Source organism: Phoca vitulina, unplaced genomic scaffold, assembly GCF_004348235.1.
Source record: "Phoca vitulina isolate PV1807 unplaced genomic scaffold, GSC_HSeal_1.0 scaffold40, whole genome shotgun sequence".
Classification (NCBI taxonomy): Eukaryota; Metazoa; Chordata; class Mammalia; order Carnivora; family Phocidae; genus Phoca; species Phoca vitulina.
The window spans coordinates 4722966-4786553 of record NW_022589743.1 but is presented as its reverse complement, the minus strand read 5'-3'; the positions used below and the strand labels follow the sequence as shown (position 1 = coordinate 4786553).

The window sequence follows — 63588 nt, the reverse complement described above, 5'->3', positions numbered from 1 at the left end:
GACTCAGAAATAAAAGTAGTCTTTATTAACATCACAATGTCCAGTTTACCGTTAACTTCTACGGATTATATGAATTGGTTGTTTCCTAATGATGAGAAGGGAAGCGACTTAATCTTATCAGCCAGCGGTCTCCAGACCCCATTCCATACATGTCACTAATGGAAAGTATTAATGGACTGAATTGTGTCCCCTCCCCCGTCAAATTCATATGTTGAAATTCTAATCCCCAGTATCTCAGAATGTGCCTATATTTGGAGATAGGGCCTTTAAAGAGGTGATTAATCACCTGGGTGGCTCAATTGGTTAAGCATCCAACTCTTGATCTCAGCTCAGATCTTGATCTCAAAAAAAAAAAAGTGGTGATTAAGTTGGAATGAGGCTGTTGGGGGATGGAGGGGTGGACAATCTGATTTAACTGGTGTCCTTAATAAGAAAAGGAGATTTGGACACACAGACAGTAGGGAGGCACACACACAGAGGGAAGACAGCCATCTGCAAGCCAAAGAGAGAGGCCTCAGGAGAAATCAAACCTGATGATACCTTGATCTTGGACTTTTCACTTCCAGAACTATAAGAAAATAAATTTCTGTTGTTTAAACCACCCAATCTGTGGTATTTCGTTATGGCAGCTCTACCGAGCTAATACAGAAAAGAAACCACAGTTATTACGGATCTCCTAACTGCTTCCAAGTTTCCAGCGTGGCCCCCATGACTCCGTCCTCCATCTCCATGCTGCCTCAGTCATCTTGATAAATGTAAATCTGGTCATGTCTCTTTCCTGTTTGAAACCCTCAATGGCTCCCCATCACCTCCACCCTAAAATTCAAAAACCACAAGGTCACCCGTGATCTGACCTGCCTAACTTCATCTGCTACTGGTCCCCCACACCCTCTAAGCCCGTTTCCCACCACATTACACTATGTTCCGCTACTCCAGGCATGGGATGCTCTTCAGCAACAACCAGCAACTACCACCCCCATCTTTCTCAGCTCACAGCCCAAGCATCACCAGCTCTATGAAGCCAACCCGGACCCTTACCGTCCACCTGCCACGCACAACTGATCACCCTCTTTCTGTGCCACTATTTTACCTTAAACAAACTTGCATATTTTGGGAGTGGTCACACAATATTGCCAATGTGAATCTTTCCCTTTAAAATGAAAGTTCTTGGGGCGCCTGGGTGGCTCAGTTGATTGAGCATCTGCCTTCGGCTCAGGTCATGATCCCTGGGTCCTGGGATCAAGCCCTGTGTCCGGCTCCTTGCTCAGCGGAGAGTCTGCTTCTCCCTTTCCCTCTGCACTCTCCCCGCCCCACCACCGCTCTTGTTCTCTCTCTTGCGCTCTCTCTCTCATGTGTGCTCTCTCTCAATAAATAAAATCTTTAAAAATAAATAAATAAATAAATAAATAAATAAATAAATAAATAAATAAAATGAAAGTTCTTTTCGGTCATATGCCATTTCTTATTCATCCCTGTATTCCCAGATTCCCACACAGTATATAATATGTAGGAGGTAGTTTCTATTCACTCCTAACCCCATGACAGCCTGGCTGCCATCCCTATGGGTCCACTGCAACTTCCTTCTCCAAGGTCACCAGCACCACCACCTGTGGCTAAATCCATTCCACACTTTTCAGTCCTTTCTTGCCCTTTCTGCAGCATTTGACCCTGGGGGTCATTCTTTTTTCTCCAAATTTTCCCATTCCTTTGCTTTTCCTCCTACTATTCCAGCTGCTTCTCTTCAATCTCATTTGTGGATTTCTCTTCTGTCCATCATTAAAACGTTGGGTGTTCTTTAGGGTTCTGTATTTGGCTGTCTTCTCTCAGCACTCAACACACTCTGTCGGGGCTATCCCTGCTATTCCCATGACGTCAGCTAGCACCTTTTACTGACGACTACCAAATCCCAATCACCAGCCCAGAACTCCTTTCTAAATGCCACACCCATAGACACAACTCTTTATGGGCATCTCTACTTACATGAAAATCAGAAAAGAAAGCACGGGCTCTGGAGTAAAACTGCTTGAGTTCAAAGCCTTGCTCTACCACTAATTAAGCTGTATGGTGTTGGGCAAGTTACTTACCTCTCTGTGCCTCAGATAGTAATGATGGTTCTACCTTATGGGGTTGTCGTGAGAATTAAATGAGATAATCCAGGTATAGCACTTAGGGTAGTGCCTGGCAATGAATAAATGTTGGTAGAAACAGTAATTAAAGATCTTCAGAAGGCTCAACTCAGCAGATTCAAAAGTCAATTCATCACCATACCTGAAATCTTTTCTTCCTTCTTCGACTCAAATCCCAGTAAATGACACCATTATCTCCCCAGCCAGAAACCTGGGTGTTTTCCTTTCCTGACCACTGCTGCCTTCCCATTCTATCAGGGGCTCTTCCTTTTTTTTTTTTTTTAAGATTTTATTTATTTATTTGAGAGCGAGAGGAAGAGCAAGCATGAGAGAGGGGGAGGGTCAGAGGGAGAAGCAGACTCCCTGCTGAACAGGGAGCCCGATGGGGGACTTGATCCTTGGACTCCAGGATCATGACCTGAGCTGAAATCAGTCGCTTAACCAACTGAGCCACCCAGGCACCCTCAGGGGCTCTTTCTTGACTCGACTTTGCCATCACATACCTAGGATCTCCTGAGCCTTTCCAATGACCAGACTTTACACATTCATCCAATCGGTAGAACAATCTTGCAAAGTAGGTGCTATTATTATTATTAACCTCCATTTTGCAGAGGCGGAATTTGAGAATTTGAGGCACAGAAAGGTTAAGTAACTCGTCTAAGATTATATGAGGGGCAAAAGCTGGGATGCAAATCCATGCAGTCTGCTTTTAATCTTCATGCTCACAAACACTGTGCCATGTGCCCTACTGCTTCTATTGTAATACTTAGCACATTCTATTGTTTGTCTCCTCTCCCCTGCCAGACTGTGTTCTTTGAAATCAGGGACTCTTGATTTGTTTGCAGCAACACCTTCAGTGACTAAAATAGTGCCTGGCAAACAATGCACGTTAATACACCCAGTGAGTTAGAGACAAAACAAAGTATAAACAAATAGAGGTAAAAGAATAGCCGTCAGGTCACATTCAGTTATGGCCAGGGTTAGAGGTTTTGTTTGTGGAGAAAGGCTTTTTTCTTTTCTTTTCTTTCTTTCTTTCTTTTTAATGTGAGGATAACAAGGAGAAGATTGGAGTCAAAGATGAGCAGAGGTTGAGTTTAAGAAGATAATAATATCCACGGATTTAAGAGTTATTGCAGGGCACATGCTATAATCCTTTTAAGGAAGGATTCACAGACACTACCAATTTTTTAAAAATGCTTTTTTATTTATTTTTATTTTTTAAAAAAGATTTTATTTACTTATTTGAGGGAGAGAGTGAGAGAGAGAATGAGCAGGAAGAGTGGCAGAGGGAAAAGGAGAAGCAGACTCCCCGCTGAGCAGGGAGCCTGATACGGGGCTGATCCCAGAACACTGGGATCATGACCTGAGCAGAAGGCAGATGCTTAACCAACTGGGCCACCCAGGCGCCCCTAAAACTGCCTTTTTTAAAAAGAGGCCACTACCTACTCCCATGTCACTCAAATTATGTTAAAGAACCCATGTCAGCTTCGGATGGAGTATCATGCTGGATCTGAGAATTAAAATTTAAATCGGGGACACATAAAAATGTAAGCTCAAGCTGAGTTCCAATTTGCCTTGGGGTCAATTGAAGTGCGCAGTTTATACTCAGCACCACCTGGTGTGCACTGAGTACTGTGTGAATTACTGTGTCATAATAAACAAACAGACACGGGTTTTCTTAAACAGTAGCAAGAAAAATGCTTGCTGTGCAGACTCTGGGCAAGCCCTGAGAGGGAAATGAAAACCCCATGCCTACATTTGTCCCTTCGTATTTCATCTCCTCTCTTTGTTCAGGCCTTCCTCCTTTCCACCCCAGGGTTATTTCCTTAATCCTCCTGACCCCATCTGCAAGGTTCCATCCTGTGCCACTCTGGAAGATCTCTCGGAGACACCTGGGCTCAGCAAAAAGTATTCTGTTTTTCTCCCACTGGGTAGCAAACCAGTGCCAACCCAGGCTATGAGCCTGGTTAGATTGATCAGGCAGGAGTCAGGCAAAATGCTGTGCACATACACACCATAGCTCTCCCCAGAGATCCTGGCATTAGGGCCAGGAGAACTCCACAGCCTCTGTGGTGTTCTTCTTTGCTCTCTTTTATCCTCGCATGGCCTTCATGAAGAGTAATTAATCATGATTTATAAGCAGTAATAAATTACAGTTTAGAGACTCCAGGCACAATATAAATATTTTCCCTGAAAGCCAAGTTAGAAGAAATCTCTGTCTAAAATGAGACGTAAAACAACAGCGATTGAAATAAATATGCGAACCGGATGGTCCCAAGCACTGTCAAGAGAAGAAAGAACAGTGCAACCTGCCTCTGCAATTATGGGCATATAATAGTAGGATCGTTTTCAGCCCGTTCCCCCCATCCTGCTGGGCAAGCGTTGGCTCAGATAAGGAAAAAGAGCCAAACAGACTTGGGGGGTGGTGGTGAAGAAACACCAATTATTTTTGATGCCTGGTAAACAGCCTGCGCCAGAGGATAAGGCTTTTCTGGCTCTCAGCGATGCTTTCTTCTCTTTCCATGCGTCTGTCCTCCTCCCCTGAAGCTGCCGGGCGGGGAGGTCTAAAAATAGTCCATGAATCACGGCGGATCACGTCGTGCGGCAGTTACATAAACAGCCAGCCGGGCGCCTGGGCCGAGGGTAGGAACGGAAAATATCTGGGTCAGGGTTGTCACTCCGAATAGGGTCCCCCGGAGTCGGCCCGCGGGAGGCGCGGCCGGGGCGGGGGCTGGGGCCTGCGGCCGGGCGCAGCCGGGGAGCGGCGGGCGGCGGCGGGCGGGAGCAGCAGCCCCGGGCCGGGCGCGAGCAGGGCGGGCGAGCCCCGCGCTCTCCCCATGGCGGGGAGCGGGCCGCGGCGGCGGCGGCGCTGACGGGCCCGGGGCAGGGCGGGCGGGGCAGGCCGGGCGGGGGCCTGGGCCCGAGGGGAAGATGAGCGCTCTCCTAGAGCAGAAGGAGCAGCAGGAGAGGCTGCGGGAGGCCGCGGCCTTGGGGGACATTCGGGAGGTGCAGAAACTGGTGGAGAGCGGGGTGGATGTGAACTCCCAAAATGAGGTCAACGGCTGGTAAGTGGGGAGCGGGGGAGGCCTAGGTCAGAGCAGCCGGCCGGGGCCCGGGGCGCGGGGTGGGCGCCCGCGACCGAGGCCCGGCGCTGCCCGCGGACGCCCGCCGAGGCGTGGCCCGGCGCCGGGGCCTCAGAGGCCGGGCGCTCGCCAGGCCAGTCCGGGCCCTCCCCCGCCCTGCGCCGTGCCGTCGGGAGCGCGGCCTGCCCCGATCCCCGCCCACGTGGTCCTCCCGGGGCAGCGCCCACCCGAGCCCTGGCCCCCCTCCCGCCCCGCCGAGCCCCGCACCCCCCACCCTGGCTCGCTGGGGCCGGAACCCTGGCGGCTACGAATTGATCACGCAAGCTCGTATGGAGCTCACCCCAGTTCGAGTGTTGAATTATTTTGCCCTAGGAGCTTCTGGAGAACACACCTGTGCAGAGCAAAAAGCATAAGCAACCGAGCAAATACGAATCTTATAAATTAGCAATTTCCCAAGACCGGGGGAAAAAAAAATCACTTGCATCACTATTCTGTCTCTCTGTTGTCTCACTGCCCCAGTGATTTGCTGCTGCCTACGGCTGCCTGTTGAGGGAAGACTTCCTCGTTTATCCCATGGAGTGTTTTTGCTTTATTTTTTTATTACAATCTTAAATACAGAATTTGAATCAAGACTCTAGATGCCTGCCTGCAGACTGAGCCCTTCCCAATTAAATAGGGAGTCTCATTTTAGCATTTGCTGGTCAAATCTTTAGTGTCAAGTTCCCGAATGTGGTGTTATTCTGTCCTCTTCACACTTAAATTTTTATTTGATCCAAGGAATGCTTAACCCGCCTGTTTTGCTAGCTTAGACTTAAAGTGAGCTTGGAAAGATTTTATTTTTTAAAATGGAATCATACATTTTGGAACTGAGAGGGACATTGGAGATGGATGGGTCCAACCACAGTGACTAACCCTAGGTCACACAGCTATTGATATAGCTGGGACCACAACCCCAATGGTTTTCTGACTCCCTCACGAAGTTATCTACCTCCTAAAGAAAACAGCCTGGATAGCTGTCCAGAAGGCCAGGAAACAGTAGCTACTGCCTTTCTGTTTTGTTTTTCCCTTAAAAGTGTTTGCAAACAAGCTTCCTGTTCTGTGTGTACTTTCTCTGAGCGTTGCTCTGTGGTTCACAAACGGTGACTCACTGTTTTGGCAGTGGGAGGCAGTGTTGTGTAGAAGAAGGAGCCTGGTCTTTCCCGCAGGTTCTTCTCCCTTCCTGCTTTAGCTAATACCACCTTGCCTGAGTCACTTCATTTTCCAGTTGTTTGAAAAGAGTGTTGTGACCACTGAAGGATATGAAGCATAGTATGAATCGCTAACATTTACCGAGTTTGTGACATAAACAAGGCTCTAAGAGCTTTGCCTCATTATCTCATTCACAACTACTCCAGAACATCGATGTTCCTCTCTCCGTTTTACAGATGAGGAAACTGAGGCCCAGCAAGATTAAGTAATTTCCCCCAGGTCATAGAATTTACTAGAAAGGAAGCCAGCATCTGACTCCAGACCCTACTTTCCTAACTACGATGCCTGCCCCAAAGTAGGCTCGGTCTATAGTCGTTGAATCTGAAGCAACCTGAAGAGGCTGCTCATCAGTCAGGGAGGCTGTCTATTAGGCACCTCATGTTGGAGGTTCAAGGTTGCATTCCTGATCTCCCCTCATCCCCCAGGCCTGCTCCTCTGAGTCCTACTCAGCTTGGCGTCTGAGGTGCTCAGGCCAGAACTCTTAGTGCCCTCCTTGCCTCCTGTCTTTCCCTCATATTCCACATCCAGCCAGTCGGCTAATTCTGCCGGCTTTACCTACAGCTGTGGTAAATCAGACCATTTCTCACTAGCTTTACCTCTACCCCTCTGGTACCCAGCCACCATCATCCTGTTGCCCGGATTCTTGCTGCGGCCCCCCAACTCGTCTCCTTGGTTCCACCCTTAATACCCTGCAGTCTTTTCTTGGCGCAGCAGCCAAAGGGATCCTGACGTAAAACTAAGTCATAAGTCGGATCGTTTCACTCTGCTCAGAACACTCTAATGGCCACCATCCCTCTCTGAGTAAAAGCCTGTGGTCCTAGAGTTTCTACTTCCTGTCTGCACTGTCCTCTCTCCTTACCTCTATGCCTCATCTCTGGATTTGCCCCCTTGCTCCCCTCATTCTGCTCCCCTGGCCTGCTGGCTTTTCCTGAAACACCAGGCATGGCCCTGATGCAAGGCCTTTGTGTTTTTTCTTCCCTCTAAGTCTACTCCAGAACATCGATGTTCCTCTCTCCATTTTACAGATGAGGAAACTGAGGCCCAGCAAGATTAAGTAATTTGTGCTTTTGCTCCCTCACCTCCTTCAGGTATTAGCGTAGATGCCACCTCGGTGAGCCTCTCCTCGGCCCTCGATTTAAAATGGCACCTTGCTCCTCCCCTGCCTCTGGCACTCCCTAGTCCCTTCCCTTGTTTTATCATCCCTGTAACGCTTCACTACCATCTAGGGTACTGTTTGGCTCATTTATTTGCTGACTGCCTCTATTTCCTCTTCTGGAAAATGGGGGGAATGTTGATAACAGCACTTAACTCATGGGTTGTTCAGAGATCGAATGAGCTAATATATGTGAAGCCTTTAGAACAGTGTCCCCCCATGTAAAAAGCATTATATCTGTGTTAACTATTGTTTTCTTCTTATTAAGCAGTGTGATGGGTAATGGATATAAATGTTACCCTCAAAAAACATAGTCTCTAGCATAGAAAAGCAGAAAGATTACTGCTTTCAATTTGTAGTTGCTCAAGAACCACAGTTTCAGCACAGATGAATGATGGCCAGTGCTTCTGGTCTGAAATACTTCCCCGGACTAACCAGATATTCTGACTGCAAATTTAAAGCTTAAAGAGTTGAAGTTCAGAGATAGAGTTCCCACATCAATTGTAATTCAAGTGTGTGCATACCTCTTGGCTTTAAGGAACAAGTATAATGGCTCGTGAAGAAGTTGAAAATACTCCCTGGCTGAGTTATGGCTGTCCAGAGCCACACAGGTCTGGGCTGTAAATGATTATCACTCAGGGCACGGGGTTGTGAGGATCATGCCATGTTGACTTAACCCCACTTTATATGGTGATGCTTTAGCTAGTTGGTTTTCCCAGAGTGTCTCAGACCCACTGGCAGTAAATTAGCTTCTTCAGTCTCAAGCTTGTCATGAACAAGTGATTTACTACCAGTAAGTGAGTACTTTATTTCCAAAAGGGAACATATTTTTCTCATCATGCTCCATTCATTTTTGAATGCTCGCTTATCATTATAATTATTCACTTTTCAAGCCTGTGCTACACACACACACACTCTCTCTCTCTCTCTCTCTCTCTCTCTCTGAGCTGCAGTTTGCCCACAATCAAGGATGTATTGGATTCTTCCACTCCGAGCAATGTCCACCTTGTTCTTGGTTCATTTGTTCGGTGATTAAGTACCTGTATGTCCAAGCAGACACTTCCTTATCTTCATGAGCTTGTATTTCAGGAGCCAAGATTGAGCCTCTTCCCTTATTTCTCCCAAATTGACAATCTTTTCTTCATAGAGAATATCTTAAAAGTACCCAGATAATCTAATTCTAATGAATAATAGTGCAGGATATCACTCTGAAATATCAGTGGAGTGGCTCCCAGCCAGCCAGCCAAGCTCGCTTTCTGTAAGTCAGAAATATTTAGGAGGCCAGGGCAAATCGATGTCTCCCTTGAACCAAAGGAACTTTCTGGATAGGTACACTTCCAGGTTAGTGACCTACCCCTCACTACTGAACATATTGTTCTGTTCTTTACCGTATTGTATTTGGCTATAAGCTCTGAAGATATTTACCTCTGTTCAATTAGAGAATTGGTGATTGAGGGCATTTCAGAACGGAGAGGAAAAAATATTTTCCTTCTTTAATATCATTCAGCTTTGGCAACTGGGGATGAATTTAGTAACTCTGAATCCTTTCATTTCTGTTAAGATGGAGTTTTTAACCAGCATGCTAATTATATTTCTATGCAGTGTTAAAATAATAGCCCTTCAGAGTATGCATAATCCTTTCCTATGTGTACAATGGTAAATAATTAGTTTTACTTAAATGAGTCTAATATGTTAGAAGAGTTTGTTCTTGAAAATTTTGGTCATTGGTGTACATTTTTAAAGTGCCTTAGGGATTAAAGTCTGTGTGCAGCGCCGTACGTTTAAGCAGATGAGCCTTATGGAGAGAACTAGAGAAGCCAACTTTTTAAAAAATGGAAATTCAAAACCTTGTGTGTGTGTGTGTGTGTGTGTGTGTGTGAAGGAAAGAAAAGGAAAAGGAAAAGAGGGAGCAGCTGAGATTTAGCTGGGAATATCTATAGCAATAATAATTTTAGCAGCAGAGTGAGCTGTAGATGATTATTAGCCTGATAATATTTAATCTTCATGTGTCATTTAGTGCATATGAAGCAAGTTGCCATTGTCCCTAAAAAGGAATGTGACACTATAAAAACATTTTAAAGAGACTGGGACAATCTAATGAGCATTACTGATGGAAGACCACTCAGCAGTACCATTAGAGTTAGCCAGCCAGCCAGCTTCGTGGAAGACATTGAAATGAAAGCCCCTAGAATAAACTGGTTTTTCCCAAGGGCCCAGAATGAAATTGAGAAATAAATTTTAAGCATATTAAACATTTTGATCACCTGCTTTCTGAAAAGGAAAGTTGAGGTTGCCAGCCTGGCTTCCTGGTTCTAGGTTGAACTCTTTTTTTTTTTTTTTTTAAGATTTTATTTATTTATTTGACAGAGACACAGAGAGAGAGAGGGAACACAAGCAGGGGGAGTGGGAGAGGGAGAAGCAAGCTTCTCACTGAGCAGGGAGCCCAATACGGGGCTCGATCCCAGGACCCCAGGATCATGACCCGAGCCGAAGGCAGACGCTTAACGGCTGAGCCACCCAGGTGCCCAATCTAGCTGAACTCTTAATGGGCTTGCATATATTTCTTGATTAGCACGTGGAATTTGAAATCCCAAACCACCTCTCCTCTTTTAACTCACTCTTTTTTCCTTTTCTTGGGACAGGACCTGTTTACACTGGGCATGTAAGCGCAATCATGGTCAGGTGGTCTCTTACTTATTACAATCAGGAGCTGACAAAGAGATTCTTACGACAAAAGGAGAAATGCCAGTGCAATTGACATCAAGGAGAGAAATCAGGAAGATCATGGGAGGTGAGTCTGTGTTTGGGGGCAACCTTTGATTTTGTCAAACTAATTTGAGACTTGTGGTGTTATTGGCCACATTCTTGATGCCAGTCAAACCACAAATCTGTTTTTAAAAGCAAAGGTAATATTACTGTGCCAAGATAGTAATTCCACGTGGTTTCCAGACAAGTCGGCATTATCAGGTTTTATTTTTTTTAATTTATTATTTATTTATTTTTATTATTTTTTTAAGATTTTATTTATTCATTTGAGACAAAGAGATACAGAGAGAGAGAGCATGAGCAGGAGAGAGGCGGAGGGAGAGGGAGAAGCAGGCTCCCCGCTGAGCCAGGAGCCAGACGTGGGACTCGATCCCAGGACCCTGGGATCATGACCTGAGCTGAAGGCAGACGCTTAACCACCTGAGCCACCTAGGCGCCCCCAGGTTTTATTTTTTTAATCTGTAAAATTTAAGGTGATAAAAATGGTGATCATAAACCTAATGGAACGCTCTTTGCTCTTCTGATTGGAAGAGGCAGTAAACACTGAACAAAATATGTCACTTACCAAAGGACACTGGCTTTCACAAGACACTCTCTTCCTGGTGATTTTTAAAGGGCTGTGTAAATGTTACTCGTTTTCTTCTTTGTAAGTGGAAGAAGATGATGGTGCCGACAGCCTCCCCCAGCTGAAGAAGGAGTCAGAACTGCCCTTTGTTCCCAACTATTTGGCCAACCCAGCCTTCCCTTTCATCTACACCCCTGCGGCAGAGGATCCAGGCCAGCTACAGAACGGGGGCCCCTCCACACCTCCGGCATCGCCCCCTGTGGATGGCTCTCCTCCCTTGCTCCCCACGGGGGAGCCTCCCCTGGCCGGGGTCTTTCCACGGGACCACACCTCTTTGGCACTGGTTCAGAACCGGGACGTGTCTGCCCCCTCTGCCATCCTCCGAACACCGGAAAGCACAAAACCGGGTCCTGTCTGTCAGCCGCCAGTGAGTCAGAGCCGCTCACTGCTCTCTTCTGTCCCGACCAAGCCACCAGTGTCTCTGGAGCCTCAAAATGGGACATATGCAGGACCGACGCCAGCATTCCAGCCGTTCTTCTTCACGGGGGCATTTCCATTTAATATGCAAGGTAAGCCTGCGGTGGGAAGCAGCTGCCACTGTAGGGCAGCCTGTGTCCAGGGGTCAAGTGATGCACTTCCTGGTTGTGGAGGGGTGGAGGGGTGCGGTGGGGGGGCGGAGAGGAGTAGGGTGGGCGCGTGGGCTTTATGTGTATATTGAGACTCTAATCACAGACTTACGGAAATTTTGCCAGACTAGTATGAGGAGCTGTCCTTACTCAGATTCACAAATTGTTTACCTTCTGCCCTTTTGAAATAGTTAAGTGTGTATTTTCCAAGAACAAGGATGGTCTCTTATATAACCACAGTCCAGTGATCACATTTAGGAAATGGAACCTTGCTATAATACCATTCTCTATTCCAGGCCACATTTAGATGTTGTCAATTATCTCCATGGTGCCCTCTGCAGCTCTGTGCGCTCCTTCCCCCCGCCCCCTGCCCCCCTGCCCCCTCCGCCCGGGGTCACCCGTTGCGTTTGGTTATCCTATTGTTCCGTTTTCCTTTCACTTGGAAGGTTCCTCAGCCTTTCTCTATCATTTTGGACCTCAATAGTTTTGAAGAGTCCACGCCAGGTATTGTGTAGAATGTGATCCCCCATCTTTCTCTACATACTAGTTGCTATTCTTTTTTTTTTTTTTTTTTAAAGATTTTATTTATTTATTTGAGAGAGAGAGAATGAGAGAGAGCGAGTACATGAGAGGGGGGAGGGTCAGAGGGAGAAGCAGACTCCCTGCCGAACAGGGAGCCCGATGCAGGACTCGATCCAGGGACTCCAGGATCATGACCTGAACCGAAGGCAGTCGCTTAACCAACTGAGCCACCCAGGCGCCCCATACTAGTTGCTATTCTGCTGTAAAGAAGGACCTTCCCTTCTCCTCCATACTTTATATTAGTATTAATTCGTAGATTCTTTACCTTAGGTTATAACTCATTACTGTCATCATCTTGATGTTCAAATTACACCAGTCCAGAAGGAGCCCCTTCAAGCCAGTTCTCGTGTCACTTGGACATGTCCCATCATTCTTGGAGCGTGTCCTTACTTTCTGGTGCTACAAGAAGGTCCAGGCTCCCAGTGTAATGTTCCCAGCCGCAGCCCTGGAGGCAGCCGTTTCTCCAAGTTCTGGTTCTTTCTGGCGGAGAGTGGTGGTCAGACACAGGGCTGTGGACACTGCGTACACTTAAGACTCCAGCTGTGTCATGTCTTCTAGGTCTGCATGGAGGACAGAGCCAGGAAAGAAATAGATTTAGGTGCTGATAACCTTGGCCTAGGGGTGCCATGAGGGATTCATATGAAAGGAGCAAAGCAGAACCCCCAAACCCACGTAGGTGCTTGGCGTGGGCCATCTTGGCAGCCAGGCTCAGAATTTAGGGGCAGACGGCTTAGATCCCAGACCCTTGAATAATAGTGCTTATTTACTCCCAAAGTCCAGATTCCTCCCGTGCTGAGGTATACTGCATTCAGATCACAGTTAGACTGTCTTTTTTATTAGTAGCTTATCTTTCTGCTGTCTTACTGTGTTTATTACAAGGAATTTCATCATTCACAGATACCTTTGGATTCATAGATTCACAGTTATTAAGTCCTTTTGGAGTCACTCCTATCCCATACCTTGCCTGTGCCTTCCTTTCATCTCTCTTCCCCTGCCCTGCTCATATGTGGTTTGATACCCAAACCCGCTCATACACCTTTACCTCCTCAGCTCCAGCAGCAGGAGTAAATCGTCCTTCTGCACACTGGATGGTTGTCTCCCCCTGACACACCTCCCTTTTACTTTGTGAACCCCAGTCTTCGATGTAGGGAAGACAGTGCAGGAAAGCGTCAGCAGAGCCAGAAGTGGGGCTGAGCTAACCCTGCTGACAGGGCTGGGTTTTCTCGGGGCGGCAGCGGGGGGGGGGGGGGGGGGGCCTCGTGCAGGCCTTCGGCACAGGGCATGATTATGTAGACCCGTCTTCTGGAAAAGATCTTAAATTACATCGGCTGGCGGTGCAGGCCCCATCCATTAATGTTTCTCCCTCTTTATTTCTAGAGCTGGTACTCAAGGTGAGGATTCAGAACCCATCTCTTCGAGAAAATGATTTCATTGAAATTGAACTGGACCGACAGGAGCTCACCTATCAAGAATTGCTCAGAGTGAGTTGCTGTGAGCTGGGTGTGAATCCAGATCAAGTGGAGAAGATCAGAAAGTTACCCAATACTCTGGTAAGAAAGGTAAGAAAGGTCGGTTAAGCATGAGTGGTTGGTGGCTTTTTGCATTTGGAAAATACCCAGCTTCCTCCTTGGCTGTATGAATCATAGTAGGGAACCAAAAAGAGACTAGAAAAGGAGCAAAGGGTGGTTTTCCAGACATTGTCATTGAGCTTTCTTCCCTCTCCTGCGTCTACAGGGACATGACATTTTTGAAAGTTGTAGGATACCAGAGAGAATGTTCTGAATTACCATTCACATGTACCTATTTTTGGTTGTTTGTGTAGTGATATGTAAGGATCACTTCAGTGCACTATCAGATATGGCCTGTGTTAAGAACCAGGTTAAATGATAGGGCAATTCTATATGGATACATGTGTGGTCCTCCCAGAATCCATGGCTTCTCAGGGCACCTGGGGAAAATGGATCTGAATGGCCTCTTGCTTCAGGGGGTGCGCATCCTGGAGCAGCAGCTGTTAAGGGCTTCCTTCCGCCTCTGTGCCAACCCAGCTCACGCCCCGGGGGACTGTCCTGCACTGTCACTCTGACAGCCTGCCACCGGGATTTTCTTCCTCCTCTTCCTCCTCCTCTTCTCCTCCTCTTCCCAATCCTCCTCCTCCTCTTCTTCTTCCTCTTCCTCTTCTCCTCTCCCTCCCCTCTTCCTCTTCTTCTTCCTCCTCCTCTTCTTCTCCTCCCCCCCTTCTCCCACTCTCCCCCACTTCCTCCTCCTCCTCCTCTTCTCCTCCTCCTCCTGCTTCTCCTCCTTCTTCTTTTTCTTCCTCGCTTTAAAATGAGCTGAGATACTGGTATCGACACAACACACCAAACATATAGAGACAAGTTACTCCCCTTAATGTGTTCAACCTATTTTGTTTTAGGACAAAGACGTTGCTCGACTCCAAGACTTCCAGGAGCTGGAACTGGTTCTAACGATAAGTGAGAACAATTTTCTGTTCAGAAATGCTGCATCCGCACTGACTGAAAGACCCTGCTACAACAGGAGAGCCTCCAAACTGACTTACTAAGGCAGCAGGGACTTTTACTGCTGAGTATTGTGGCAGTGCACATCCCCTCTGGGCCAAGGACAAGCCATGGATCGAAATGCCTTGGGCGCCACTGTGTAGTATACACTAACATCGTTCTGCCAAGGTAGGAAGCCCCTGACCCCCCCTCCCCAGCAGCGGTGCCACTCTTCCAAGCCTCTTGGTGCACAATAAACCTATTGCTTGAAGCTGTGAACAGCTGAGAAATGGTCTGGAGAGGCAGAAGCCGGCCGTTCTGAACGCACTGTTCCGTGTGCCCCGTGTCAGTGAGCTGTCCGAGCAGACGTGGAGAGCACGGAGCCTGTGTGCAGCCACTCCTGCGGGCCGTGCACCTGCAGGGCGGACATGCTCTTTTGGTGTCGCCCACTCCCGCCCCCCCGCCTCTCCTGAAGCAGGAGCTGGTGACCGAGGAAATTGGGGAAAGCACAGGTACTGGGCAAAAGAATTTTAGTGTGAATAGTGGCTGTGAGGTTTCACATACCATATTTATAAATGTTACTCAGGTTCAAAGTATTTAAGAATACAGTTACCTAGTTGTAAGTATGCTGTTAACCAAAAGAGCTGCCCCTCCTCCCCCCTTTCTCCTTTGTGAGCACCCAAGCCTGCTTCTCTGTCTCTAGTCCGCCATTGCCTGGACAGTCATCGCTGCATTAACTCTGTGGCCACTAGAGGGCTCTCTGATGCCTTCCAAAAGAGCAACGCTTTTTTTTTTTCTTGCTTTTTTTTTTTTTCCCACCCTTTTAAATCTCCGAAGCGATTCCTGTCCTCTTCATGTTTAATTGCACCGTCTGAGAAGAGCACAAACATTGCCGGCCCGTGTTCTCCACTTTTATTTCCCACTAGAAATGAAAAGCAATTTTTGAAACCGAATCTGTTGCTCTTTTAAAGGTTATTGTGGGAAACTGAGCTAAAGGAGTTAGCATCTTTATTTTTGTATCAAAGATAAAAGTTATTTTGAAATTATTAGGATTTTTACACAACTCTGAAATCTGTTGCTTTTTGTATAAACAAATTGTTTGATCTTAGGGCTCCCCGACTACCACCACCAGTCCACTTAACAAAGCCAGTTGTGAGTTTCCCAGGCTTTGTTCTGGAAGACACCTGATTAAACTCTTGAGCATGGCATACGAATGTTTTTAAAGAGCGCATTCAAGAATTCTTTTCCTTTCCTTCCGTGTCATTAATGTTCAAAGAGCCACTGTCTTGTTGAGACAAACAGCGTAACTTTAGAAATAAGAACGAGCACACTTAGACAAACAGGAGGGCAGGGGTTCGAAGCTGGCTGTTGAAGAGCGTCCCTGCTGTCTTAAGAAGCTTTTTCCCCATAGTGCCTATAGTTTCCAAAGAAACTGAACTTCCTAACTGTGTTAATTTTACTGGAACACTGCGATGACTGAGCGAGAACACGCAGAAGCTGTCAGTGGAGGAGAATGTTGTGCTGAGCCCATGGCCTTCTGCTGCTGCGCGGTGCTGAGCTGAGGTTGAGGTGTTTTCAAGGCCAGCTTCGTGGAGTCACTCCGTCCGGTGACTTAACCGTATCCCACCAGTTACAGATGGTGACTTACTCACCCTTGTACAGTGTTTGCATCACTGAGTAAAGGTTACTTATTATCCCTTCTCTGAAGTGCTTGAAAGGAAACCTCCCTTGTGTTTCAACCAATCAGAAGCTAGTTTACCTAGACCTACTAACCTTTTTTCCTTCCCTTTGGGAAAAGTTACAATTTACTGATAACACGAAGGCTAGTTGTATCCCGGAGGAAATAAGTCCAGTATTAATTTTTGTCTAAATCACTGGGGTAAAAACTCTTCTAGCCATCTAGATCAATAGAGACTCAGAGGCAGTGGAGGTCCCCAGCCCGGAGGTGGCCTATGGAGGAGTCGCTCCAGGGCATTCCCCCCGCCCCCCGGCTTAGAGACGGAAGTTAGAGACGGAGGTTGGAGCCAGAGACGCGGGCGAGGGAGGGGCTGGGCATCTCAGGGGAGGGCTGAGTCCTCCGTGGGCTTCTCTTCTCCTTTCTCAAGTCTTCTGTAGTCAACTGACTCCTGCGTCTGGCGGTGGGATGAGCCTGCACAGTTGATGGTAGGTGAGTTTAAAGTCTTAATCTATGCATTCAGAGAAATATTTTTATATGCTTTGTGTAATTTATAACAAGGACTTTTTTTTTAGCTTTGTTAACTGTGAATTCACCCCTCCTCCACTGCATATTCAAAGCATGTGTTCACACTGTGTGTAAACATTCACTGAAGACTTTTTTTCTTTGTGCATTGCCGACTGTTCAGACATAACAAGTATTATTAAAATCAAATATTAACGGACTGAGCCCATCTTCTTTCGTTTTGGCCTCCTAAGCAGCACGGCACTTCTAACCCCAGGGGATTCAAGTTCCTGGACAGTCCCAGGGACACCATGCTCCGGAGGAAAAATAGCAAGGAGTGTCCCCCTGACCTGAGCCGCCTCTCTGCTGCAGCTGCTGTCCGTGCCTGTCAGTGGCACCTGGAGACAGATACTTTGTGCAGTGCCTTACCTCCCGGTTCACAGCAGTGAGCTTCATCTCCTTGGAGTCGCTGAGCCAGCTAGATGGAGGTCATCCTCTCTTAACGGCAGCTTTTGATTATCCTATTTACTTTACACAACTGAGCCTCTCCTTTGGGCTGTCAGCACCTGTCCGGGCCTCAGTGAGCTCAGGAGCAAACTCCCAAGGCAGGAGAGGAAATACAGCCTACACCATCAGATCTTTAGCCGAGCACGCTGCTGAGTGAATCTGCATTTCTGTTAGTTTAGGGCGGCTGGAGCCTCACAAAGCAGACATCATGCCAAAATGGCCTAATAAATCAGAGAGCACAGTAGAGACCTTTTCTTAGCACCAAGGAGAGGCAGAATAATTTGGGCATTTGTGCCTTCATACTCGCTTTATCACAAGGGTGGAAGTCTTCTTCCATACACTCATAAACATCCTGGGCCAAAACAGGCTGCCAAAAAAAAAATGTGATTAACCTTTAACAAATGGCCCTGCAGCACAGGCCGACCCGATACGTAGAGGAGAACCAGATCAAAGGAGCCATCTCCGCACCTACTGCAGACCATTTAGGGAAGAAAGACACACCATCACCTCCAACCAGTCCCATCAGACAGAGCAGAAAGGTCAAGGGAATGAGACAGTCAGAGACCAAAAAACTCCGTAAGGTAACAAAGAAGAGAGCCATTCCAAATAGAAGGCCTTATGCCAGATGGACTCTGACCTGTAGAAAATGAACACTCTGTTGGCTTGCTTGGGACCAAATTTAATTTATCCCCTCAAGATGTGTTTACCAGCCCGGGACTGGCGGGGGAGGGGGTGCGGCCCCCAGGCTGCTCTTTGCTCCCACTTTCAGCTCTGGCCAGACGGAGGAAGAGGAATGGCTCAGAGGCTTCGCTGGTTATGGGGACCTGTCTGGAACATTCTAAAGGAGCAAGGAAATGAAGCACCATGCCTGTCTCAGCCCCTAGAGGAACAGGCTTAGAGGTCTGAGGGATGACATAAACGTGAAGGTGTTCACGGCAGCCTTCCCAGGAGGCGTCGGGTCAGATTTCAGGGGCTTTATTTCTCGCCTTTTTACGGTATCTGCACAGCAGAGCAGGAACTCCTGGCAATTACCCAGTGAATTTTGGCTGCGAAGACAACATTTCTAGCCAAAAGCTCTCGAGTCTGAAGTTTTCAGATAATTCCAGCCATGTGGATATGTATAAAGCCTACCTCCACCTCTCCCCTTGCCTCCCCCAAAGGTCCTAACCCCCAAACCTTGTGAACAGGCAGAGAAAGGCTACGTCGGGGCATACATATTGTTGACCATGTAGCTTTATTTCGTCAGTGCCCCGTTTTTAATGGATTCAGGCCAGCACCCCAGAGTACAGGACTCCGTTCCTGAGGACGGCCTGACCTGGCAGTCTGCTGTTCCAGGAGGAAAAAGCTTTACTTTAAAAAAAAATACTTCAGAGTAGAAAATATGAAAAATCATAGAGTACAGAGGTCATTCCATGAGATGATTGAAAACAGCACAGTGTGGAAATAACACTAGGTTGGGAATCAGAGGAGACCCGGGCACCAGTCTGGGCTCTGCCTTAAACCAGCTGTGACCTCAGGCACGTCAGTCACCTCTCAGGCCTGCTTCCTCATCTAAAGCATTTAGCACAATTATTCTGGAAGGCACGTGACAGGGCATAACGCCCAACAAACGCCCCCGGTGTCTGCCATCAAGTCCATCCTGCAGACGTACGTGGTATCTTTTTCTTTCCCGATGAAAACCAGGAAGGGCCGGGAGGAAGTCCCAGGAATCTATTCTAGGCGAGTCCGGCGTCTCTGGCCATCCCGTAGAAGATGCCCCTGGCTGCAATGAGGTTGGCCGGAGAATCAAATTCAGCTACCGTCCCTTTATCCAGGACGAGGACCCTAGCCAAAGAGAAGAAGTGGTCAGGGCTCCATCAGCCTCGACCTGGCCTTCGAGTCCACCCCTCCCCTTCCGGGGACCACTCTGGTCCTGCGGTGACATGCCAAGCCTCCTGCTTCAGGCGACCCACCCAACCCAGCCGCTAAGCCACACGTGCGTGCGTGCTTACAAGGCTGCCTATTTTAGCCGTTCCCTTTGCTCTCCTGGCAGATGAGGCGGTTTCTGGGATCAAACACAAGGCTGCTATTCATCTCTGCTAGTCGGGGCCCCGAGAACCTTCCCTAATGAGCCCTTCCCTCGCCGGGGTCGCAGGACCGTGCCCAGGGAGCCACGGGCCTGTGCGCTGGGCCCTGTGCGCTTCCATCTGCTTTGTGCCAACCCACAAAGGCACACGGCAGGAAACCAGGCTGCGCTGAGGCCTGACGCTGGAATCTGGGACTTTCGCTGCAAGTCTGGTTGCTCCTGATGGGTGGATCTACACACACACACACACAGAGTCAGGCCTGGGCCTGGGATTCGAATCCCCTGCCGATGAAGCACAGGGTGCACCTGGGACGGGGTCAGCAGCCTGGCTTCCAGGGGGAGGCAGGAGCGGAAAGGGCTCTGCTGAGCCCTGGGGAGATGCCCCTCGATGGGAGCACGTGGCCGTACTCTGTTTCTTTACCTACAGGGCTCCTGGAAACATGTCCTGGGGAGGAGTGTGTCTGTGCACATCTCTGCCTAGCCACTGCCCGAACTGGAGCCCGGGAGACTGCCCCTTCTCCTTTCAGTGGTTTCTCGCTGTTCTTAGGGTAAGGACGGACTGCTTTACCACGGTCCTCGAAGTGCAACATAGTGGGGCCTGTCCCTCTCTCCTCCTCATCTTGGTTCTACTGCCCCCTTCACCCTGTGCACTCTAGCCCCTTATGCCCTCCTACTTCAGGGCCTTTGCATGTGTTGCATCCTTTGCCTAAAATGTGTTTACGTACCCCATCTCCTCACCCACTCCCCAACTCTTACTCATCCTTTAGGGCCTGGCTGGTACTTTCTCTTCTTAGGGGAGATAGTGTCCTGGCTGCCCTGTGTGGATTGGCTTCCTCCAGTCTACACACAGGGACCCCTGCTTCCTCCCTCCAGGCTCTAATTACATGTTCAATACATGATTATCTGATTCATTTCCACTGGTCCCACTAGAATGAATGAACTCTCAACCTCCAAGGCTGGTTTGAGCCTTCTACCCTCAAGGCTGCTGTGAATACCATTTTCAGTTAGGCCTGGGAACAGATCCTCTCAGCCCATCCTGTCCATTGTCTGGACCCAGGGCCTAGCACCTCCTATCCACCCGCTCTTCTCTCAGTGGGGTGCTGGATGGGAGTGGGGGAGAGACGGAACAGATAGATGGTGGCATCGGGCATTCTCAGCTTGGTTCTCAAGCCCCTGGGGGCTGTGTGAGATCGCTTCTGAGACAGGGCCAAGGTCTGCCCCATTGCCCCGTCTGTCCCTGGCATCCTCCCCACGTCCCCCTGCTGTGGGTGTTTATGTTGTGAATGAAGGCCTGTTGATGAGCTCCCCCCACACTCCTTCAACAGAGATTGGCTGCAGCTTCCTCCCCCTCATCCCTCTGAGCTCCTACGTCTCCAGGGGGGCCAGTCTGCCAGGCCAGCGCCGGGTCACTTCCGTGAGGCTTCTGACCCCCCAGCCCCTCACCCTGTCCTCCAGCACCACACCTTAACACTGGACACAATGAGGGAATAGGTCCCAGGTTTTCCTTTTGGCTGAGTGGCTGCCTCCCCAGGGAAGGCCTAAGATCTCGAGGGCAAGGCCCCTTCCCTAATCCTTAGACACACCAGTGCCAGGGAGGGTTACAGAAGGGGCCTGGGGAGGAAACACTTCCCAGGCCCACCTGCACTTGAAACACTTCATTTCATGGACTCCTTACAACAACCCCAAGAGAGAGGTTTGGCCCACTGGCCAAGGTCACATGGCCGCCAGCGGCTGCCGGGGCTGGGGCTCAGCCCTCTGCTCTCTCACCACAGAGCGTCTGCTCCTCACCGTGCCACCAGGGCCCAGCCCCCCACGGCAGGGACCCAAGCATCACGCACTTCTCTCAGCGGCTTCCTCATCTGTCTGCCCGGCTCAGACTGCGGGAGCGAGGTATGAAGGGCTGGCTCTAAACTCGGGGCTCCGGGAGCGAGCGTGTTCACAAAGGACCCAGCTCCACCTCATAGCATTCACAGAAGTTTGGAGGGAGGTGGCCTGGGCACAATTCACAATGCCTAGGGAGCCCCAGTGTGCCCCTTCCCTGCACACTGGTAACCTGAAAGTGTCCCCTGTCTCAGAAAATGTCGCTGGGCCCCCCGAGTGCAGATGACTCCCTTAACTTGGGAAGCCATTCCCCTCCCCGGGCCCTAGACAATCCCACGAGCTCTCCTGTGTCCAGATCACCTTAATCTGCCTTCCCAGTGGCCCAGATGACCCCACCAGGTTCCCCCTGGCTGGGTTCTGGTGCCCCACCTGGTGTAGTCCATGATGGTGTTGAGCCGGTGGGCGATGGTCAGCACCGTGCAGCTCTCAAACTCGGTGCGGATGATGGCCTGGATGAAGCTGTCAGTCTCCAGGTCGATGGCTGCCGTGGCCTCGTCTAAAACCAGGATTCGGCTCTTGCGGAGCAGGGCTCGGGCCAGGCACACGAGCTGGCGCTGGCCCACGCTGGGAACGGGGAAGGCAGGCATCTCGAGCCCAGCACCCCCACCTGCCCCCACCCCGCCCAGGCCTCGATCCCTGAACTGCTGTCGTCTCTATTCCTTCCCAGTGACCCAGGACTGGCTTTCTGTCTAACCGCTCCCATTTCTGCCTCAGCCCAGTCCTCCCAGAACACGGAGTCATCGAGGTCTGGGCCCCACAGGGATGATGCAGGGCCTGGGGTAGAGGCCGTGCTCAACAACACTGTGAAATCCAGTCTGTCTCTGGCACCCTCAGCCTCCTCTTTCTGGGCCTTTTCCCCTGTCCTCGGCTCCTCAGCTAGTTCCATGATGTTTCTCTGCTTTACTCCATCAGTCATTTACACTCTAGAAAGAACACACTTAAATGGCGCTTCCTGGATATGTGCGCACGTTATGCCATCTTGCTGAGTTTAATATCACACAATTCAGACAGGCATCTCCCAGCCCCATGGGGGAATGCAGGCCAGGGCTCTGTTGTGGGAACAGGAAGGGGCAGGGCAAGGGAGGTCATGGGGACTCCTGTGTCTGGTCACTGGGGAGGTGGAGGAGAGGTTGGGCCGCATACCTTCAACCTCTTGCCTTGGAAGCCAGAGCCAGTGAACAAAGCAAGGCTGTGTTCCCAACCACAGAGGCTGTTGTACCCCCACACCCAAGGACAAATACCTCAGCCTTTCCCAAAGGGGTGAGTCACCACAGCCCAAGTGAAGGCCAGGCTCTCTCCCTGGCCCATTCCCGCAGCTAATGAAGGTTTTGGCAGCAGAGTGAGCCTCCAGCTAGAACTCAGGGCTGATTTATGGTAGGACTGGCACAGGATGCAGGTTATGATTATTAAAGTGGCTACAAGCTCAGTGAGGGAGGAGGGGAGCTGACCCGGATCAGAGCCTGGCATCTATGGGGATAGAAGAAATGCTCTAGGAGAGGTGCAGATAGCAAGCAGGGATAGGAAAATGGAGCAAAACCAGCTACGGAGCGCAGGGTCTGGAAGCTTGTGCTTGTCTACCAGCCACCCCAACATGGCTGTGTAAGTGAAATCCAGCTGAAGGGCATACTCAGTCTCCCAGGACTGCCTGGGGGGGGGGGGCGGTGGTGTCCCACCCCAGGCTGTGATACAGCGAGGAAGGGTTTGGGGCAAAACCCCCTGCTCCCCTGAGCCCCTGCCCCTCCCTTTGCTAGCTGAGTGACTTTGGACAATAATTTTATACTTTGGAGCTTCGTTTCTGGCCCACAGGACCGCAGCAAAGATTAAACAAGATAGTGGATGCCAAAGTGCTTTGAACACTATTAAGCGCTGAGCAAATGTAAAGGTTTTGTTTTTGTTTCTGAGGTCTGGAGAAAGTCCATGGGTGTGGACTGAGCAGAATAATACAAATAAGGATAAGAATAGCTAAATATCACAGGAGTATGTCCAGGCTAAGTGCTTTCTATTTCATCACAATGACCTAAAGACTGTTCTGTCCAAACGATAGCTACTGGCCACATGGCTATTGAACACTTGAAATACAGCTAGTCTAAATTGGGAGGTACCGGAAATGTGGAAATACACATGGGAGCTCCAACTTAGTACGAAAAAAACCGCAAAATATCCCTAATAATTTTTATATCAATTACTTGTAGAAACGATAATATTTTATTGGGATACTATTGGGATAAATAAAATACACTATTCAAATTTATTTCACCTGTTTCTTTTTCTTTTTTTAATGTGGCTACTGGAAAAAACTTTAATTACATATATGTGGCTCACGTTATATTTTTAGTGGGCAGCATGGTGCAAAGAGGTATGGGACTGTTATTGTCCCCATTTTAAAGTGAAGGAAGAGGTAGAACAGAGAGGTCAAGCAACTTGCCCCAAGTCACACAGCTAACACAGGTAGGGGAAACTCAAGCCTTTGGACTTAAGAAGTGACTTCTGGCCCTCCCTGTTGAACAGCCCAGCGGCTGGGGATATAACACTGGGGCTGTAAGAAAGCAAAGAAGGCCTCGGAGAGCTTACTTTGCTCACCCCTAAGCTACAGATGAGATTGCAGAGCCATTTTGGGAAGTATCTACGATGTCCCTAATGCACCATAGATTTCCTCTTACCTGATCCACAGGCACAGTACAGAGCCCCCCCCCCCCCCCCCCCCCCGCAACCCCAGGCCAAGCACAGCGCTGACAACCTCACAGGACAGGACTAAATAGGGCTTTGGAAGCTCCCGGACCTGACTCAAATCCCAGGCATGCCTTCCCCCAGCTAGGTGACTTTGGCTCTGCCTCAGTTTCTTCATCTGCCAAGTGGGGCCATCACCGCGTCTGGGGCTTGTGTGAGGAAGTGAAATGGTGCACCACGCCCAGCACACAGTATATGTTCAATACAAATCGACGCTCCCTAAGCACACCCAGGCTAGGATGGGAGTGGGGAGGGCCAGAGGGGGCTGGCCCGGACTCTGTGTCATCTGATGCTAGCTCCTCTAGCTCCTCAGGGTGCTGTCCCTGCCCCACCCAATCCCAGTGGTTACCTGAGATTCTCCCCTCCCTCAGAGCACTGGAAGTCCAGGCCCGCCGGCTGTGAGCTCACGAAGGGGCGCAGGTGGGATAGCTCCAAGGCCCGCCATATATCTTCCTCCGAGTAACGCCCAAAGGGGTCCAGGTTCATACGCAGCGACGCAGAGAACAGGATGGGGTCCTGGGGACACGACAAGGCCTCAGAGGAGGGCAGCTCAGGCCCCAAGAGGAGCCATGGGCCCCAGGGCCAGGGAAAAAGCAGGGGATTAGGTGGCTGCACTCCCATTCCGTCCCCGGCCCTCCAGGAGGGAGGCCACGGCCAGATACATGCCTGTGGGGAAGTGATAAACCTCAGCTTTGCCAATCTCGAAGTCCTCCACCAAAGCAGAAAGTGGAGCTGCTAATCAGACTCCAAAGTGTCCAGTCAGCAGGAAAAAAACAAAAAACAAAAAAAACTCCAGAGGAGCCAGAAAGAGTGATATGTAATTCCGAGCTGTGGAACAGGGAGACCAGAGCAGAGCCTCTCAGAGGGTGGGGTGCTTGAAGGGTCCCGAGATCCTGGTCTCAAGCGGTGGCCCTGGAGGTCGGAGCGCAGAGGCTGATTGGGCCAGGACACGGCGGACTCTTTCGGATCCATGACAGGTGGCCGCTCTGTGGCTCTGCGCCTGCTGTGGTCAGGGGTCCCAGGCCTGGACCCCAAGCTACACAGCAGGGTTGGTCAGCATGGCCAGTCCATGTCAGGCTCGTACCTGCGGGATGATGGTCAGCTGGGAACGCAGGTCGTGGAGGCCGATGTCTGCCACATTGACGCCGTCGATGCGGATTTCACCCTCCGCCGCCTCCAGGATGCGGAACAGGCAGAGGGTCATAGACGATTTGCCGGCCCCCGTGCGGCCCACGATCCCCACCTGGAGGGAGGAAGGGGGGCCGTGCGGGGCTGGGGAGGAGCCGGCGCGGGCAGCGCCACGGCTTGCACCTGCTCGCCCCCAGCTGCTGGCCACGGCCACGCGCACCCCCGGCCCCCGCGCACCCCCGGCCCCCGCGCACCTTCTCGCCCCCGCGCACGCGCACACTCAGGTTCCTCAGCACCAGCTCCAGGCCCGGCCGGTAGCGCGCAGAGTAATTCCGGAACTCCACCTCGCCCTGCAGGGGCCAGCCCGCCGGGGGGCGGCTGCCCTCCATCACCCAAGGGGCCTGGCCGGGAGGGGAAGGTGGGCTTGCATCAGGGTGGCTCCTCTTCCCCAGCCTGGCCCTCTCCCACTTTTCAGTCTGCCTCTCTCCTGAGGCCCCCTCCATCCTCACCCATCAGGGGCCCTGGGGGAGAGCCCCTGGTGTCCCCTGTGGGCCAACCCTGTGGTTCAATGAATCCTTTATCTCTCTGCCTTTATTCCCTACAGAGCTCCGAAACCTTCCCATCCTGCCCTCTCCCACTCTCTCCTCAGAGCCTGAGCTGCCCTTCCCTGCCTGCCCTAGCCCCCTCTTTCACCGTTCATTGAGTGGCTACCCTGTGACAGGTACTGGGATCACAGTGGTGAAGAAGACAAAGTCTTTGCTTCCCTGTGAGGCTTACATTTAGTATGGCGGGGGTGGGGGTGCATACCATCAACAAAGAAGCAAATCTATGTAATCTAAGAAAGTGATGAGTGCTGAGAAATGCTTGGTGTTGTAGAAGTACAGGGTGGTCAGGGAAAGCTTCCTGGAGGAGGCGATATTTAAATAAAGACCCGAAAGAGGTGAGGCAACAAGCCAAGTAAATATCTAGGGGACGGGCATGCCAGGCAGAGGGAACAGAAACTGGAAATGCCTGCGCAGGTGTGTTTGGAGCACGATGGCAAAGGGGAGAGGTAGGAGACAGAAAATGGGTAGCCCCATCATGAAGGGCTTTGCAGGCCATTTTAAGGACTATGGTTTTTTTACTCTAAGATGCAGAGCCATCAGAGCAATGACGTGATTTGATGTGTTTTTAAAGGATCCCTCCGGCTGCTATGAGGAGAAGGGAGCGGGGGTGATGGAAAACGGAAGCTAGTGAGGAGGTTCTTAAAATAAGGGCATAAGATGATGGTGGCTTTGAGACAGGACCAGCCACCATTTGGGAGGCCTGGTGCAAAATGGAAATGTGGGATCTCTTGTTCAATAATTATGAAGAAGGTCCAAGTGGTGACAGCAGAACATTAAACCAAACGTAAGGCCCTTCTAAGTGTGGGGACCTATGTGACCATGCGGGTTGCGTGAAGCCGGCCCTGCTTTGAGACAGGGGAAGCCAGACCGCCACTGGTCAAAAAGCAAAGCAGCCAGTAGAGACCATTCTCTCGAGGAGGTGTCAAGAGAACGGGCAGCAGGATTGGGGGCAGAACTTCTCAGGCTATGGAGACAGGATCAGGTGTATGGACGGGGGAAATGGGAATGCTAGATGCGGAGAGGGAGAATTTGAAGATCCAGACAGTGGGGGTGAGGGGGGTGATAGGAGATGCCCGGGGAAGGCAGGGGGAGGGAAAGGGGGGGCCGGACTGGGAGGAACAGGGAGGCCAGGGACTCAATGTAGACTGACAGAGGGAGAGCCCAGGTCACAGAAGCCAGGAGGGAGGGCCTTCCAAGAAGAAGGCAGGGGTCATTCTGTCTGAATGTCGCTGAGAGGCTGAATTAGATGAGAACAGAAATGTGTCCCCTGGGTTTGGAACTGGGCAGGTCATCGGAGGAGTGACAGGGCCAAAAACCAGACCGTGGGAGGCAGATGTGATAAAGGGTGATAAGGAAGTGGGGAGAGCATGTGGGTTCTAAAACAAGCTCCATGACAAAGGAGAGCAGAGAAACGTAGGGGGAGGAGAGGTTGGTTTGTGTGTCTAGAATGGAAGCTGTGAGGGCTTATGTTTGCCGGTGGATGGGAATCATCCAACACAGGGAGCTGGCTGTAGGAGCGGGAGGGTGTAATTAGAGAGGTGAAGTCTGAAGGGGTGGATTTTGATCGGAGGAGGGACACTTCCTGCTAAAAGAGGAAGGAAGAAGGTGAACGGGCCACAAGCACAGTGGAAAGCCTGGAGGCAGGAAGGTTGAGGGAGTTTATATCTCACACCCTGTTTTCTCACTGGCAAGTCACGCAAGGTCCATGGCTGAGCCAAGGGGAGGAGATGGGGGGTTGGAGGAAAGAAGGTTCAAAACAGATCTTTCTGGAAGTGGGAACACATGCTTCTTGGGGAAGCAAAATGGGAATACGCAGCAGTGGTGTGTGGTCATAAACGTGAAGTAGAATTAGTGAGTCTTCTCCAGCAATGTCTTAGCTGCCGAGTGCTAGCATGTAAAAGGCAGACAGAGGGGCTCGACCGGGGAGGGGTTTTGTAGGTGAGGACCACTGAGAGGGGGCAGGGCAAGGGAGGCGGTAGGACTGGCACCAGTGGGGCATGGAATCCAGGCTAGATGCGCTGGTGGACAGAGGGGCAAAGGTAGGTCACGCCACTGGGGGTCCCAACGAGGACAGAGTTCTGGGAAGGCAGAGGGTTTGGGGCATGTGAGCTGGGAGGGCTGGGAAGGGTGGTCTAAAAGTTTGACTTGAGATCTCAGAGCTGTTGCAGCTTCTGGGCTTGAAGAGCTCTGGGGTGTGACTATGGGAAGAAGTAAGTGGACAAAAGTCTGCACCCCCCTCCCCGTAGGGGACACTCCCTTTCCGCAACAAAGGGCACACCACCCCACCCCTGCTTCTTTAACCAGGCTGATCTCTGGCTGGAATTCTCACCCTCCAGCTGATCACCCCAGCTGAATGATTCTCCCCTGTCTGCCTTCTCTGGGGGCATCACCCCAGAGCTCTTGTCTTCTAGTGCAGAGCCCTTGTCTTACCTCACCCACGACATCAGAATCTGCTTGAGGATAGACCCTGCCTTGCTCAACTCTGGACCCTCTATACCTGCTGGCAAAGACCTCTGGCTGACGCTCAATAAGGCCATGAGTGGATGAATGAATGCATGAATGAAGAGCCCCCCAAATGAAGAGCTGGCCTTGGAATGCAGGGATGATGGGTCACCAAGCACCCTTCCCCAGCTCTTCCAGAATCACCCTGCCCCAGACTCATCCCAGTACCCACCTCGGTCTCTGTCTTGGAGTACTCCTTGACTCTCTCCACAGCCACAATGTTAGACTCCAAGTCTGACATCATTCGGACCATCCAATTCAGAGTCAATGTTATCTGGCCAAAAGGACTAGGTCATGGATACGGTGATCTCCCCTCCCCCCACAACAGCTGTGGGAAGAGTTCTGACTCCCTGAGGAGGCTCCTTGCCTCTACCAAGCAGGAGGGCCCCCGGCAAGCCCATAGGTGTGCCACCTGGGCCTCGAATCACACCTGCATCTCAAGCAGTGACCTTGCAGACTTGACCCCGGGTCACCTGGCCCCCGTATCTCTCAAATTTTAATATATTATCTAAGATTTCTTAGGGAATCTTGTTAAAATGTGGTTTCTGATTTAGTGGGTCTGTGGTGAGACTTGAGATTCTGCATTTTTTTTTTAAAGATTTTATTTGTCAGAGAGCGAGAGACAGCGAGCTTAAGCAGGGGGAGTGGCAGGCAGAGGGAGAAGCAGGCTCCCCGCTAGCAAAGAGCCTCAGATGCTTAAGCGACTGAGCCACTCAGGCGTCCCTGAGATTCTGCATTTTTATTTTTATTTTTATTCTTTTTAAGATTTTATTTATTTATTTGACAGAGAGATAGACAGAGCCAGAGAGCACAAGCTGGGGGAGCGGTAGAGGGAGAGGGAGAAGCAGGCTCTGCACCAAGCAGGGAGCTCGACTCGGGGCTCGATCCCAGGACCCCGGGACCATGACGGGAGCCGAAGGCAGATGCTCAACCATCTGAGCCACCCAGGCGCCCGAGATTCTGCATTTTTAAGAAGCTTCCAGGTGATGGTGATGCAACCCATCCCTGGACCACACTGTGTACCAAGGGGTCCTAATAGACATGCAGAACTGAGCCCCATCCTAGCCCTGCTGTATCAGAAACCACATTTTCACAAGATCCCCAGTTGATTCAGTAGCACAGGAAAGTTTGCGAAGCCTCCTTTGTCTAGGTTGTCCTTTGTTTACCAAAGCATTCAAGGCTTGAGCCCTCTGTGGCATTGAAAATGCGATCTGAGTCACAAAAATGCCATGTGTCGTTATTTAAGCCTCTGACAACACAGGCTGGTATCAGGGTGACCAGCCTGCCCTCCAGCCCAGGCTCCAATCACTTTCTCTGGGTACTTTCTCTGCAGGCCTGTGACATGAGGTGTATTCCAGCCCTACACTTCCCTGTCCCAGGGCCGCTGTCAGAGTTGACCTTCTATATCCTGCGCACAGGCAGGACAAGTTCTGTTTGTCTTTTGGGGCCAAGCGCCAAGATAATTTCTCCAACACCAAAACCCAAGGTAGAGACTCTCCTCTGGGTTCTTACCACATTTTGGTCCTTCCTCCACAAAGACCTGTTCACCCTGCATTACAGTCCCCTGTTGGTGGGACTGTCTTCTCTGTGCTCGACTATGAGCTCACAGTCCTGGTAAGCAGAACCTGTGGCTGGTCCCCATACTGGGCAGAGCAAACGCTCAGGAGAGGCTTGTGACACCTGTGTGTCTCTGCCCCAGTTGTGGCCCTGTCCTGGGAGCCCAGACCCCTGTGTACCTGTAGGGCGTAGGACACAGAAAGGCCCACCAGCCCCGGACTCAGGCTGTTTCTGCCAATCACAGCAAAGAGTGCAGCAAAGAACACAACACAGTTGCCCACGAACTCCATTTGGACCCCCAGCCACCTGTGGGGACAAGACAAGGAGGAGGTGGGGCAGGTGCAGGAAGGAGGCAATTCCCTGTATAGGGGGAGGGAGGAAGTGGGACCCTGAACTTCAGGGTCTCTCCTGCAGAGATCCTGGTGGGAACTCCCGGAGGGGCAGGGGGTGAAGGAGGAGGCTTCTGACCTGTTGGAGGCAAGGTAGGCGTAACAGCTCCTCTGGTTGGTGTCCACCTTAGCATCATTGATGGCCTTGAAGTCCTGGCTGCGGCCGTAGGCCCGAATGACGCTGGAGCCAGTCACCGTCTCCGAAAAGTGGGAGTAAATGGGCGAGCGGCTGACGGATTCTAGCCTCTTCAGTTGCCGAGATGTCGCCACATAGAAGCGCTGGCAGAGGATGGAGAAAGAGCCTGAGGTGAGCACCGTGGGATCCCTAACTCAGTCCTGCATTCCCTTTGAACCCATCCGGGCCTCCTCCCAGCCAGCCCCACTCCCCCATAAGACTCTGCTTCCTTTCTCTACCTGATGTGGCTCCATGAACTCAGCCCACCCTTTCCCCCTGGTCGGCTCTGCTGGGTCTTCCCGGCCACCTCCTCCATGAAGCCTTTCCGGATTCCCTCTCAGCTCCTGATCCCCTCACCCCCTGGAGGGGCCTGGATTACAGTACTCACTTTGCTAGGCCTCTTAATTCAGTGACTATGCATTTCTCCTCTGAGGTGCCCCAGCAGTGTTCTTGTACAGTCAGAATACCACAAAATTTGCAAAAATAAGATAATTTTGTATTTTTGTTCTTAAAGAGCCTCTCCCCCACCTCACCCCCAGTTTTCTAAACTTCAGCGCCACAAAAACACAGTTCTGCCTCCAGCTTCCATCCTCTAGCCCATGGGCCCCAAGATGGCCGGGGCCTTACGGGATGGGTATCTGAGAGTCCCCTGTCCCTGCACAGAGCACAGCCCAGATCACCTGAGCTTCCAGCCACCTTGTGGATTACCTTCAGCAACTGATTAAACTCATGGCAGGACAGGGGCTCAGCAACACAAATACCTTTTACCGTTAGCTGTATCTGAATGTTACCAAGTCATCTATGTTAAAAACATGTGTGCACATATATGTTTAGATATGTACAAAGGAAGGGAAGGATAGTGTCTCGCACTGTTAATATTTTATTTAAAAATAGGCAGCAAGGGGTGCCTGGGTGGCTCAATCGATTAAGCGTCTGCCTTCGGCTCAGGTCATGATCCCAGGGTCCTGGGATCGAGCCCCGCATCAGGCTCCCTGCTCGGTGGGGCGTCTGCTTCTCCCTCTCCCTCTGCTGCTCCCCCTGCTTGTGCTCTCTGGCTCTCTCTATCTCCCTGTCAAATAAATAAATAAATAAAAATTTAAAAAAATAGGCAGCAAGAAGGAGTTCCAGGGTCAGCCACAATTTACAAGGATTTCATTTTATCCTAGCAACAACCTACCAAGTAGGTTCTATGATTCTATTTTACAGGTGAGGAAAATGAGTTTCAAAGACGTGAAGTAAGTGACTACTGTCCCTAACCAAATCCAGCGGCGAACTGCTGTCTGACCTCCCTAAGTCCCAACCCAGGTCGACTGTTCACAGGAGAGCCCCCCCCCCCCCCCCTCAGCCCTCTCCTACAGAGAGCCCCGCCCACACGGGAGCCCCGCCCACACAAGCACCTCGCCTACAGCGAGCCACGCCCACGCCAGCACCCGGCCCGCACGAGAGCCACGCCCACACCAGCGCCTCACCTACAGAGAGCACCGCCCACACCAGAACCCCGCCCACAGGAGAGCCACGCCCACTCGCTGCCTGCCGACCTGCATCAAGACGCAGAAGACCGCCAGGGGCAGGGCGACCACAGTGAAGAGCGGCGTGCTGGCCACGATGACCACGAGGGTGGCGAGGGAGCTGTAGAAAGAATTCATCAGCATGAGGATAGTGGGGGCCAGAACCTCATCGATGACGTAGACGTCTTTGGAGAAGCGGTTGAGGATACGGCCTGAGGGCGTCGTGTCGAAGAAGGACTGTGGCGAGTGCATCTTGTTGCGCAGCAGCGCCTGGTGAAGCAAGCGTGCAGCGTGGACACTGCCCACCGTCAGCGTGATGGCTGCCAGCATCACCAGGAGCCCTGTTGGAGGAGGCAGAGGGGTGTTCATTCACTGGGGCCCCGGGGGGTGGGGGCACGCAGGGCTCAGGGCGGACAGGTTAGGAGATAGGGGATGGCCGCGGTGGCTAGCAGGTTCAGAGACAGAGCGCCGCTGGGATGAGCTCAAGATGCCCAGAGGCAGGTGGACTCCTAGGGTGGCTTAGGGAGGCACTAGGGCAGGGCAATGGCTGTGATGATGGAGGAAAACTCAGAGGCAAGGGCATGGTTTGGGGGATCCAGTGGCCCAGATGTGAGGAAATTACCTTCCAGCTATCTCTGCCGCTCACCTTGCAGAATTCCCAAGGCAGCGTAGACACCCAGCCTCATGGAGGTGTTATTCTGTCGGCTGTCTGCCATAGCATCATTGGTCCAGGCACTGAGCCACACGTTGGCCCCAATGGCAGCCGCGGTTTGACTCGGGTATAGGACACAGATGGCCACTGTGGTATAGAGCCCCATGACCTTGGCATAATCCCAGAACACACTCAGCTTCACCTGCATGCCATGGCGGTCAAGGACAGAGGACTCCCGTGAGCCCTGGGAAATGCTGGGGGGCCTGCCCACCCTCTCCAGCCTTCCTTGTCCATCCTACTCACAGTGCCCATCTCTGCCTTCTCCTTCTGGATCAGTGCCCCCCTCGCCTTCGCCTCTGCCGCCTGCACTACCTTCTCTGCTGAACCCAGGTGTCTCCGGAACACAGGCCGGTCCTGGCCCTCGCCTTCCGAGGACATGACGCTGAGCTGTCTGTGGAGGCAGCTGGTCAGGCCCAGCGAGGTAGTCTCCAACAAACCCACAGGACAGAGCCCCAGGGGGTTCAGGCTGTAGCTGGAGGCCCAGGCTGTGAACGGCAGGGAGATCGCCCACCCGTGCCCCCACCTGGCGGGGCTTAGGGAGGGCGCCGAGAGCTCTCAGGAGCTCACCTCCTAAACTGCTTCTGGACCTCATACATGACTGGCTCGTTATCCATCAGGTCTGTGTGATTGCTCAGCGTGTCTTCAGTCAGCAGCACCTCATCCTCTGTGTCCTCCAAGGCTGCAGCAGGATGGGAGAAAGGAGAAGCGGTAGGCTAGCTCGCCCTGCAAGCTGCTGGTGTTCCCCAGTCCCCACACCAGGGAGGACGCCCCAATGGACACACAGGAGTCAACATGAGAGGCATGAAAGAACAGCAAGAACAAGAACAAAAATAAATGACCAGTTTTGTGCTGGGGGAAAAAAAGGGGGCAGCAAGAAAGACTTAGGTTAGACAAGGAGAAAAACTTCCCATCAGGGACTATGGAGAAGGTCTCAAATATAAGGGTCAGGAGCTTGGGCTCTGGAGGTACACTGGCTGAGCTCAAATGCCACTTCCTCACTGCATGACTTTAGGCGGGCATGTAAAATGGGGATAATAATAGTACCCACTTCATGGTGTCATTGTCATTGCAAGGATTAAAGGAAAGAATGTGTGTCAAGTGCTTAGCAAGGGGCGCAGCACTTGGTACATGTCCAACACATGACAGCCGTATATGCAACAGTAGGCCAGAGAACTCAGGAAAAGGTCTGTGAGCCAGAGTTTGGGGTTGGGGAGCCAGGACTGGACAAAAGGGGGATCTTAGGGGCCCAGAGACTTCAAAACGCCCCCTGAGGACAGGGAATTTTCCATTTGTTCACTGCCATCTCTCAGTGCCGAGAGCAGTGCTAGGACATAGTAATTACTCAGTCAATCTTTGTGATGACAAAATGACCTTTCCAAGCACTGGCATATTTACCAAATGACTTAGCTGTGAAACAGTCTTGCCGTACAGACTGGGCCTGGGCCCTTACGCCCTTTGGACACACGGGAAGAGTGGGGCCCTGAGGCCTGAGCTGCCGATAAGTTCCCACAGTTAGGGAAGAGGAGGGAGCAGCACTTGATGACGAGTTCCTTGGAACCTCCCTTATATGACACTGGGCCCATCCAGAGACACTCAGAGACCCCCAAGACAGGGGAGATTCTGGGAGGGCACGGGGATGTGGAGGGTCAGCGATGGCGGATACCGGTCCTGTTGTCCTCCTTCAGGCTCTCCTTGTCCTCATCGTGCCCATAGTTGCAGAGGAAGTTGGCAAAGGAGTCACTGTGCTGCAGCAGGGCTGGGTAGGAGCCCACTTCAGACACCTGCCCATCAGCCAGCACTATGATGAAGTCCATCTGGGGCAGGAAGCTGATGCTGTGTGTCACCAACACCCGTGTCTGGGGAGAAGACAATAGGCTACCATTTCCACCATCCTTGGCACATACCCCTGGCATGGGTACAGGGCCATGGAGTGAGTGTGAGGTGCCCATATGCCAAGGAGCGTGGACAAGCACATCAGTGACTCACCCCATGCTCACTGCCACTGGCTCAGTGTCTCTGGGATGGGTCCCCCCTGCCACCCAACCATTATTCCTACTTCTCAGGCCTCCTACTCCTCCAGGTCTCCTCCAAACCCCTTGGCCTCCCACCCGTTCTCTCCTAGGGTCCTAGATCTCACCTTAGCCCCCTCCCCCCAACTTCCTGGAGGCCTCACCTTGCCTGCCAGCACACCTTCTGGCCCGATGACTCGGTCAAAGATATGCTTGGCCACATGAGAGTCCACAGCTGACAGTGGGTCATCCAGCAAAAAAAGGTCAGCTTCACTGTAAACAGCTCGGGCCAGACTGACCCGCTGTCGCTGGCCCCCAGACAGGTTAATGCCCTGGATGGAGGAGAGAGGTGGGAGGTGCGTATTGGGTAGAAGGGAGTCAGACCAGCACAAGGGGACAAGGGCCCTGTCACCGTCATTCAACAAAGCAGACCTCAAAATTCTCATTTGATATGCCTGGTCTTGTCCCTGTGAAGCTCTGAGGCCACAGAGGAAGAGGTGGTGGCTCTCAAGAGTCCATCCGGGGCAGGTGAGGACATTCTGCTTCCTTTGCTCCACTACCCTTCCCAACTGGTTTGCCTACCTGCTGCCTTTATGCTCTGAAAGCCTGGAAATCCCCAGGGAATCCTTAATAGGCCTTTTAATCTCCCATTGCCCATCCAGTTTGCAGATGACTTTCATAACACTGATCCCATTTGATCCTCATGTCAGTCCTTTCAGGGAGGTATCATCAGCCCCACTTTCTAGGTGAAGAGATTAAAGCCCAAGATGTTAATGGCTTTGTCCAAGGTCCTGAACTATTCAGGGCAGAAGCAAGAATGGAAACCGAGCACCAATCCCCAAAATCAACTCTGAGATTGTTCAGGAGCCAGAAGAGAGGTAAGATCTCTCCTTAAATCCATGATGGGGAAACTAAGGCACCTAGCAGCAGGGCTGGGCCTAGAAAGCAGACCCCAGAGGTGTAGCCTGCTTTCCTACCTGCAGCTTTCCTTATTCCCTCTGGAACAGGGCCCAGCTTTTTCAGATACCCCGAGCAACTGAGCCTGGGGTAGGGTGGGGTGGGGTAGCAAGTGTGGGATGGGAGCGGAGCTGCTGGGAAAAAGCAGGGGGTGGACGTGCAGCTGTAGTGACCGAGGCACGTGAGCATGTCTGCATTCAACCAACCAGTCCTGAGTGCCTACTATGTGCTCAGCACTAAACTGTGTTCAAATCGAGAGACATTCTACAAAATAGCTGACCTGTACTCTTCAAAAGTGTCAAGGTCCTGAAAGACAAAGCCTAAAGAATTATCCAGATTGACAGAGAATAAAGAAATGTGACAAGTAACTGCAACTCAGCATCCTGGATTGGATCCTCGCCCAGAAAAGAAACGAGCGAAAAAAGACATTTACTGGAACAAACGATGACATGTGAATACAAACAGCGAATTAAATAATAATAGTGTATCGATGTTAAGTTTCCTGATTTTGATTATTTGACTATAGTTATGTTAGAGAATGCCTGTTTTGAGGGAATATGCCCCAAAGTCATTAGTATAAAAAAACCCCCAAAGAGCTAAAACTATAAAACTCTTAGAAGAAAACACACGGGAAAAGTTTTCATTGGATTTGGCAATGATTTTTTTCGATATGACATTAAATGGACAGGCAACAAAAGTGAAAAAAGATGTACTGGATCACGTCAAAATTGAAAGCTTTCTTTTTAAAAGATTTTATTTTTAGGTAATCTCTACACCCAATATGGGGCTTGAACTCACAACCCTGAGATCAAGAGTCACACGCTCTTCCAACTGAGCCAGCCAGGTGCCCCAAATTTGAAAACTTTTGTGCGTCAAAGGACACTATCAACAGAGTGAAAAGGCAACCTTCAGAATAGGAGAAAATATTTGCAATTCGTATACCTGAATAAGGGTATATTCCTGAATAAGGGGTTAATATCCAGTATATATAAGGAACTCCTACAAGTCAACAACAAAAAACAAAAACAACTGGATTAAAAATGAGCAAAGGACTTGAATAGATATTTCTCCAAAGAAAATACACAAATAGCCAACAAACCCAAGAAAAGACGCTCAGCATCATTCCTCGTTAGGGAAATGCAAACCAAACCCTCAATGAAATATCACCTCACACCCATTAGAATGGTTGCTATCAAAACCCAAAACCAACCCCCTCCCCCAAGAAAAGAACTGTGTTGGCGAGGATGTGTAGACGGTGGAAGACTTGCGCACTGTCGGTGGGAATTTAAAATGGTGCAGCCATTATGGAAAACAGCATGGCATTTCCCTAAAAAAAAAAAAAAAAAAAAGAATTACCATGGGATTTAGCAATTCCATTTCTGGGTATATGCTCAAAAGAAATGAAAGTAGAGTCTCCAAGAGATATTTGCACACCCATGTTCATAGCAGTATTATCCACAATAGCTAACATGTTGGAAGCAACCCAAGTGTCCACTGACAGGTGAGTGGATAAACAAAATGTGATCTATACACATAATAAAATATTATTCAACCTTAAAAAGGAAAGAAATTCTGACACATGCTAGAACATGGATGAACCTTGAGGATATGATACTAACTGAAATAAGCCAGTCACAAAATAACCCAGATACTGTCTGATGCCATTTATATGAAGTACCTGGAGTAGGTCAACTTCCTAGGGACAGAAAAGAGAATGGCAGTTGCCAGGGGCCCTTAGGGGGATCAGGGGGGAATGGGGAGTTGTTTAATGGGTACAAGGTTTCAGTTTTGCAAGATGAAAAGAGTTCTGGAGATTGATTACACAACACTGTGAATACACTTAACACTACTGACCTGTACAATTACAAATGGTCCAGATGGTAAATTTTATGGCATCTGTGTTTGGCAACAATTAAAAATAAATTAATTTAAAAACAAAAACTTTCACTGATGCCCCATGGTTCTCAGGGCAAAGGCAAAACCTTAACCAAGGTCTTTAAGGCTCTGCCTTGTCCTCTACCCACCTCTTCCTAACCTCCAGTTACACCAAATTGCACCAGAATGCCAGTCCACTCACTGTTCCTTGGCTCAGGCCTTCAAAGTCTTTCCATTGCTGTTGGTAAAAGCCTGTAAGGTAATGTGTGACCTGGCTGCCTGAACACCTCACTGGCCTCATCGACTCCTCCTCACCCCTGCTCACTCCACTCTGGCCACACTGGCCTCCTTGCTGGTCCTGACCGCTTCAACACATTCCTGCCTCAGGGCCTTTGCACTTACTGCTCTCGCTGCCTCAAATGGCCCCAGATACGGACCACTTCCTCACTTTGTTCAGGTCTCCGATTCTCAGTGAGGCTTTCCCAAGGCACCTTAACAATACAGCCCTGCACATATTCCTCTACTTTCCTGTTTCATTCTTTCCCCTTAACATTTATCTAATCTACTATATATGTCACATATTTATCTTGTTTACCATCTCTTTCCCCCACTAGAATGTAAGCGATATGAAGGCAGAGAGTTTAGTCTGGTGTATTCGCTGCTGTTTATAAGATTGTCTGGCATATAGTAGGCATGTAATAAAATCTGATAATGAATGAATGATGAGCTCTTCTTCCTCAGCGGTTAAGATTCAGCTGAAAAGTGATGCCTTTCCTTATGCAGCTCCGCCTTCATCGCCCTCCTTGTGCCCTTGACAGGCTTCCAGCTGGCCCCCAGGGCATTCTACACCCCCTACCTGTTCATAAGTCGGCCTCCCCCAGTCATAGATCCATTTGCCCAGTGCTGAGCGCAGAGTTGAGTGATTCACATGAATGTGGGAAGGGAGGGAGGGAGGGAGGGAGGGAGGAAGGAAGGAAGGAAGGAAGGAAGGAAGGAAGGAAGGAAGGAAGGAAGGAAGGAAGGGGCGCATCTATAGACCTGAGCTGGGCCGAGGTGGGCAGCTGCATGTGCTGACCCCCTAGAGGATGGGAGGGGACCCTGTACCTTCTCTCCAATCTCTGTCTGGTCCCCGCCAGGGAGTATCTCCAGGTCGGCTAGCAAGGCACAGGCTTCCAGAGCCCGTTGGTACCGCCTGGGGTCCAGGGCTCGGCCGAACAGTACGTTTTCCTGAAGTGTGCAGTTCTGGATCCATGCCTGCTGGGGCACGTAGGCCACGGAGCCCTGGCCAGAGGAGAAGTTACCTCCGGGTCCACCCAGGGCCTGGCCGAGCAGCCCTTCCCTGGAGTTCTGCCCTCTCTCACCTTCACACACACCGTGCCTTCCAGTTTCTCCATCTCTCCCAGCAGGGCAGACACCAGGGAGGACTTCCCACAGCCCACGGGCCCCACCACGGCCACCAGTGACCCTTTTGGCACCTGGATGTCTAGGCTGAGGGCAAGGAGGCCAGGAGCCCAGTCAGAGGTAGGGATCGGGATTTTGGTCCCCCGACCTTCCACCTAGAGAGCCAAGCCCTCCTCCCTTTCAGACACTACCCTGACAAGCAGAGGCTCTCCCTGCTTTCCAGGCCAAAGATGGGGGCTGTGGGTGTGTGTGTGGGGGAACTGGTTCTGCTATTGATCTGAACTTCGGCCCACTTCAGGCAGCTGAGAAGGGACAGGAGAAGCTGGTACCTGTGCAGGGTCGGGGGCAGGTCCTGGGCCCAGGTGAAGGTGCCATTGTGTATGGTGACAGCATGGCCTGGGAGGATCAAGGTGTACAGGGTCAGGGTCAGGGGGTGCAGGGCAAGGTGGGGAGGGGCCCTGGGGGGAGGGGCCCAAGGGAGAAGGCAGGGAAGCTTGGGGTGGAGGAGGGGCGGGGAGCCCTGGGGCAGAGGCAGGGAGCCCTAGGAAAGGAAGAGGGGGGGGGGGGGGGGGGGGGGGGGGCCTGGGGGAGGGAGGAAGTGGACTGCAGGAAGAGCCCGGAAGAGGGAGAAGGTGGCGCTGGTGGGAAAAGAGGAAGAAGAAAAGGCAGTCACAAGAGACAAGTCAGAAGCTTAGAACAGAAGATTTTCTAGAGCAGGGGCCGGGGCAAGGGCAGCCCAGGTAGAGGGTATCTGGACCTGGGGTGATGGTCTTTCTTTCCACACACTGGGGGTCAAGTTCATCTTGGCTCAGGAAATGCTGGATCCGTTTCAGAGACACACTAGTCTGCAGAAGAGTGAATCAGCCCTGGAAGCTGTGCTCCTCCCCCCCTCTCCCCACTTCCTACAGCCTCCCCCACCCCTCCCTGACTTCCTGGGAGAGGCAGGGCATCCTAAGGGCCCAGATGGGGTGCTGGGGCCCCTCCCATGACTGAGTCTTCTCTGGTTCCCACTGCCAAAGTTAGGGTCTAGGTTGGTAAGAGGAGGTTGTCTTCAGAGCTCAGGTTTCTGGAAACCTCACCTGTCCCCCTCTGACTCCAAATGACCTCTGATTCTAATGGCCTCATGCCAAATACCTACCCCCTCAATTCCGGGAACCCTCCTTGATTATCCCCTGACCCCAACGACCTGCCAGAACTCCAGCAGAACGCCCAGCCCTACCCAGCTTACCTGGATCAGGTTGCTGATTAACTGGGGCAGCATGTTGAGGGGAATCTTTAAAATATTGAACAGGGACATGGACACAAAGGCCTTCTCAGCATCTAGCACGTTGTTTTGGTCCACAGACACATACACCCCAAGGGTGGTCAGGGTCACCTGGGAAGGGGGTGGAGAGTGGGTGTCAGAATGGAGTCTGTTGGGCCCAGAGGGCTGGGCTGGCCAGGTGGGAGGCCGAAGACCAGCCCCAAGGTGGAGAGCCTCACCAGGAAGGGGGTGCAGACCCAGGTGAAGGTGGAGATGGCTTGGAGGTAGGCAGACTTGCGCAGCAGCTGGAGCTCGTCCTCCCGGATGCCCTCCACCTTCTCCGAGAAACTGGGCTCCCAGGCATACAACTTTAGCACCTTGATGCCAGCCAGGATCTCGCTCATCAGCTTGATGCGCGAGTCCTTGAACTTCATTTGCTCTACCTGTGGAAAGAGTGGCAGTGGGGTGCCCTGCTCCCCTTCCCAGACCTCTACCCACAGGGGCTCCCTGCTTCCATGCACTCACAATGCACTGCAGCCATTCAGAAGGCTCCCCGTGCCTCCTCCCTCCTCCTGCAGGGCCTTTGCTGTCCCTCAGCCCCGGGTGCCCCTTCTCTGCGCACGGAGGCCAGCTCCAACCTCCGTGCCTCCATCACCGACCCTCCCAGGTTGCATCCTCTGCAACCTAAGCCATGTTGTTCTTTCCTATCGTTCCCGTGGAGATTCCTGTGCATGCCTGACTCCACCATAAAACCGGGAGCCTGCTGAGGGTGCAGATCCCTTACTTGCCTCTGTTTCACCAGACCCTCGCCCAGGGCACAGCACACCAAACTGATGATTCATTCAACCCGATTTAGTGAATGCCTACTATGTGCCCGGCCACTATTAGACAGGCAGCACATAATGATGAAGAACTCAAGCGAGGCCCCAGCCATCATGAAGCTGACAGTCTGAGGGGGGAGGCAGATAGGAAGCAGCTATCTGAATAAATGCTTGATAAATCCATGTGTGTAGTCTTTTTTTTTTTAAAGATTTTATTTATTTATTTGAGGGAGAACGAGATAGAGAGCATGAGAGGGGGGAGGGTCAGAGGGAGAAGCAGACTCCCTGCCGAGCAGGGAGCCCGATGCGGGACTCGATCCCGGGACTCCAGGATCATGACCTGAGCCGAAGGCAGTTGCTTAACCAACTGAGCCACCCAGGCGCCCCTCTTTTTTTTTTTTTAAGATTTATTTATTTGAGAGAGAGAGCGCTGGGGGGGGTTGGGGAAGGACAGAGGAAGAGGGAGAGAGAGAATCTTTAGCAGACTCCCTGCTGAGTGAGCAAGGAGCCCAATGATGCAGGGCTCCATCCCACGACCCTGAGACCATGACCTGAGCTGAAATCAAGAGTCAGATGCTTAACCAAGTGAGCCACGCATATTCTGAAGGGAAACAACAGGATTCTGTGAGAGAGTAATGGGGTGGGGACTGGGAAATCAGAGATTATGCTGGGGAAGGAAGGGGAGGAGTGAGCAAGCAAGGAAGGCATGAGGTGCGTTCCAGGGAACAGTGTGTGGGGTGGCCCAGAGATACACATAGCTTGGTGCTTTGGAGAAAAGAAAGAAAGCCAGAGTGGCTGCCACTTGGCCATACTCCAGGGGGTGAGGGCTGGCAGGAGAGCAGGGGCCTGGTGGATGATCACAGGGAGTTTGTCATTTATTCTACACACAGTGGGAAGCTACTGAAGACTCCGATAAATATTTGCAAATAAAGGACTGGATGACTGGCTCTTCACACTGGGCACAGTATGGTGGGAGGAGGCTCTCATTAGACCAGAAGCCCCAGGTTTGAGTCCCCACTGGGCCTGACTCTGGACTGTCCTCATCTCTTTGGGCTTTGGTTGCTCAGCTGCAAAGTGAGAATGTTGCTAAAACCCTCTCAGGGGTGTTGTGAGAATAGAGTGAGCTAAGGCTTGTGGAAACAGCTTACAGCCATCCTTACTCAGTAAGCAAGGCAACTGAGGGGCCCGAGGTTAGTGAACGGCCTCCCACACTCCCCCCCCCCCCCCCAGGCAGGCGACCAGGTGCTCCAGGCAGGATCAGCAAACCCATGAGAGCCCTTACCTGGAAAGCACGCATCTTCATGGCCACAGCTCCATTGAGTGGGATCAGCAAGACCATGAGAGCCACCCCAGCCAAGATGGAGGGACCCAGGTTCTGAGGAGGCATGGGTGGGTTGATAAGACAGGTAACTAAAGTATGTGCACAGAATCCCACAGACAGACAGAAGCCTATTGATCAGAAACACAGAGTTGGGAAGGAAGCAAAAGATGGTAGTCAGCCAAACGGATAGCGAAAAGCAGGCATACAGAGAAAGCCCAAATGCTGAGAACACGGGCAGAAGCTGCCAGCCATCAGATAATGACAACAGACAGGGACAAACGGGCAAACATAGAAGGGTGTCCAGACACATAGGAAGGCCAATACAGACCGACCGACAATGACAGCCAGACTCACACCCACCCTGCCTCCAAGTCCCTCTTTCCTCCCCTGGCATCCGAGAAGGCTAACCACAGAGGCTGGAAAGACTCCCTTGCAGACGCTGGCATCCTCGCAGTCCTGTCCCTGACCCAAATATCTAGGGAAGCTCTTGTGTCCATTACGCAGCCCTCTGTTGACCCCAGATTTGCCCTCTCTTGTCCTTTCTCAGGAGGGTCAAAGTCAGAGGAAGGGGGCAGAGGCCAGAGCTCTAGAGTCACCTGCCAGAGGAAGTAGATGGCCAGGATGATCTGCAGGGGTGCGGACCACAGCAGGTGGAGGAAGGGAGCAAGGTCCATGAAGCGCTGGGCATCCACAGACATGAGGTTGACAATTTCTCCCACAGACGACTCCCGCTTGGCTGAATTGGTGATAACCAGAGCCTGCAGGTGGACAGCAGGGTGATGCACTGGACCCGCGAGCCTCTCCAATGCTCCCCCCGAGCTGGCCTCTAGAGCCCCCCGCTGCCCTGTTCCAGCTGACCTTCCTATAGATGACACCTATGATCGCCATCCGAAGTTTCACCGCCATCACAAAGATGAGGTGGAAATACTGCTGTAAGATCACAGTCTGCATCATGGAGCACACAAATATCAGCCCGGCCACCAGGAAGCCCCACCAGGTGGGGGCCGTGGGGTTGGAGATAAACCTGATCAGGATGCTGCAAGGAAGGGAGAGAGGTATGAGGGTGGGGAGGCTCCCCCAGGCTGCTCCCTCTACGACCGCCCTCAGCCTCCACTCTGGACTGCCTCCGAAACCTTCCAGGCGGGGGCTGCTGGCCCCCCACACCCCCACCCAGACCCCACCCCCCACAGCCAGACTCAGCCCAGTGCTGCCTGAAGACCATGACCCTCCAACTTTCCTCCCTCTGTCCTGCCCTCTCTCCCTACCCGCCATGGCCCCACTGCCCGCCCCTCCATCGCTCTCACTGCCAGCCTACCTGCCTGCCTTTCTTGCCTCTTGGACCACACGGTGGGAAGAAATGCCACATGTCCACAGATTAGACTTTCCTGCATCTTCTCCTTGGCCGCTGAGGGCCCTAGAGCCTACCACGTGACCCCACAGACTCTCCCCGCCTCAAATCCAAAATCCACCCTCTCCAACATCAGTGGCCCCCAGGGCCGCCCGGTGACCTTCCCCAGGGTCCTAACCCACCTCTTGTCCCCCAGCTCCCTTCACCTCTGTTCTCTTACCTTCCCACTGCCCCCACTCCCCACCCTGCTCGGTAGCTGCCCACTTACGTCTTGCCACTGAGCCACCCAATGAGAACTCCCTGCCAACCACAGCCTTCCCTCCAAGCCCTTGCTCTCTTTCTCCTCTGCCTCAGGAGAACAGGTGTCCCTCTGGCTTTCCAAGCCCGGTCCTGTCCCGCTGAGCCTTGACCCCCATCCCCATGCTCAGGAACACGCTCCATCATTGCTCCCCTTTCTTCTGATCATCGATCTAGCCGTCTCTGCTGGCGGCTCTCTACCTTCACCTATTGGCATGACCAAGTCTCTTCCGTGTTGGGACAAACCTCCCCTCGACCCCATGGAGCTACCCCCACAGTTGTAGCCAGGCCTCTCCTCCTGCTGTGTGTTGACTGCGTCTCCCCAAAAAATGTTCAAGTGCTAAGTGCTAACCTTTGGCACGTGTGAATGTGACCTTACTCGAAGACAGGGTCTTTGCAGATGTAATCAAGTTAAAATGAGGTCATACTGGAGTAGGGTGAGCTCTAATCCAGTGACTGGTGTCTTTATGAGAGAAGAAAGGGATTTGCACAGAGACACAGATGTAAGTGTGCACACGCGCGCACACACACACACACACACCGGGGAGAATGCTGGAGGCAGAGATTGGAGCGATGTGTCTACAAGCCTAGGAATGCCAAGGATTGTCAGCAGCCACCAGGAACTAGGAGGACTGGTATAGATTCTCATTCAGAACCTCTAGAAGGAGCCAACCCGCCAACAACTTGATTTCAGACTTCCGGCCTCCAGAACTATGAGAGAATAAATTTCTGTGGTTTTAAGCCCCCCAGTTTGTGGCGATTTGTTACGGCAGCCACAGAAAATGAATACATTTTCTTTACAGGAAGTTTCTAGATCTCCATGGCCCCTGCTCTCCAAGGCAGACCCCCTGCTCTAGGCCCTTCCCCTCTGTCTCAGCCTCCAGTCTTGGCGCTCACGAACAAACTCCATGTTGCCTTCCTCAGGCTGTTTTACTGGTCAGCTTGCTGCACTGGAGGCCTGCCTCATCCCAGAAGAATTCTCTGTGCTTGCTCCACGATCCGTTCTTTCCCCAGCTCTGGCCCTTCCAAGCCAGCCTTCTGCTCACCGCTTGCCTGTCACAATTCCCTAGGGCTCTGGCTGGGGCCCCTACATGAGCCCTCTGGGAGAGCCCAGCCACAGATACGGGACCCTGGGCTTCTACCTGATGGCTCTGAAAACGCGGTCTCCAGCTAGCTGGAAATGTCCCCTTGGGGGCCTCCGGCACCTTGGCCCCAACAGTAGCCAAGTCTCAACTCACCACCTTGCCCGGTGCCCAGCCCCTTCCTTCCACTGCATTCATCATCTCAGTGAAAGAGATCCGTCACCCTCCAGTTATCCAGGTCAGAACCGAGGTGGCGCCTGACCCCTCCGTCACCCTGGCACACACCCATTCCCCAGCAGCGCCTGAGTCCTATCTCATTCCTGGCCTGGACTCTCCTCTGACCTGATCAGCCCCCTTCCATCCATCAACCCCCCCAACCCCTGCAGGACTGGCAGGGAGATCCTTCTGAAATTCAAACCAGATGCCCCTGCCTGGCTTCAAATCTTTCAAGGATTTCCTTAGCTCTCCCTCTCTTCCCCTCCCTCTGGTCACCCTTTCCTCCAGAATTCACAAATACCTGGAGTTCTTGAGTCATGCCGGTTGAAGCCTTGGTGATTTTGCATGGGCTGCACTCTCCCCTCCTTCCTCACCTAGTCAACTAACACCTACCTGTCCTTCCAAACTTGACGACCTCCCCGGCTAGCAGGGACGACCCTGCTCCTGCTCCTTCCCAGGCTAGCTTCCCCGTCCCTCCTGGGGATTGCCAGACACCTGACTACACCTCTGCCTGCACTCCACTCTAATGCATTTACACGTCGGTTTCTCCTGCAAGACCGTAAGACCCTGTCTTATTTATCTCTGTATTCCTCGTGTCTGGCTCCGTTTCAGTTCACTGGGGGCTCAGTAAGTGTTTTTTGAATGAGAATGCAGACACGCATGAATGGAGAGACAAGGCGTTGGGGGGCTCAGCTGCCAGGCAGCTCTCTTTACCCCCTCACTTGAGAGCTCCTCCCAGTCCAAGCCACCCACACGACAGATGACAGAGCCTATCAACAGGAAAGAGCACCGCAGCTGGAGTTCAGAGCCCTGGACTCCAATCCATCCTGACCAGCTGTGTGCTTTGGGGCCAGCTCGCCTCTCTGAGTTTCTGCCTCCTCGTGTGTTTGTTTTGCTTTGAGTCTTCCTGCTTCCTGCTTCCTCTCTTGTAAAATGGGAAAAGGGTCACCTCTCCGTAGGATCGTTGGGGGGATTTAAAGACAGTTTTTTTTTTTTTAATGTGAATCGGGAAACTGAGGTGCAGGGACATTGTCACTTGCCAAAGGTCACACGGCGAGCGGGGACAGGCCCTTCGGTCCTGGTCTAGGATTGATTTCACTGCGTGTTGTCCCTCTGGGCTCAGTCCTCAGGGACATCCAGCCACACACCCCCCCCCCACTACCCAGGGGAGCGTGGCAGCCAGAGCACGTGTGGTCAGACCTGAGCAGCTGTGGATTGACGAAGGAGAGCAGATCCTGGATCACCTTGAGGCATATGCTGATGAGGATGCTGGAACAGAAGGTGGCCAGCAGGGCCCACAGGAAGGACGGCTGCTGGGGCCTGGGCTGGCCCCCTAGCAGCACCTCATCCTCACCGGACACTCTCTTCCCGGATGCCGCCGCAGTCTTGCGTCTGGGTCAGGGAGGAAGGAGCCGTGGGTAGAAACGGGCACATATGCCCCAGGAGCCGAGCCCCAGCTGGGGCTGGCGAGGAGCAGGGAAGGGGGGGCCGGCTTTCTGGGCTCTCAGGACTGGGAGAGAGATGAATCCCCCGAGAGACTCTATCTTCAGGTGCTTGAGGACCTGTCCCGGGCTGCCCTAACAGCTAGCCCAAGGGCTCTAACTCCAGCAATTCCCAGCCCTCTCCCTACCGCCGCAGGGCTCCAGGGACGCTGACAGGGAAGGGAGACAGGGGCGGGGATGGAAAGTGACCTAGTCACTGGGGAGCCGAGCAGGGAGGGGGGAAACATGGTGTGGAGAGGAAGCGAAGGGGTGCAGCCTACAGACTGGGGGTCTGTATGTCTTCTCCGAGGCTCCAAGCCAGGGAAGCCGAGACACTGAGGACCGAGCCCAAGACCCCGGCTCCTCCACCAGCCAGGCGCCAACTAGGGGCTCTGGGCTGAGCAAGCACTGAAGTCCTGGGCCCCCCGGTTATGGGTAGGAGGGGAGGGGGTTCTGTCCTGGGGTCAGAAATGGGGAGGGAAGGAGGACCCTGAGTGCCAGCTCTCGGGTTGGGCAGTTGGCCAGCCAGGTTCCTTGTCCTCAGTGCAAAGCTGCCAGGGGGGTGACCCTTCAGCCAGAGGGTCATCTCCTTCAGCCCCTGCTCCAAACAGGAGGAGGCAGGATTGAGAGGAGACACTGGCCTCAACCGTCTTCCCCTGGCCCCTTCCCCTTCCGAGGGAAGTCTCTGGAAGCCACCTTTCAGGCTGGGCAGGGTTGTGCAGCCGTGCGAGCCGTGGGCCCAGATACCTAGGTGTGACCGCAGCTCTGCCACCAGCCACTAGGGGGTGTTGGGTGCATTGTCCAACCTTCATTCCTCCGTGTCCCCATCTGTAACCTGGAGACAACTGAGCCTCCCTGCAGGGCTGTTAGAGATTGAGTTCATCTACACATTTAGGGCCATGCCTGGGACAGACTAAGGGCCACAAAAGTGTCAGCTGCTCTCTGGAGTCAGTAGAGCTGGGAGAGCTGGCCCCATTCCGGCCTGAGTGTCCCACCTCGGGACCCCCTGCACCTGCTCTTCTCCCCACCCCCACCCCTGTGATCACCTCAGGGCTAGCAGCCTCCCCTGCAGGAGACTTGGGGTGTGCGTAGTGGGGTGGGGAGGGGATGTGGGGACCCCTGGGAGGACCTCACCCCACGTCCTGCTTCTGAAGCTTCTTCCAGGCCTCCAGCAGCCTGTGCACCACCTTCTGCGAACAGTCCTCCTCCTTCAGGGACCAGAGGTCCTGCTCCTCCAGGGGTCTCCGGTAGCCAAGGATGGCCATCCTGGGGCGGGCAGCAGCCCCACACAGGAGCAGAGCTTAGCAGCCTCGAGCTGGGGACCAGGGTCTCCAGAGCCCCAAGGTCTCCAGAGGAGGGTCTCCCTAAGGTGCTCTGGCCAAGGGCTGTGTGTCCTTTATTCCCCCACGGAATAGGCGGGAGGTCACTGCCTCCCATGTCAAGTTCTTACCTAGGCCCCTTCTCTCCCTCCTCCCCAGAGAGCCCGTTGACCCTCGGGGCCTGGTGATGAAATTCACACTGATTGGGGCCCCGGGAGAGGACAAGACCGGGTGGATGGAGTCCCAGACCCAGGTGCCTCCTCAGTGCGGTGTGGCTAATGAGCTGTCACCCAGGTCACAGACACAATTATCCTGCTCAAGCCACTCAGAGGGGCGGCCAAGGAAATGACAAGCTGCTAGCTCATCCCAGACCAAAGAGTTGGGTCCTAATTCCAGCTCCCCTCTAGCCCCCTGGACCTGTTCCTGTGATGTGACAGATGCAGGGCTGGCCTACAGCCTGGGATGGGAGCTGGGCCAGCCTGGCCTCTGCACTCAGCCCCCAGCCCAAACAGACAGATGTGCCCATCCTTGCCTGCCCGCAGGGCCCTCTGGGGTCAGGGTTTGGGGGAGAGGAAAAAGCCAGGCTCAACTTCTGCCCTGTTCCCCTTCCTCCCTACCTCCCATGTCCTCCTCCCTCAGGCCCAGGCTGGAGGAAGAGCCAACTCACTTTGTGAACCACCAGAAAGACAGGCGGGAGAGGAAGCCAGCACTGAGTTCTGGACAGGGATTCTAGAAGATGAGAGGGTAGGACGGAAAAAATCCTCTCCAAGCAGAGCAGAGGGAAGAGGAACCCTCGTTCCTTCCTGCCCCAAGCCCCAGCTGTGCAGATGACATGGGGGTGGAAGGAACTAGAAGGGATGGGGGCTGCTGGTAAGGGCTGGGCTGAAGCGTGGGCTGTGGAACCCCACTACCACCCAGCCTCCATGGAAAACTCACAGGGTTGACATTCTTTGGGGAGAAAAATGGTGGCTTCTCCCTGAAGCAGGACAGGATGAGAGCAAAGAGCACCAGGGCGAAGTAGATGTAGAAGGTGGTGAAGCGGAAGGGGTCTGAGATCTTGCCCTGGGGGGAGAGTGGGGAGGGACATCAGAGGCGTGGGGAGCTCTGGGCCTGCAGTTCTGCCCCGAGGGGTCCACTGGGGCATCGGAGTCTCTGGGGTAGGGGGCGACACCCAGGTGGCAGCTGGGTCTCCCACCCAGAGGGTTCTGAGAGATGGGGAAAGGTCACAAGGGGGCCACTGTTCAGTGAGGACTTGCTAAGCACCCCACCTCCATCACCTGGTCCAACCCTCCCTATGAGGTAGGAAATCTTAGGATACCCCGTTTACAAGAGAGGAAATGAGCCTCCTAAAGGCTAAGCACCTTGCCCAGGATCACACAGACAGTATGCGGAGCGTCCTGAGCCTGCCCTTTTGACTTTCACATTTGACTGCCTCCCCTTGACATGGAGAAATACCCCACCCCACCCCATCACCGCAGCGAAGGTCAAGACGAAGCCCAGACAATTGAGGGGGAAGGGAAGAAAGGGGAGAGCAGGATAATGGGACTTTCAGGTAGGACGCAACTATTCATGTGTGTCTGCACCCATGTGTTCCTTACCCAGATGCTGGCGGACACCCTATCAGACACCGCACTTGGTGGTGGCAGTCGGGGCTGAGAATGGCCCCTTGCATGCCCGTGAACATCCCACAAGGGCTGTGTCTGGCCCCATCCCCCCTATTACACAGGCCCTCACTGCCAGGTTCCCAGCCTGTTTCCCAGAAGAGATGCAGCAAGTAGGGGACAACACAGAAAGGACCAAACAGAAGGGGAGGTCCTGGGAGCAGGGGAGGGGCAGCCCGGGACCCAGCAGTGACCTTGAGCCCAGAGACCGTCCTCCAGACAGGGTTGCCCCTGGCAGGTTCCCCTCCCTCCCCTTACCTTTGCCATGGCCGAAAGGATCTTGGAGCGGAAGGGAACAATGGCACAGACCACACACAGAAACCAGAAGATGGTGAGGACCCCCGAGGACTGTACCCCCCGTAGCCGGTCATACTGGATTAGCAGGGTGGCCAGCAGCTGTGTAGGGAAGGCAAGGAAGGCTGGGCCAGAGCACCCACATCTGGACCTGCCTCTGTCCTCCCCACCCCACATGGCCAGATGTTTTTGCGGTTGCCCCATCCTCTTCCCACTGCTACGGTGTCCAGCCCTCCCCCATCACAGTCCCACAGCCCACTGGAGACCCTCCCGCATCCGCTTCCTGGGCCCCACACTGACCATGGTGATCCCCACCACCAAGGGGGTGACAAAGAAGATGGGGGCAGGGGCCCAGCCGTGGACCAGGCCATGGAAGGAGTAGAAGAGGTCAGCCCAGGAGATGCACCACAGCAGGACGCCCAAGGCCTACAAACAGGGCACATATTGGAGACTCCATCTCCAAAAGTAGGGACAGTTCCCACCGGAGAAGGGCCTTTTATTCTGAAACCACCAGGCCTGCCCTGGGTCTGGCCCCGGAAGCTAGGCTGGGCACCCGCCAGAAGCTTCCCAAGGGTGGGGAGAATGTTGCCGGAGAACTTTCTTGAACTTCCGCAAGCAGAGACTGTCTCATTTGACTGTAGACCCAGTTGGCAGGGTGCCATGGCCCTGAGCTGCAGGGCAGGTGAGCTAGGAAATCCTGTCCGGCCACTGACGGTGGTTTTGGTGGCGGGGTGGGGGTGAGGGGGGCCGTCAAAAGGAGAACCTTCCAGGTCAGTCCCGCCCGCAGATCCCTGAGCCCCTGACCGTCTTGAGCCTGGAGAGTTGGGAGAGGACGATGTAGCCTCGGTCGTGGTGCTGAACGTAGAGCAGGTGGCAGGGCAGGGCGGCCCACAGGTAGATGCAAGGCGCCCAGGCCAGCAGGGAGTTCTGGAAGCAGGGAGTGAGGTCCGGGTTGTCGGTGTGCACAGACAGATTGGAGTCCTGGGGACAGAGAGGACAGGTCAGCGCTGTGGCAGTCGCCTGCAGAATGGAGCCCCTCCCTCGAGGAAGGTGGCGGGGCCGAGAGGTGCTCCCCGAGCTCCGGGGGGGGGGTCAGGGGGGGTAGTCAGAAGGCGTGTGAGGATGACGAACTGTCAGCGAGCAAACGAGCAGGTGCTGGTGGAGTGCGCGCTCGCCTACGGGCCCCGGTCGTCCCTGTTTCCACATTTCCCTCCCTCTCTGATGGACGTGTAATTTAGGTACAATAAACTGCGCCCGTGTAAAGTGCACGACCCGAAGGGTTTGGTGCTTGTAGGCACTGGGAAAGCCGCTGCTACAGGACAGATACAGAATATTCCCCCCATCCCACCAGCTCCCTTGTGCCCCTCTGCAGCCCGTCCCTCCCAGGCAACCACTGCTCCGCTTTCTGTCATTCCAGATTTCCACTCTTTTTTTGTTTTAATCGGTGTTTTATTTTATCCACGTAATCAACTGATGCATATGGTTGGAGAGCCCACTTCTCTAAGCCTCTCCCAGGGAAGGGATAGGGAGCCTCTCTGAGCTTTCTTTGCTTCTCCTTTAAATTCAGGAAGGCCGTCTATCACCCCACCTACCTCACTGAGCAAAAGGAGCTCAAAGGAACAAAGGGATAAAGAGAGAGCTTTGTAAATCACAAAGCCTCAGGTGACCAACCAACCATCCCCGTTTGGCACTGTCATGGTTTGAGCACTGAATGTCGTCTCCTGTCCTGGGGAACCACTGAGTCTGGACAAGACCCCCTCCCATCTTTGAACATAACTCCACCTACCAAGCCTGTCAGAAGGAGATGGGGGAATACATTCAAACACGCATTTTAGTGAGATTGTGTCTTCAACGGCCACAAACGAACTGATCTTTTTTTTTTCTTTTAAGATTTTTATTTATTTATCTGACAGAGAGAGACACAGCCAGAGAGGGAACACAAGCAGGGGGAGTGGGAGAGGGAGAAGCAGGCTTCCCGCCGAGTAGGGAGCCCGATGCGGGGCTCCATCCCAGGACCCCAGGATCATGACCTGAGCCGAAGGCAGACGCTTAACGACTGAGCCACCCAGGTGTCCCAAACTGATCTTTTATTCCCCGCTCGCAAAGCATTAGCTGTCCTTTCCAGAAAGCTCAGAAAATATAAGCAAGTAACAACAACAACAACAAAAAAACCACCCACAATCTCATCCACACGGGACAACGGTTAACTCAGGAAAGTATAAAACTCTCTACTTCCTAACTGCCCGTTTAAATCATCGCCATTTTTTATTTTTGTCCACGTTATACCTTCATAACTTAAAAGTCAAACCATAAAAAAGAAAACGGTACCCTGCCTCATCACTCCCCACCCCAAGTTCAATTTCCAAGGGTAAATATGTCCACATTTGTTAACTTTGTCCTGGCATCTGTTTCCAAAGTTTAAAGCAATTCGTTCTTACTATTTTTGTTTGATTTACTAATTGTTTGATAATGAGGCCGCACCTGTCCTTTCCTTCCCATTTGAGTGTCTTCATCTTCCTGGTGTAGAAACACCACAGGCTTTTGTTAAACAAATATTCAGAGTTGACACTTTTTTTGACTCTGTCCGTGTTTTGTGTGACGTTGGGCAACATGCTTAACCTTTGCCTCTCTGGGCCTTGGTTTCTTTGAGCGCAACGTTGGGATGATACCATCTCCCCCCAGTCCCTCCCGTCCTGGCCCCTCAACTGTCATACTAGCCCAGGCCCTCACCTCTTCCTGAGCAATTTCCATGGGGTCCTGGTCCCTTCCCTTCTGCGCCCTAGGAGCTCAGATCCCTGCCCACAGAAGGAGTCTTTCCCTTCCTCCTGGCTGATTCCCCCTCTTGGCATGGGAGTACCCCAGGGCTGTTCCTCTCTCTTCTGCATCTGCACTACCCCCTGCCACCCCCCTCCTCTGCCTCCCCGCCCCAGCCACCCATCCAGTCCCTTCTACACGTCAGTGACTCTCCTTATCTTCTCTGCTCTTTCTTTTCTCGATAGCACCTGTCACCTCTAACATGTGATATGAGTTACTGGCCTATGATGTTTTCTCTCATCTCTTCCTGCTGACATGTAATCTTTGCTTCATTTATTGATGTGTCCTAAGTACTTAGAACAATGCCAAGCACATTGCAGGTGCTCAGAACAAAACGTGGTTAAATAAGTTAAATGAAGTATTTGTTGAATAAATGAATGAACAAAAGGATGATCTTGTATCTTCCCCTTAAACCTTCAGTGGTGCCCTAAAGCCTAGAAGACAAAGTCCAACCACGTTACTACGGCACTCGAGGCCCCCAGCTGGCCTTGAATCATCTGTCCATGTGAACTACTGAACTATCTAGGTGCTTCAGTTCTCCCACCTTCAGAAAATATTCACGGAGCGGTCTGTACTCCCTGCCTCCCCTACCTCAGCTCCCCTTCTACTCTCTCTCTTTTTTTTTAAAGATTTTATTCATTTATTTGAGAGAGAGAGAGAGGTGGAGAGCACAGAGGGAGAGGGAGAAGCAGACTCCCCTTGTACTCTTTTTATTATTTTTTTAAGATTTTATTTATTTATTTGACAGAGAGAGAGACAGCGAGAGAGGGAACACAAGCAGGGGGAGTGGGAGAGGGAGAAGCAGGCTTCCCGCTGAGCAGGGAGCCCGATGCGGGGCTCGATCCCAGGACCCTGGGATCATGACCTGAGCTGAAGGCAGACGCTTAACGACTGAGCCACCCAGGCGCCCCTCCCCTTCTACTCCTGAATTCCATCTGGGTCAGCCCTCTGCCCCTGATGCCCCTGCTGTAGCCGAGAGAGGACTCTTCCTGAAAGGCAGCTTTGTGCCCTTGCTTCATGCCCACGAACCTGCAGTGCTTCGTGCTCCTCATGGAGCCAAGTCCAAGCACCCCACGGGCTTTTCTTCCCACCGTCGCTTTCCCCTGCTGCCAGCTCACCTCACTCTAAATCTGCTCCGAGGGCCCCACTCCCACACCTTTGCTCAACCTGCTTTCTCTCTCTGTCACCTGTCAAAATCCCAATAACTACAGGGAAGGGGTTGGGGGGGTCAGGCTTGGAAGCCATGTCTCCCATCTGGTACGCCCGCCTGCTGAAGTCAGCCCCTAATGCAGGACCCACATTTCTGGAGCATCAGTTTTCCACTCGATGAGGCTTTGTTGAGAGTATGCTATGAGTCAGACATGGCGCTAGGTGCACCCATGGCAGACCGGTCCCTGCCTTTGGAGAGCATGAGGTGCAGGGACGCGCGGCCTGGGGGTACTCTATTCAAGCCGCTGTAGGCAAAGTTCATCTCACATACATCTTGTACTTTAGAACCCAGCATTCCAGAGTCCCTCAAACAATGTGAGCTAAGGACCCATGAACTCTTGCTGAGCAGCGGGCGTGCTGGCCCAGGGCTGGGTACTGGGTCACAGAGCTGGGCCCCCCCTTGGCCTGGTCAGGCGCCCCAGGGGGAGGGGAGGCAGACACATCCAATCTAGCCCTTTTCCCTTTTAAAAACACTTCTTGGGGCACCTGGGTGGCTCAGTCGGTGAAGGGTCCGACTCTCAATTTTGGCTCAGGTCATGATCTCAGGGTCGGGAGATCGAGCCCGGCATTCGGGCTCCGTGCTCAGCAAGGAGTCTGCTTCTCTCCGCCCTTCTCTCCCTCTCCCTCTGCCCCTCCCCAAGCTCACGTGCGCACTCTCTCTCTCTCTCAAATAAATAAATCTTTAGAACACTTATTCAACTTACAGAACACTCATTATAAAATTACAGAAAAGTGCACGCATTTTAAGTACATACTTCGATGGGTTTTCACACACTGAACACACCTGTATGAGGAGCACCCAAATCAAGAAACAAGACATTGCTGGCACGGAGCTGCCCCCCCGGGCTCCCTCCCAGCCGCTGCTCCCCGCAGGGGAACGCTGTCCTGGCTTCTAACGACGTGGACTGCTTTTGCCCATTTGGGGTCTTCCTATAAAGGAAATGATACAGTTTGGATCTTTCACGGCTGGCTTCTTTGTGGGTGTCATCCTTGGGGTGGAGTGTGAGTGGGGATTCTCCCTCCTCACCTCTGCATGGTGGCCCGTTCAGACAATGGATGTATCCATTCTGTGGCCCATGGGCAGCCCCCACCCTGTTTTAAACTTAACAAGTCCATTAAACCCATACACTCAGTCACTATCCAGATAGCCTGCCCCAGGCTCCCCCTAACTCAGGCAGTCAGGTCTCCAGACCTGGAATGTGTTTCCCACCTCGCTGGGTCCAGCCTGAGTTTCCCCTCCTACAGGAAGCCTTTCTGGGGGCGCCCCTGCTTCTGACAGGACTTTCCCTTGCTTTATTCTGCATGACCTTGGCAGCCAGGTAAGTGACTGTTACCTGAGAATGATAAAGGCACCTTATGTCCCAGCGGCCTTTTATTGCCGCACTTACATGGTCATTATCTGATCGTTGTTTCCGAACAACTTCCAGAAGCAGAGAGGAGGAACAGTCTCGGGCCTGGCTCACAAAAGAGGAAGCAGGCTTCACCTGCTCTGGCGACAGGTCCAAGGACCTGGCCGTGGAGAGCTGGGACAGACACCCAGGCCTCGTGACACCCAGCCTGGGTTTCTCCCTACCTCCGTCACCTGCACCTGTGAGCACATCCCACCCTCTGTTCTTTTCCTTGCTGGTCCCAGCCCGTCCGGCCCCCAGCACAAGGCTGGGTACACAGGAGCCGCCCGGATATGGGCTGGGTGGGGACTGACAAGGGACTGTGTATGTAGCCAGGACGGAGCCCGGGTTCGAGGCGACGACAGGGAATCGCTGTCTGAATGTGCAAGTGAGTGGCATGACTTTCTGAGGCCGGTGGGGGTATGCCTCATGCCCTCAACCCCTGTGAGTGCTCCTTCTCAGGGAGGTCTGCCCTGACATTCCTGATGAAGGTTGTAACTCATCCCCGCCCCCACGCTGTTCCTGCGCCCCATCCCTCTTAGCCTGTCCCGTTTCCCCCATAGCCCCGATCCCCTTGCAGCATCCTATAGAATCGAGTGATGTATTGTGTCTATTGCTTTCCTGTCTGCTCCCCCTGGAACACGTAGTCCGTGAGGACCAGGGTATTCCCCACAGCCCGGAACAGTGCTTGGCACAGAGAAGGTGACTGTCAGACGCCTTCGGTGAACACAAGAATGAGTGAGCGGACAAAGGAAGGAAGGGCGCCCTCTGAAGCTCAGTTTCTGCCGCTGGGTGCCCGGGAGTACAGTATGCTCTCTCCCTGACACCAAGGCCACAGCTCTTGGCACCCAAACAAAGTCAAGTGCGAAGGACAGGGTGCGGGGAGGTCATTCCTGGACTCCATGATGCTCCCTGCGGTCCTGCTGGGCGGGACAGACGACCCCTCTCGAACCACTACCACTCAGCCATTCCCATCTGGAAGATGAGCGCCGGCTGGGCTGGGCTGGGCTGGGAGCACGGCCCTGCGGCCCCTCCCCCGCTGTGACCACACAGTTTCCACGGTGACAACAGCTTCCTCGATAATTCGATTCAACAGCTGGACGGGGCTGATGAGGTCTGACACCCAGAATGGACCGCACAGGGGAGGGCCCCTCTGTGGGCAGGGCGGCTGAAATCCCTGGAGACCCAAGCAGGGGACAGGTGGGTGGGAGGATGGCCCCAGCTGGGTCACAGCTCTGTCAGGGACCTTCCAGCACCCCCCCACCTCCCTCCCACCCCTCCCTCTCGGGGCCCCAGGCTTGTTGACAGCCTCTGTGGTGGGAAGAGTAATTACTTCCTTAATCCTGTGCAGGAGGGAGAAGGGGGGAGGAAGGGATCAACTGACAAGTTCATTTATCTCCGCAGAAACGGAGGTGCAGAAGGGGCAAGGGCCTGCTCCGACCCCAGTTCTCGCTCACTGCCCTACTGTGGCTTCAACGACAGGCTTTGCAAGGGCCTCGGGGTGGGAGTGAAGCCCGCCGCGGGGCGGGGGGAGGCCGTGGCCCCCTGTGCCTGGGGATTATCACCTCATGCTCACAACAGCTGAGGCCCACGGCTGGCTGGGGAGTGACCGCCCCGGTTCCCATGGGCTGGGCTGGCCGTGGGGCTTGGACTCGGGCAGCCTGGCTCCCCAGTCCCCGTCCCAGCTCTAGGGCACTTCCCCTACGCCCCGTAGGGCTCCGACATGACGTCCCACAGGCACCCAGATCCGCTGAAACGTTAAAAAATCTCCTTTCCGCTAGTGCAGCCCGCCTCCCAAATCACCCCCTTGCTGCAGTTCTTCTCACTGAGCTGAGGGGGCGGGGCTGCCATCACAGGGTCTCAGACCGACTGCGGTTCTGGGAGCCCCTGGCCTGGCAAGCTGAACGCCCAGTGAGAAGGAGAGAGATCCAGTCCAAGGGTTAGGCCCTTCTTAGCACCCCCTGGTGCTACCTCCTGGCCCTGGCCCTGGAAACAGGAACAGCTCCAGGTGGGGCAAGGGAGAGGCCGAGCCAGCCAGCGGGGGCATACCTAAGTGCCACCCCCTCTCAGGGATCCTGCTCCACCCGCTGCCCCGGGACAGCCCCACCAGGGGGACCAGACCCAGGCACTCTGATCCTGTTTCCTGTATGGGTCCACTGGCCGGCCCTGTGGGGCCCTCTCTCCCTAGGGAGGCCAGCCCTGGGCTCTGAGGCCATTTCTCAGTCTGGGGACCAGCAGACAGTGTGGCACAGTTCCCTCCCAAGTGCTACTTCTGACTCACTTCCTTCCCTAAATCTCTGGCCCTCAAGACCCAGGTCCAGGGGCTGTCGGGGACTAGCAGGGCTGGGGAGAAGCCAGCCTACGGTCACAAAGGACCACAGATCCTCCCACAGGAGCCAGGAGCTCGGGGGCTCAAAGTGGCCCAGCCCCAGCTTTGCTGTCCTACAGCTGAGATGGAGGGAGGGGATTCTAGAGGCCCTCACCTGGCAGGGAGGACTGGGTTCTTAAGGGGAAATGCTGGTGCTCAGTAGGCTGAGGGGTGCCCACCTCCCACCCACCTGCCTACCTCACAGCTTTGCAAGTCACTACCGTCATTTGAGAGTCAAAATACATTGATATCAGAGTCCATTACTCCTGTGCTCTGATAATCACCTACTTGGTTGGGAAAAGACCCAAGAAGAAGCCGGAGACTCTAATACCCTAATGTTTGGAGGGCTCTAATCATGGCCAAGGCCCTGAGCCTAAGGATCAGCCTCCCAGAACCAGCATTGTGAAACTGGACGTGAAGGGGGCCCCGGAGCCTGCGTGAGCTCAGCTGGAGCCCAGAGAGGGTGAGCGATTTGCTGAAAGTCACAGAGCTAGTGAGTGACAGGATGGAACTAGCTGGACCAGAGCAGGAGACACAGGGAGCTGAGTCTCCGCAGGATGAGGGCTTTGCCTCTCCCTCAGGTGGGAGACAGCCAAGGGAACAGGGCACGTGCCGGTGCTGGACCAGTGGCAGACTCACAGGTCTCTACCAAGAGCTGCTGCTAGGCAAACTCCATGTCTGAAGTAGAGAGAGAGCCAGGAAATCTCAGAGAAGGAGCCCGTGAATCTTCCCCTGGCCACATCTTCCCTCGTCCTAGTCGGTCACAGAATTTCAGAGTGGGACGCCAACTCCTTCCTTGGCTTGAATCTTCTCTCCAGCATCCCTACCAAGGGGTCACTCACCTTATGCTTGCATACCCTCAGTGTTAGGGAGCTCACTACTTTTCAGGCACTCAGTGCCATTTTTGGGCCGTTCTCATGGTCAGGACCTTCAGATTTCTGAGTCCGCATCAACTTCCCCAGAGCTTCCTGGGACATCAGATCAAAGCTAATTTTGCAAACAGGTCGAGACCTCCTGAGGCACTTGTACTCTCTTTACCACTTGAGCGCACTCTTGTTTCCACTGCTCATCACAGAAGGTAATTCTCCAGGTAGGAGGCAATGGGCCAGCAAAGAAAGGGACACTACCACTTCTTTATTCTAGAGGCATCTTTGCTTTGGCCTCATTAGCCCTGGGCCCTTTGGTTACAGTTCATTCATTTGGAATTTATTTCCTCAAAAACTCCCAAGGCACACTCAGAGATGCTGGAGATCTACCCCAGCGTGGCAGACGTGAGAGAGTAATAGAGAGAGATCCTTCACCCAGTGAATTCTGTGTGCGAGCGCCCGGGCATGTGTGCACAAGTCCAGGGGCTCATGGACCTCCTGGAATCTCCTGCCTTCTGACTTAGCTGGGGCTGAGGCCGATGGATTTAGCCACAAAATCCCAGCAAAGAGCTAAAATAGGAGCCCCTGGCCCCGTCAGGCCCTCTCTTCTAGGCCTTCCCAGACCGAACTCCCACTTCAAACCTCATTTCTCTTTTGCTCCCCTCGTTTCCAGGAATATCAGGACCTGTCAGTCACCCATGGAAAGTTTTGTAGTTCTCAAAATTGTTTTCCCTTCCCTACTCATGTGATCTCCTCAGCAATCTTGGGAGGTGCTTAGGAGATGGGTTATTCTCCCATTTCACAGGTAGAGTAACTGAGGCTGTGCGGGTAAGCTAAAAAAGGCTCGGAAAACAAGTGGCCCGACAGGCCTGAACCATGCCAAGTCCCTCCACCCTCACCTCTTCACTCCCGGCTCAGGGACTGCCCGGCTGCCCTGAACCATTTCCCACAAGGTGGGTCACCCGCAGGCACCTGAGATAAAAGATTCGGGGACAAGTCTACCTGAATAAGATACAGGCCAAATGAGATGCAAACTAGCCCACCATGAATGGAGGCACTCAGAGCTCCGGGGCCTCAGGCCTTCCCTGCCTCCTCCCCACCCCACCTCCTGACTCCAACCACACTGGGTTGGGTGCAGCCTGGCACGACTTTCAGGAGCCAGAAGGTCATGTGGAAGATGGAAGGTGTTTAGACTGGGAGGAGGAAGAGGAGTGATTTCCCTGTCCTTTGAGATATCCAAGCAGAAACCACCACAATGGGTTCATCCCTTGGACCTAAAATAGATAAACGGACTCCCATGGACCCCGAGGTCCCCAGAGGAAGTACATACAGCTCATGAGCAGCAAGGAGTCTCGGGACAAGGGGCCTAGAAGGCCAAGGACGCACAGTCAGACAATGGCCAAGTTGGAACCATATCTCAGGGGTCCTGCTTCCCAGTCCAGCACTCGGCCACTTACTGTTATGTGACCTTGATGAGTCCAATCCCTGCCTGGCTCTCGGCTTCCCTAGCTCTGCAGAAAGGGGCTGGGCTAGCTGCTTCAAGCCCACACGTTCTGTGGAATCTCTTAGATTCTGCGATATCATGGAAAGGTAGAGCCGAAGGATCTCTAAGCGAGGAACAAGAAGGGGGTCAGGAGCTCCTCATCTCCACTTCCTCAAAGCCTATCTCTGGGCCGTCCTAGGCTCTTGGGATTAGCTATCCACCCAGGCACAGGGCGCCTTTGGCACTTGCGGCTTGGGCCTATTTGCCCCTTTGATTTGCATGTCCTCTGCCTGGCTATCTGAGACATCGTGACTTTGTTATGGCCATGCCAGCCAGGCTCCAGTGAGCTGTGAAACAAGTAGACTCATGAGCCAGAGGCACAACCTCTGGACTTGGCGATCAGTGATCAGTCCAAGCTAGATGACGGATGTGGGTTTCTGTGTGGATGGGCAAGATGGTTGCACCATCTTTGATTAGCGACCCAGGGGGAAAAAGAGATCCTCAAAGATACTGTTTTATAGGTACTCCATTTTATAGGTCCCACGTTTCAAATAGCCTGAGAACACTATGTACACACACACGCATGCATACCCACACAGAACACACCCGCGGATCACACACACTGGGCACACAAACATTGGGCATATAGGTACAGATACTTAAAATGAGAAAAAGCTTTAGATATTGAAAAATCATAGGCCCTCGGGGAGCCTGGGTGGCTTAGTCGGTTAAGCCTCTGCCTTCAGCTCGGGTCATGATTCCAGGGTCCTGGGATCCAGCCCAGCATCGGGCTCCTTGCTCAGCAGGGAGCCTGCTTCTCTCTCTCCCTCTGCCTCTTCACCCCCCACCCCGCCCTGCTTGTGTTCTTTCTCTCTCTGTCTCTCAAATAAATAAACAAAACCTTTTCTTTAAAAGATTTTATTTATTTATTTGACGGAGAGAGAGACAGTGAGAGAGGGAACACAAGCAGGGGGAGTGGGAGAGGGAGAAGCAGGCTTCCCACAGAGCAGGGAGCCCGACATGGGGCTCGATCCCAGGACTCTGGGATCATGACCTGAGCCGAAGGCAGATGCTTAACGACTGAGCCACCCAGGCACCCTAAATAAACAACGTCTTAAAAAAACAATCAGAGGCCCTGGATTTGAGGCCAGCCTATGCTGGGCAACCTTGCATGACCATGGACAAGCCCCTTGAATCTGAGACTGTTTTCTGAGCTCTGTTTTCTTCTAACTGAGTGACTTCGAGCAAGTCCCTTCCTCTCTCTGGGCCTCCCTTTCCCCATCCATAAAAGAAGAGGGTTGGGACACCCAGGTGGCTCAGTCGGTTAGGCATCTGCTTTCGGCTTAGGTCATCCTCCCAGGGTCCTGGGATCGAGCCCTGCATGGGCGTCCCCGCTCAGCAGGGAGTCTGCTTCTCCTGCCCCTCACTCTCTTGCTCTCCCTCTCTCTCTCTCAAATAAATAAATAACATAAAAAAAAAAAAAGAAAAAAGGAGAGGGTTGGAGAGGGACTCCCTGCTTCCTAGCAGCTCTTAACACCAGAGAAAAGAAGGTGGCAGGATTGCTTTCCAAGAAGAGCAGAGCCAGCTTCCCCAACTACCTGCGTGCTTGAACAGGCAGGCACTCTGGATGCGCAAGAGAGGGAGGGGACAGGTGTAAAAGTGGACAACCGAGCCCTAGTTCATGTGGGAGCATCTTCTGATTCGTGCCTCGTTTTCCCAGGCTCTTTCTGCGTCGGGGAGGGCAGGACAGGTCCTGGAGGACCCCAGGATCCCGGCTCAGGGCGGCTATGGCCAGACCTCCTCCCAGCGTCGCACCGCCGCCCCCCCCCCCAGCCCCCAGGGCCCTCGCAGGGGCTTGCCCGTGCGCGCCCTCGGTCCCGGGACACCTCCTTACCCAGAACTTGGAGCCGCACAGGGCGTCCATAGGGCCGTGGCGCCGCGGCCAGGAAGGAGAGTGCGGCAGCCTGCCCAGGCGGGACCCAGCTGCGCCCCAGCCGCCTCCGCCCCCCACGCTCCGCCCCGCCCGCCCCGCCAGGCCCTGCCTTTGGCTCTTTGGGTGGAATCTCTTGTCCTGGCGAATTACGACAGAGCCTCCCCTCCGGGAGGGACTTTTGAGGGGGGGCATTGATACAGTGACAACTCCTTCGAGTGGCCAGTGGGCGGCGCCGGAGAGATGCCCCTCCAGGTACTGAGGCTGGTGGGGCTGGAGCAGGGTCTGTGTCCAAGGGGCATGACTCGGCCGGGCCAGTAAGTCATAGAGACGTGGAAAGTGACTTAGCAAGATGTCCTCTGTGAATATATCCCCGATGAGGTCCAGGTCATCTCTGGACCTCAGTCTTCTCATCCGTGAAATGGGAATGCTTACATGCCCAGCCCATTAGGAAGTCTACCTCTGCCGGACCAGTTACCCGAGAACGGGCAGAAATCAGCACATGAGGAGCTGGTATTTGCGGTGTGCCTAAGTACAGGGGGTGGGAGGGGGGCCTAGCATCATACAGATGACGGCTTCCCATGGTTCTCTTAAATTGCTGCCTTTCCTGAGCATCTGTGGCTCCCTGATCTTGGCCCTGTCCGGGCCTCTGCTTCTGCTTCTGCTTCTGCAAAACAGGGATAATCCGAGTTCCTAGGCTTACTACTCTGAGGAGTAACCGGCATCGGGCGTATTGCCTGGCACACTTCGTGGGCGCCCCGCATGGGTTAATTTCCTCCACCCTGGCCCCGTCGGGGTGAGGGATGGGCAGGCGAAGCCCCAGAAAGAGCCCCACATTAGCACACTGCTAAGGCTGAGTCTTCACATTCTCCATCTGTAAAACGGATTTGGGGTCAGTGGGCTTCTCCTGCTTGCCCCAGCTTGGCCATGTCGTGTCCCCTCCATCCTTCTATCTCTCACTCCCCCAACAGGATCACAGGAGCCAATTCACCGCCCCTTCTTGGGGCTGAGAAGGAATCCCCACCCCACCCCTACCCCCGCCCTGACCTCACCTCCCCCACCCCTGCCCCATCTCTCTCCTGCCCTCCACCTCCCCAACCCTGTGGGCTTGGCTCTGTCTTCTGGGTCTGCCAGGTTCATCCCGGCAATCCCTTCCCTGGCACCTGTTCTCAGGAGGTGTTTTCTTCCTTGGCTGCTTAGCAGCAGGCGTGGGTGGGCCAGCAAGATAACGAAGATGCAGCCAGCCACGGCCTGTCCCTCTGGGCTGGGAGGAAGTGACCAGAAGGAAGTCTATGTCACGAGCTACGGGAACAGAGATCTGCGCTGCACTGGACAGACCAGGGTGGACAAGGCTCCCCCTTCCCAGGCAGAGGGGTGGGGGTGGGGTCCACTTCCCCTCCACCGGGCAAGCCCTCTCTGCCTTTTGTCTGCCCTCCTCCCCTCCACTGACCCAGTCACCCTGCACCCCTGCCCCCATCTCTGAGCCCAAGACTTTCCAGAGCTTTCATATCTTGTCACAGAGTGCCTTGGGTTATATTTAGTTGTGAAGAGTCTGTCTTCCCTGCCAGTCTGAGAGGTCCCCAAGGGCAGGGATAGACGGAGTCACCTCCAACCCCCTTCCCGCCT

At 53.0% G+C, this 63588-nt stretch overlaps 2 protein-coding genes across 3 annotated transcripts; one reads left to right on the top strand and one right to left on the bottom strand.

Moving 5' to 3' along the window:
- The first annotated feature begins 5018 nt into the window (after window positions 1–5018).
- Window positions 5019–15852, top strand: ANKRD40 (ankyrin repeat domain 40). Of its 2 annotated transcripts, none has more exons than XM_032429044.1 (5): window positions 5019–5191; window positions 10253–10401; window positions 11028–11510; window positions 13527–13708; window positions 14563–15852. In XM_032429044.1, the coding sequence occupies exons 1-5, from the start codon at window positions 5058–5060 to the stop codon at window positions 14707–14709; spliced, it is 1095 nt and encodes a 364-aa protein (XP_032284935.1). In that variant the 5' UTR covers window positions 5019–5057; the 3' UTR covers window positions 14710–15852. The 2 variants fall into 2 exon arrangements, with proteins under 2 accessions (XP_032284935.1, XP_032284936.1); XM_032429045.1 differs by having other exon boundaries at window positions 5025–5191; window positions 13527–13699.
- A 2701-nt stretch (window positions 15853–18553) lies between these two features.
- ABCC3 (ATP binding cassette subfamily C member 3) lies at window positions 18554–62001 on the bottom strand. Its single transcript, XM_032428582.1, has 31 exons — window positions 61927–62001; window positions 50709–50885; window positions 50205–50330; window positions 49869–50006; window positions 48886–49011; window positions 48617–48678; window positions 47765–47896; window positions 46350–46541; window positions 43065–43242; window positions 42803–42964; window positions 42168–42260; window positions 40304–40507; window positions 40050–40196; window positions 39579–39666; window positions 39151–39217; window positions 38782–38908; window positions 38525–38701; window positions 34753–34920; window positions 34243–34435; window positions 33147–33258; window positions 32823–32970; window positions 32514–32721; window positions 31898–32208; window positions 30264–30463; window positions 29975–30101; window positions 28411–28512; window positions 25386–25532; window positions 25088–25246; window positions 24353–24519; window positions 21646–21840; window positions 18554–19154 (listed from the first exon to the last, which is right to left on the bottom strand). The coding sequence occupies exons 1-31, from the start codon at window positions 61954–61956 to the stop codon at window positions 19046–19048; spliced, it is 4572 nt and encodes a 1523-aa protein (XP_032284473.1). The 5' UTR covers window positions 61957–62001; the 3' UTR covers window positions 18554–19045.
- Between the last annotated feature and the right edge of the window lie 1587 nt (window positions 62002–63588).

Bases quoted from the DNA above. Each gene is read 5' to 3' on its own strand.
- ANKRD40 (XM_032429044.1), top strand. From the start codon at position 5,058: ATGAGCGCTCTCCTAGAGCAGAAGGAGCAGCAGGAGAGGCTGCGGGAG. The intron at 5,192-10,252 runs GTAAGTGGGGAG...TTCTTGGGACAG, and splicing joins CAAAATGAGGTCAACGGCTG to GACCTGTTTACACTGGGCAT. The intron at 13,709-14,562 runs GTAAGAAAGGTC...ATTTTGTTTTAG, and splicing joins CCAATACTCTGGTAAGAAAG to GACAAAGACGTTGCTCGACT.
- ABCC3 (XM_032428582.1), bottom strand. From the start codon at position 61,956: ATGGACGCCCTGTGCGGCTCCAAGTTCTGG. The intron at 49,012-49,868 runs GTAAGGGGAGGG...CTCTCCCCCCAG, and splicing joins TCCTTTCGGCCATGGCAAAG to GGCAAGATCTCAGACCCCTT. The intron at 24,520-25,087 runs GTACGAGCCTGA...TCGTGTCCCCAG, and splicing joins AGCTGACCATCATCCCGCAG to GACCCCATCCTGTTCTCTGC.